A 72,089-nucleotide genomic window follows, 5' to 3' on the forward strand; every position below is an offset into this window, starting at 1 on the left:
TAATATATAATTGTTATTATTATTATTATTATTATTATTATTATTTATTTATTTATTTGTTTATTCCATCCATCCATTTTCTACCGCTTTATTTATTTATTTATTTATTTTTATCTTTTTTTTTTTTTTAAATATATATTTTATTATTATTATTTTTCCGCCCCTCCCTCAGGAGGGAAATTGGTTGTTCCATCTCCATTGTTGGGGTCCCTGCGGGTGGGGTGGGTGGTTCCTATGGCCCCGTACTGGGAGGTCCTGTGCTCTTATATTCCCCTGGCTGTCCCACACCTGTCACTTGATTGGGGACACACCTGAGCACCCTTGTCCAGTCAGTTTCCTATTTACTGTGTCGGGTTCATTGTTCTTTCATATGCTCCGCCTTTCGTATGCCTGATATGAATAAGAAGTCCCAAGTCTTGTGCCAGTTGCACTCGCCTTCTTTTGTTTGCTTTTTGACCCACTCCCTTGTGAGTGTGTTTCTTTTGTTGATTAAAGGATATCATTTGACTCACTTCCTGTCTCCGGTCTGCAGCATCTTGGGGTCACGTCGACTAAAGCTGCACTCTAGAAACCCTGACCCACGTAGGGATGTAACGGCTATGCAGATACCACGGTATTTGCTTTCAAGGTCGTCTGCTGTGACACGTGATGGTATCAAACAAAAACTTGGTGTGTAGTTTTTAGATAGATAGATAGATAGATAGATAGATAGATAGATAGATAGATAGATAGATAGATAGATAGATAGATAGATAGATAGATAGATAGATGGATTGATAGATAGATGGATAGGTCTTTATTGTCATTGCACAAGTACAACGAAACTTTGTTTTCAGCACAAACCCGTTCAAGATTAGACAAAACAAACAGTGTACAGAGTTACAGAACAGGAACGCTGAAGGGTCGCCACAAGGCGCCCCGTAAAAGATGGGAAAAAGGTCAACGGTGGGGAAGGATGAGTAAAAAAATACAATCTAGACTGGGCTCCTAAGGGGGCCTAGTCTGGAGTGGGAAAAAACCTCCATATCAAAGCACATATACATATTACAACGTACATCTCCAGATATCTAGCAACAGAGGGAAGGGAGTGCGAGGTCATGATGGCAGGCCGCAGCTCTCAGGTGCTGACCATCCATTCATCACCCATATGGGATTTGCGTAGAGGGCGTTGGGTTGGGGGGGCTGGGGTGTGTACGTGTGGCGTATATTTTTGTGGTTGCATGTGTGTGTGTAAGCCCGTAGTGTGTCTCTGTTCCGCGGTTTGTGCAGTCGCTAGTCCAAAGTCAACAACAACAACAGGTCTGTGTCCATGAGAGACAAGAAGTTTGTTGTTTGTTGTGTCTTTTTTCTGGCGCTTTAGCATTGGCCGGGTCTGAAAATACGCTAGATCTCCCAGAATCCTCTGCACGGCGCGGTGGTGGGTGTGGAACGCTGTAAGCAGGAAGTGAAGTGAGAGGAATTGTTTTTTTTGTGGACATTTTCAAAATATATCCATAACTGTTTTAGTTATGTTGCCAACAAACAAAAACATAGTCTGCGCTTTGGAAAACAATACTTTGGTCTCAAGCGTTTCCGAGCCAACACAGACCCAGTCGGTCACGTCACATGGCACGCAGGTCTTCACCACACCAAACTGGGAATATGGGTAAACTGAAAAAGTACTTGCTACTTGCTGTGCTGGGGTACATCAGTCATGTTCCTCACACCTGTGCTGGGGTACATCACTCATGTTCGTCAGCACCTGCAGTGCACAACATGGCTGCCAGGTGAGTCACACCTGTCATAACATGCCCCCCCCCCCCATCTGAACAAGTTTGCTGACTAGACACTGGCCTGCTTTCCCATTGGCCCGAGGCTCCTAATAGGATCCCGTCTGGGGGGAGGGGGGTGGGGGATTAGGGTTCCAAACTCTGTACTTTGTCCATCTCTGTGTCCTCCAGCCATGGCCACAGCTCTTTAAGGGCCCGCTCCAAAAAACAACACAAAAAACAGCAAGCTCACACCAAGAGAAGGACATATTTTCTAACAGAGGGGAGGGGTCCACCACAGTCTGACCAAATACTTGGGAGGGGGTCCACCACAGTGGCACCAAATACTTGGAAAAACTAGGCAAGGAACACTTTTTTAAAAAACCCATCTCGGATTATCCTTTGGGGGGCAAATTCAACATCCAAGTGAATTTGTACTTCTGGACTGTGGTTTAAGACTGACCTGTCCTCTGGCATCCAAGGATCTACCTGCTGATCCCCTCCACCTGGGACACTTCAGCCTGCTAAGACCTCAACAAGACCTGCTTGGATTACCACAAGACCTCCGTGTGGTTTCTCTCTTAATGCATTCACCAAACACTGGGGACAAGAGTTTGCACTCTATTTACCTTTAAAGTCCTGCTCCTCTTGTCTCTGGTGTTTGGAGCTGAGCCCAGGAGCCAAGGAGCCAAAGAGCCAAGGAACCCAGGAGCCAAGGAGCCAAGGAGCCCAGGAGCCATGGTCCTGCTGAAGATGAAGTTCACCCAGCAGAGGAGGGTGCGTCTGGCCCAGGGCTTGTGGCTCTTGTCCTGGATGGCCGTGCTGAGTGGCTCCTTCATCTTCTCTCTGGGGGTCTACCTGAAGATAGAGCTGCTACGTAGGGCCGAGGTATGCATTGACTAGTGCAGGGGGTCCAAAGTCTGGCACCAGGGCCGTCTTCCGCCAGCAGCTCGTTTTTATTGGGCCGCGGAAAATTGTAAAAATAAGTAATTACCGGTTTTCTATATTGTTAGTTAAGTAAAATATGGCATTATTCATGTAAATGTAGCTTGAGAATACACCCCAACTGGGCTTTAGATAAAACTGTCACTCAGTTGACAAAATGACAATCTAATAATAAAATAGCATTTTTGTCCAAATATTGGGGTCTCCTTTTAAGGTGGTGGAAATTATGCAAGCCATTAATATTTGTGATTAATCGTGATTAATCCGAATTTAAAAGTGTGGTAAATCTGCGGACTACGCTAATTTGCTTTGTCGCCAATAATGGTGAGCTTTCAGTATCAGGGTTTTATTTTTTTTTAAATACATTTTTTATCTTTATTGAATTTTTAAAAATCCGTTTGATTTATTTCGTATTATTTGTGTTATTCCATAGATGTATATTATTCATTTAATTGTATTTCTTCAATAGCAAAAATAGATAAACACATCTATTTTTTTGCGTTTTTATTAATGCTTGAACAGCACACAAACCTGCAGCTAGGTGGCAGCAGTGCTCAGACAACTCAAAAAGGATGCCTGTTTTTTAAATGTTAAAACTTGTGTGAATAAACTTAGTATGGAAATTGTTACAAGTTGTTACAATCTGATTTGATGAGTTAATAGTAGGAACGTGCAGATTGGCCGGTCGAGTATTGGGTCAAATAAGTACATGATCGCCATTGCCGATCAATACCTTTAACCACAAACACCAACCCCCAATCTATTTATTTTTAGTCCCCAAGCTGACAAGCAGCTAGAAACTAATTATGTGTCTCCATACACAGTGTGGAGCCGCTCCCTAAGTTAATATTACTACCTCCATGATGGCAAATAAACCGCATTTCCTAGTATTCTAAGTAGTATTATCACTGGAGGACAAGGCTAAACATGTTACACAAGCCAGGAGAAATCGTTGGTGTCGATACCAAGCGTAGTATCAGTAAATGACCGATACTTGAGGGATTAGGTCGATTTTCTAAATTATTTCCTTGTGGTTTGTGTTCATTTGTACAAACTCTCGGAAAAATTATGTTTCGCTCAAACAAGTGTATGTAATAAAAGAGAATAAGAAACTGGTTGAACTGTTGTGTTGATATTGGCACTCACTTTGAATAATGACAGTGGATACGTGTGATGGATATCACGGATGAGAAGCTCCCCAGTAATGAGTCAGTCGGGAGGTGAAAGAGAACATTGTGATGACAGACGATAAGTGAAGGTTGTCACCTCTCCGAAGTGATTGACTGCTACAGCAGAGGACATGTTATTGATCAGCATGGCTGTGCAGCAAAGTGTTATTGATTTGCAGCATCGACTGATGCACAACGAAGGCTGCATGCTAACAAGTCTGAAGGCTGGCTTCTGATTGGCGGTCTGGTCCTCTGTAGATCCTGCTCAGAAGCTCTCTTTGTAGTGGAAGGGAATGACACCATTACTTTGGTAAACATTAGTGCTGTCCCGATACCAATATTTTGGTACCGGTACCAAAATATTTTGGTACTTTTCGGTACTTTTCTAAAAAATGTCAGTATTGTCAGGTTCAAACACTGATGACATCTATTAAACAAGACAAGAAGCAAAGAATCAAACAGAGGCAGAATTCAATTTTGCTCAATTGAGGAGAAACGTGTCAACCTGTAACCTCTTACAGTGTGTCACCCACGCTCTGGCGAAAGATTGTACGCCACCTCTTTTTATTTGGACTTCCCCTGTTTCCATAACCACATCTGCTTCCAAAGGAATGGGGAGTATGTAAACAGTCATTGTTGTCGGGCACATTAACACAAAAGAAGAGGATGCCTCTGGCTTCGGATTCGGCTTGAGCAGGTCTTCGATGACATTAGATAACCCCCTCCCGTCTCCTCCCATCGTACACAATGGAATTTTCCAAGCCTTTGCTTGGTGCAAACAAAGACAGCCTCTTGTCTGTTCATTGGGAACTCAGAACGGAAAGTTGTTTGATAATTTACATACAATGTTTCTGACAAGTATTGTCTTTATTTGAACAAAAAATCTTAGTGTACATGAAACATATGTTTATTATTGTAGTTTAGTCCTTAAATAAAATAGTGAACATACTAGACAACTTGTCCTTTAGTAGTAAGTAAACAAACAAAGACTCCTAATTAGTCTGCTGACGTATGCAGTAACATATTGTGTCATTTATACACCTATTATTTTGTCTACATTATGAGGGACAAACTGTAAAAATGGAGTATTAATCCACTTGTTCATTTACTGTTAATAACTGCTTATTTTCTGTTTAATATGTTCTATCTACACTTCTGTAAAATGTAATAATCACTTATTCTTCTTTTCTTTGATACTTTACATTAGTTTTGGATGATACCACACATTTAGGTATCGATCCGATACCAAGTAGTTACAGGATCATACATTGGTCATATTCAAAGCCCTCATGTGTCCAGGGACATATTTCCTGACTTTATAAACATAATATAAATGTTTTAAAAACGAAAGATTTTGGGATGCTAAAAAATATCGATGTAATCATAGTAGTATCAACTAGATACGCTATTGTACTTGGTATCATTACAGTGGATGTTAGGTGCAGATCAACCAATGGCATTTGTTTATACGGTAGCGTCCCAGAAGAGTTGGTGCTGCAGGGAATTCCGGGAAATTGTTCTGTAGTTTTAATGTTATTCTCCCAAAATGCGTTTGTCGTTGTTGTTTTGTGTGGTTTCACTATACGGCACATGTTTATGACAGTGTTGTTTAGTGTGGTTTCACTATACGGCACATGTTTATGACAGTGTTGTTTAGTGTGGTTTCACTATATGGCACATATTTATGGCAGTGTTGTTCAGTGTGGTCTCACTATATGGCACATATTTATGACAGTGTTGTTTAGTGTGGTTTCACTATATGGCACATATTTATGACAGTGTTGTTCAGTGTGGTCTCACTATACGGCACATGTTTATGACAGTGTTGTTTAGTGTGGTTTCACTATATGGCACATATTTATGGCAGTGTTGTTCAGTGTGGTCTCACTATATGGCACATATTTATGACAGTGTTGTTTAGTGTGGTTTCACTACATGGCACATATTCATGACAGTGTTGTTTATTCTGGTTTCACTATATGGCACATATTTATGACAGTGTTGTTTAGTCTGGTTTGACTGTATGGCACATGTTTATGACAGTGTTGTTTAGTGTGGTTTCACTATATGGCACACGTTTATGACAGTGTTGTTTAGTGTGGTTTCACTATACGGCACATGTTTATGACAGTGTTGTTTATTCTGGTTTCACTATATGGCACACGTTTATGACAGTGTTGCTTAGTGTGGTTTCACTACATGGCACATGTTTATGACAGTGTTGTTCAGTGTGGTTTCACTATATGGCACATATTTATGACAGTGCTGTTTAGTGTGGTTTCACTATATGACACATATTAATGACAGTGTTGTTTAGTGTGGTTTCACTATATGGCACATATTTATGCCAGTGTTGTTTATTCTGGTTTCACTATATGTCACATATTTATGACAGTGTTGTTTATTGTGGTTTCACTATATGGCACATGTTTATGACAGTGTTGTTTAGTGTGGTTTCACTATATGGCACACGTTTATGACAGTGTTGTTTAGTGTGGTTTCACTATACGGCACATGTTTATGACAGTGTTGTTTATTCTGGTTTCACTATATGGCACACGTTTATGACAGTGCTGTTTAGTGTGGTTTCACTATATGGCACACGTTTATGACAGTGTTGTTTAGTGTGGTTTCACTATATAGCACATGTTTATGACAGTGTTGTTCAGTGTGGTTTCACTATATGGCACATATTTATGACAGTGCTGTTTAGTGTGGTTTCACTATATGGCACACCTTTATGACAGTGTTGTTTAGTGTGGTTACACTATATGGCACATATTTGTGACAGTGTTGTTCAGTGTGGTCTCACTATATGACACATATTTATGACAGTGTTGTTTAGTGTGGTTTCACTATATGGCACATATTTATGACAGTGTTGTTTAGTGTGGTTTCACTATATGGCACATATTCATGACAGTGTTGTTTATTCTGGTTTCACTATATGGCACATATTTATGACAGTGTTGTTTAGTCTGGTTTGACTGTATGGCACATGTTTATGACAGTGTTGTTCAGTGTGGTTTCACTATATAGCACATGTTTATGACAGTGTTGTTTAGTGTGGTTTCACTATATGGCACACGTTTATGACAGTGTGGTTTAGTGTGGTTTCACTATACGGCACATGTTTATGACAGTGTTGTTTATTCTGGTTTCACTATATGGCACACCTTTATGACAGTGTTGTTTAGTGCGGTTTCACTATATGGCACATGTTTATGACAGTGTTGTTTAGTGTGGTTTCACTATATGGCACATATTTATGGCAGTGTTGTTCAGTGTGGTCTCACTATATGGCACATATTTATGACAGTGTTGTTTAGTGTGGTTTCACTATACGGCACATATTTATGACAGTGTTGTTCAGTGTGGTCTCACTATACGGCACATGTTTATGACAGTGTTGTTTAGTGTGGTTTCACTATATGGCACATATTTATGGCAGTGTTGTTCAGTGTGGTCTCACTATATGGCACATATTTATGACAGTGTTGTTTAGTGTGGTTTCACTACATGGCACATATTCATGACAGTGTTGTTTATTCTGGTTTCACTATATGGCACATATTTATGACAGTGTTGTTTAGTCTGGTTTGACTGTATGGCACATGTTTATGACAGTGTTGTTTAGTGTGGTTTCACTATATGGCACACGTTTATGACAGTGTTGTTTAGTGTGGTTTCACTATACGGCACATGTTTATGACAGTGTTGTTTATTCTGGTTTCACTATATGGCACACGTTTATGACAGTGTTGCTTAGTGTGGTTTCACTACATGGCACATGTTTATGACAGTGTTGTTCAGTGTGGTTTCACTATATGGCACATATTTATGACAGTGCTGTTTAGTGTGGTTTCACTATATGGCACATATTAATGACAGTGTTGTTTAGTGTGGTTTCACTATATGGCACATATTTATGCCAGTGTTGTTTATTCTGGTTTCACTATATGTCACATATTTATGACAGTGTTGTTTATTGTGGTTTCACTATATGGCACATGTTTATGACAGTGTTGTTTAGTGTGGTTTCACTATATGGCACACGTTTATGACAGTGTTGTTTAGTGTGGTTTCACTATACGGCACATGTTTATGACAGTGTTGTTTATTCTGGTTTCACTATATGGCACACGTTTATGACAGTGCTGTTTAGTGTGGTTTCACTATATGGCACACGTTTATGACAGTGTTGTTTAGTGTGGTTTCACTATATAGCACATGTTTATGACAGTGTTGTTCAGTGTGGTTTCACTATATGGCACATATTAATGACAGTGTTGTTTAGTGTGGTTTCACTATATGGCACATATTTATGCCAGTGTTGTTTATTCTGGTTTCACTATATGTCACATATTTATGACAGTGTTGTTTATTGTGGTTTCACTATATGGCACATGTTTATGACAGTGTTGTTTAGTGTGGTTTCACTATATGGCACACGTTTATGACAGTGTTGTTTAGTGTGGTTTCACTATACGGCACATGTTTATGACAGTGTTGTTTATTCTGGTTTCACTATATGGCACACGTTTATGACAGTGCTGTTTAGTGTGGTTTCACTATATGGCACACGTTTATGACAGTGTTGTTTAGTGTGGTTTCACTATATAGCACATGTTTATGACAGTGTTGTTCAGTGTGGTTTCACTATATGGCACATATTTATGACAGTGCTGTTTAGTGTGGTTTCACTATATGGCACACCTTTATGACAGTGTTGTTTAGTGTGGTTACACTATATGGCACATATTTATGACAGTGTTGTTCAGTGTGGTCTCACTATATGACACATATTTATGACAGTGTTGTTTAGTGTGGTTTCACTATATGGCACATATTTATGACAGTGTTGTTTAGTGTGGTTTCACTATATGGCACATATTCATGACAGTGTTGTTTATTCTGGTTTCACTATATGGCACATATTTATGACAGTGTTGTTTAGTCTGGTTTGACTGTATGGCACATGTTTATGACAGTGTTGTTCAGTGTGGTTTCACTATATAGCACATGTTTATGACAGTGTTGTTTAGTGTGGTTTCACTATATGGCACACGTTTATGACAGTGTGGTTTAGTGTGGTTTCACTATACGGCACATGTTTATGACAGTGTTGTTTATTCTGGTTTCACTATATGGCACACCTTTATGACAGTGTTGTTTAGTGCGGTTTCACTATATGGCACATGTTTATGACAGTGTTGTTTAGTGTGGTTTCACTATATAGCACATATTTATGACAGTGTTGTTCAGTGTGGTTTCACTATACGGCACATGTTTATGACAGTGTTGTTTAGTGTGGTTTCACTATACGGCACATGTTTATGACAGTGTTGTTTAGTGTGGTTTCACTATATGGCACATATTTATGGCAGTGTTGTTCAGTGTGGTCTCACTATATGGCACATATTTATGACAGTGTTGTTTAGTGTGGTTTCACTATATGGCACATCTTCATGACAGTGTTGTTTATTCTGGTTTCACTATATGGCACATATTTATGACAGTGTTGTTTAGTCTGGTTTGACTGTATGGCACACGTTTATGACAGTGTTGTTTAGTGTGGTTTCACTATATGGCACACGTTTATGACAGTGTTGTTTAGTGTGGTTTCACTATATGGCACACGTTTATGACAGTGTTGTTTAGTGTGGTTTCACTATACGGCACATGTTTATGACAGTGTTGTTTATTCTGGTTTCACTATATGGCACACGTTTATGACAGTGTTGCTTAGTGTGGTTTCACTATATGGCACATGTTTATGACAGTGTTGTTCAGTGTGGTTTCACTATATGACACATATTTATGACAGTGTTGTTTAGTGTGGTTTCACTATACGGCACATATTTATGGCAGTGTTGTTCAGTGTGGTCTCACTATATGACACATATTTACGACAGTGTTGTTTAGTGTGGTTTCACTATATGGCACATATTTACGACAGTGTTGTTTAGTGTGGTTTCACTATATGGCACATATTCATGACAGTGTTGTTTATTCTGGTTTCACTATATGGCACATATTTATGACAGTGTTGTTTAGTCTGGTTTGACTGTATGGCACATGTTTATGACAGTGTTGTTCAGTGTGGTTTCACTATATAGCACATGTTTATGACAGTGTTGTTTAGTGTGGTTTCACTTTATGGCACACGTTTATGACAGTGTGGTTTAGTGTGGTTTCACTATACGGCACATGTTTATGACAGTGTTGTTTATTCTGGTTTCACTATATGGCACACCTTTATGACAGTGTTGTTTAGTGCGGTTTCACTATATGGCACATGTTTATGACAGTGTTGTTTAGTGTGGTTTCACTATATAGCACATATTTATGACAGTGTTGTTCAGTGTGGTTTCACTATACGGCCCATGTTTATGACAGTGTTGTTTAGTGTGGTTTCACTATACGGCACATGTTTATGACAGTGTTGTTTAGTGTGGTTTCACTATATGGCACATATTTATGGCAGTGTTGTTCAGTGTGGTCTCACTATATGGCACATATTTATGACAGTGTTGTTTAGTGTGGTTTCACTATATGGCACATATTCATGACAGTGTTGTTTATTCTGGTTTCACTATATGGCACATATTTATGACAGTGTTGTTTAGTCTGGGTTGACTGTATGGCACATGTTTATGACAGTGTTGTTTAGTGTGGTTTCACTATATGGCACACGTTTATGACAGTGTTGTTTAGTGTGGTTTCACTATACGGCACATGTTTATGACAGTGTTGTTTATTCTGGTTTCACTATATGGCACACGTTTATGACAGTGTTGTTTAGTGTGGTTTCACTATATGGCACATGTTTATGACAGTGTTGTTTAGTGTGGTTTCACTATATGGCACATGTTTACGACAGTGTTGTTTATTCTTGTTTCACTATACGGCACACGTTTATGATAGTGGTGTTTAGTGTGGTCTCACTATATGGCACATGTTTATGACAGTGTTGGGGCATTCCGCATGACACGACGGGTGGGGGACCGGTACTTTTTAGAGACAGCATAGTACCGAATATGATACATTAGTGTCGCGGTACTCTACTAGTACCGGTATACTGTACAACCCTAGTAAACATGGGAGAAAAGTGAGCAGAATGGACATGATATTTTCAGAATGATGTCTTAGCAGACATCTTCATAAAACCTCCAAGTAAACAAATGTTCATTTCCTGTCACCTTTCACGCTCTCCTTCCTTGCCAAGGTGATGGACAACACCGAGATCCACGTGGTGCCCAACATGCTCCTGCTGGTGGGTCTGGCCGCCATCGGCACCAACTGGGTGGCGGGCCGAGTGTGCCAGGACTCCTTGGACCCGGGTCGCTTCCCCCGCTGGAAGGTGGTCCTGCTGGGCTGGTATGCTGCGGCCGCCCTCCTCTGCTGTCTGCTGCTGGCCGTGGTGGTCCTCAGCTACGCCCTGCAGGGCCGCCTGGAGGACTCCCTCAAGGTGACGCAAAATCTGCTTTTACACAATAAAGTGTGATGTCAATTCATCCAACAGGACAGTCATCCCTTGTTGCTAATTGGTTACGGACGAGGGCATTTCTGAGTTATAAATCAAACGTTTTTATAGCGAGAGCATCAAAAAAGTTCACAACCTTCTAAATACATTTTGCAACATAATGAGAGCTCTTTAGACATTAAAATAACACTTTTACACTCTTCATCCAATATGATTTTTCTGCCTGAAGCTGAGCCAATCAGTGGCTCTCATTGGTGTGGTCTCACCTAGCCAATAACACTACCGTTGATGTTTCTAGTCTACTTAGACGTTTGTAGGCTTGTAAAAGCTTCGTTCAGGGCCCAAAAATGGTGCTGGAAAAAGTCTCCAAAAAATCCACGGTGTGGTGAAGCCGCAATATTTGAAGCGCGCTGTGGCGAGGGACGACTGTATGTGGCATGAAATGTAACGACATATACAGTAGCAGACACATACTATTGGATGAAAAAGTGCATTCAAACTATTGGATCATAAATAATGACATATTGCACACTAGTAATTGTAATAATAATAATATAAAAATACATTAAAAAATACATTTATGTTAAAAAATGTCAATACATTTTTTTTAAATATATATATATATACAAATATTATAAAATAAGTATGATTATAATAGGATTTTTTATTAAAATAATGGAAAAAATGGTTCAAGGAGAACGGTACGTTTTTTTTTAGAATTTTGCCTGTAGTTCACAATCATTATGAGTGACATGACAAAGGATGTTTTTTTTGTTGCATTCTAAATATTAAATAAATGCGATCAAAAGTTCGCTTACAATGGAGCCTATCGGAGTCGCTATATAAAGTGCTTATAAAAACATCTCCATTGAGGTTTTATAAACATGATGTAAGTAATTACATAATGTAGTAACATTTATAATAACATGTAATATATACTGTACATGATGTAAGTATATATGTCATGTAGTAACATTCATAATACCATACATGATGTAAGTATATATGTCATGTAGTAACATTCATAATAACATGTAATATATACATGATGTAAGTATATATGTCATGTAGTAACATTCATAATAACATGTAATATATACATGATGTAGGTATATATGTCATGTAGTAACATTCATAATAACATGTAATATATACATGATGTAAGTATATATGTCATGTAGTAACATTCATAATAACATGTAATATATACATGATGTAGGTATATATGTCATGTAGTAACATTCATAATAACATGTAATATATACATGATGTAAGTATATATGTCATGTAGTAACATTCATAATAACATGTAATATATACATGATGTAAGTATATATGTCATGTAGTAACATTTATAATAACATGTAATATATACATGATGTAAGTATATATGTCATGTAGTAACATTCATAATAACATGTAATATATACATGATGTGAGTATATATGTCATGTAGTAACATTTATAATATGTAATATATACATGATGTAAGTATATATGTGATGTAGTAACATTCATAATAACATGTAATATATACATGATGTAAGTATATATGTGATGTAGTAACATTCATAATAACATGTAATATATACATGATGTAAGTATATATGTCATGTAGTAACATTCATAATAACATGTAATATATACATGATGTAAGTATATATGTCATGTAGTAACATTCATAATAACATTTAATATTTACGTATAATTTCAAATATGCATCACAAGGTTTTTTTTTTTTTCTTCATCACTGAGTATTACTCACTGCAGACTTCATGAGAGCCAACACCCATCATAAACATCACTTACTGTACAATGTCTGCTGTCATTAGGATGCAGACTGCTAAAATGTCCACATATTCCCATTTAGATGAAGAATGTCTCATAATCCTCGCAAAGAAGCGAGGGGTGGAACCAAGCGTCTTTTCGTGTCGTTCTCGCCATGTCCGGGTCCTGAATGGCTGTCAAAGTGTGCCAACTTGTCAGAATACCTACTCAGACTTCTTCTGTCCAGGTGAGAGACGTGATTTAGATAATAAACTTCTAGGGAGCAAGGAAGCAAGGAAACACCTCGCCAGTCGATCTTGTCGAAAATGTACACGGGCTAGTGATCACGGCGCCGCTATAAATAGTTTGTCTGCGTTAGCACTTATAATAACAATATCTCTAATACTTGTTAATATTTATAATAACAATATCTCTAATACTTGTTAATATTCAAGTCACCAGAGTATTGTTGGTGCTTTTTGAATGTTGATTTATTGGATTTTATGGGAGAAATAGAGGACCTCCTTTTGGCTCTGCTGTAAGCACACTTTTATTTACGTTTATTTAGGAGTTAGAATGCATTAAAAAAAATAATCTGTCCGTTGTCATGTCTTTCATAACAGAACGATATAGGCAAGACGGTGGGTTTCACATTTACCCTACCTTGGTACACTATATTGCCAAAAGTACTCACATATGAACTTGAAGTGCCATTCCATTCCTAACCCATAGGGTTCAATATGACCGTTTGCAGCTATTACAGCTTCAACTCTTCTGGGAAGGCTGTCCACAAGGTTGCGGGGTGTGTTTATAGGAATATTCCACCATTCTTTCAAAAGTGCATTGGGTGAGGTCACACCACGAGAAGGCCTGGCTCTCAGTCTCCGTTCTAATTCATCCCAAAGGTGTTCTATCGGGTTCAGGTCAGGACTCTGCGCAGGCCAGTCAAGTTCATCCACACCCGACTCTGTCATCCATGTCTTTATGGACCTTGCTTTGTCCACGGGTGCACAGTCATGTTGGAAGAGGAAGGGGCCCGCTCCAAACTGTTCCCACAAGGTTGGGAAGCATGGAATTGTCCAAAATGTTTTGGTATCCTGGAGCATTCAAACTTCCTTTCACTGGAACTAACTCCTGAAAAACAACCCCACACCATAATTATTCCTCCACCAAATTTCACACTCGTCACACAGCAGTCCGAAATGTAGCGTTCTCCTGGCAACCTCCAAACCCAGACTGGTCCATCAGGTTGCCAGATGGAAAAGCGTGATTCGTCAGTCCAGAGAAGGCGTCTCCACTGCTCTAGAGTCCAGTGGTGATGTCCTTTACACCACTGCATCCCACCCTTTGCATTGGACTTGGTGATGTATGGCTTAGATGCAGCTGCTCGGCCATGGAAAGCCATTCCATGAAGCTCTCTGCGTACTGTACGTGGGCTAATTGGAAGGGTCACATGAAGTTTGGAGCTCTGTAGCAACTGACTGTGCAGAAAGTCTTTGCACTATGCCGGGGGTCGGCAACCTCTTTAGTGCCGCCCTAGTGGCTCTCTGGAGATTTTTCAAAAATGTATGAAGAATGGAAAAAGATGAGGGGAAAAAAATCTATTTTTTTGTTTTAGTATGGTTTCTGTAGGAGGACAAACATGACACAAACCTCCCTAACTGTTATAAATCACACTGTTTATATTAAACATGCTTCACTGATTCGAGTATTTGGCGAGCGCCGTTTGGTCCTACTAATTTTGGCGGTCCTTGAACTCACCGTATAGTTTGTTTGCATGTATAACTTTCTCCGACTTTCTAGGACGTGTTTTATGCCACTTCTTTTTCTGTCTCATTTTGTCCACCACACTTTTAACGTTGTGCATGAGTGCACAAAGGTGAGTTTTGTTGATGTTATTGACTTGTGTGGAGTGCTAATCAGACATATTTGGTCACTGCATGACTGCAAGCTAATCGATGCTAACATGCTATTTAGGCTAGCGATATGTACATATTGCATCATTATGCCTCATTTGTAGCTATATTTGAGGTCATTTAGGTTCCTTTAAGTCCTCTTAATTAAATGTACATCTCATGACACATGTAATATGGCTTTTAATTTTTTGCGGCTCCAGACAGATTTGTTTTTGTATTTTTGGTCCTATGGTTGAGGGCCGACATCCGGGCAACTGAGCTACATACGGGTTCTTCGAGCCATAGCAACCAGACTGGCGTTGAAAACAAACCGTTGCCATTACTCTTTAACCTGTCGACCTACGCTGGTTAAACCCGTCATTCTGTCTCCAAAATGCCGAAAAACTGTGGTGTTTTTGGTTGTGCTAACCACAACAGGAAACAGGGAAAACAAAGGTTGTATTTTGTTCTGCCAAAGCGTGATAAAAGCCCACAGAGACGAGACAAATGGCTCGCAGCTTTACACCGGGAAAACGAGGACGGTTCTCACTGGAGTCCCCCAAAGTCCCGGGTCGTGTGTTCGGATCACTTCGTTTCTGGTAAATATAAGGAACAAAAATCCACCTTCTTAACCACAACTTGGCTATACGTCCGTGCTAATGTTGTACTTGTTGAATTTGTACCTTATAACGTTTGACAGCTGAAGTTGTTGTTGTACAAAAATAACATGCGGTATATACTATATAGTCTATAGCCTAGCTAGCTATTTTCGAAAAGCGGACAACGAGAGGATACCAAAGGCAGCGTTAAGATGGACACCACCGGGAAAACGTAAGCCAGGGCGGCCAAAGAACACCTGGCGAAGAACAGTTGAAGGGGAGCTGAAAGAGATGAAGCGTACATGGGGCGAGGCACAGAGACTAGCACAGCAGCGAGATGAATGGCGTCGAGTCGTCGAAGCCTTATTTCCCATCCGGGAAGAAGAGGATTAAGTTAAGTAAGTAATATACTATATAGTCTATAGCCTAGCTAGCTATTTTCGAAAACCGGTTTCGTTTAAATTTGCACTTAACAGTTGGGTTTTTAAAAACCAATAAACCCTATAATTTTCATGTTGCCATTCAATACATGTAGCCCTCAAATTTCTCAATATTTTATACACTAACACTTGATCTTGTTGTTGATAACTTCCGCGTCTCTTTCTTAGTAGCGCGCAGGCTAAGCTAACTAGCAAGCTAAGCTAAGCCTGAGAAGCATTAAAGTTCACTGAGACGAGTCTGACGCAAATAATACATTTTCGTTTTTTCACACGATACGCGAATAAGTAAAAATGCGTAAATGAAGGATTTAACGCCGACTTCCAAGCCACAACGCTCGTTAAATGCTTTTCCTGTCAATGCTGTGTTCGCTGTGAGCTGGTTTGTTTTCAACGAATTCCCGGTTGCTAGGGGATTGGTAGGCGGAAGTGACGTAGGTCCGCCCTCACCCATATGGCTCTTTCAACATTTTGGGTTGCCGACCCCTGCACTATGCTGACCTCTCTGTCAGTTTACGTGGCCTACCACTTGGTGGCTGAGTTGCTGTTGTTCCCAAACTCTTCACTTTTCTTAGAATAAAGTTGACTTTGGAATATTTAGGAGCGAGGAAAATTTCAGGACTGGATTTGTTGCACAGGTGGCATCCTATGACAGTTACGGAGAGCGGCCCATTCTTTCACAGATGTTTGTAGAATCAGTCTCCATGCCTAAGTGCTTGATTTGATACACCTGTGATTAGGACACCTGGTTCTCATCATTTGGATGGCTGGCCAAATACTTTTGGCAATATAGTGCATGAGGAGTCACATTCATGACTACCAGCAGGTATGACATAGGAAACCTTAGATCAGGGGTCACCAACCTTTTTGAACCAAGAGCTACTTCTTGGGTACTGATTAATGCGAAGGGCTACCAGTTTGATACACACTTAAATAAATTGCCAGAAATAGCCAATTTGCTCAATTTACCTTTAACTCTATGTTATTATTAATAATTAATGATATTTACACTTAATTGAACGGTTTAAAAGAGGAGAAAACACGAAAAAAATGACAATTAAATTTTGAAACATAGTTTATCTTCAATTTCAACTCTTTCAAATTCAAAATTCAACCGAAAAAAAGAAGAGAAAAACTAGCTAATTCAAATTTTTTTGAAAAAATTAAATTTATGGAACATCATTAGTAATTTTTCCTGATTAAGATTAATTTTAGAATTTTGATGACATGTTTTAAATAGGTTAAAATCCAATCTGCACTTTGTTAGAATATATAACAAATTGGACCAAGCTATATTTCTAACAAAGACAAATCATTATTTTTTCTAGATTTTCCAGAACAAAAATTTTAAAAGAAATTCAAAAGACTTTGAAATAAGATTTAAATTTGATTCTACAGATTTTCTAGATTTGCCAGAATAATTTTTTTGAATTTTAATCATAATAAGTTTGAAGAAATATTTCACAAATATTCTTCGTCGAAAAAACAGAAGCTAAAATGAAGAATTAAATTAAAATGTATTTATTATTCTTTACAATAAAAAAAATACATTTACTTGAACATTGATTTAAATTGTCAGGAAAGAAGAGGAAGGAATTTAAAAGGTAAAAAGGTATATGTGTTTAAAAATCCTAATCATTTTTAAGGTTGTATTTTTTTTCTAAAATTGTCTTTCTGAAAGTTATAAGAAGCAAAGTAAAAAAATTAATGAAATTATTTAAACAAGTGAAGACCAAGTTTTTAAAATATTTTCTTGGATTTCCAAATTCTATTTGAGTTTTGTCTCTCTAAGAATTAAAATGTCGGGCAAAGCGAGACCAGCTTGCTAGTAAATAAATACAATTTAAAAAATAGAGGCAGCTCACTGGTAAGTGCTGCTATTTGAGCTATTTTTAGAACAGGCCAGCGGGCTACTCATCTGGTCCTTACGGGCTACCTGGTGCCCGCGGGCACCACGTTGGTGACCCCTGCCTTAGATAGCATCAAAAACATGGAAATTAAAACGCTCACCTTTGCTTCCCCGGTGTCAGGTCGGCTTGAGGAACGGCATCCGCTTCTACAAGGACACCGACGTTCCAGGGCGCTGCTTCCAGAAGGAGACCATCGATCGTCTGCAGATGGAGTTCCGCTGCTGCGGAAACACCAACTTCAGGGATTGGTTCGAGGTGCAGTGGGTCAGCAACAGATACCTGGACTACACCTCCAAGGATATCAAGGAGTGAGTGGCTCCGTCTGACCTGAACTTAGTCAAAGTCTCTCCATTCCAATGCCAAATATTGAGTGATGAAACAACCGCTGCTTCCCCAGTCGCATCCGCAGCAACATAGACGGCCGCTTCCTGCTGGATGGCGTGCCCTTCAGCTGCTGCAACCCGGTGTCCCCTCGGCCCTGCCTGCAGTCCCAGCTGACCGACAACGCCGCCCACTACAACTACGACTTCCAGAGCGAGGAGCTCAACCTTTACGCCCGCGGCTGCAGGGAGGCCCTGATCAACTACTACATGGAGCTGATGAACTCCACTGGCCCCGGGGTGCTGTCTGTCATCTTGATACAGGTGGATCACACACCTGCCACACCCACTACCACCCCTGGTCAAAAGTGTACATACACTTGTAAATAACATCATGTCATGGCTGTCTTGACTTTACAATCATTTCTACTAAAAAACATTCATGAAGTTTGCTTCTTTTATGAATTTATTATGGGTCTACTGAAAAAGTGAGCAAATCTCCGGGGTCAAAAGTATACATACAGCAATGTTAAAGGCCTACTGAAATTATTTTTTTTATTTAAACGGGAATAGCAGATCCATTCTATGTGTCATACTTGATCATTTCGCGATATTGCCATATTTTTGCTGAAAGGATTTAGTAGAGAAAATCGACGATAAAGTTCGCAACTTTTGCTCGCTGATAAAAAAAAAACCTTACCCCTACCGGAAGTAGCGTGACGTCACAAGCGGTAGTGCTGCTCACAATTCCCCGTTGTTTACAATGGAGCGAGAGATATTAGGAGCGAGAAAGTGACGATTACCCCATTAATTTGAGCGAGGATGAAAGATTTGTGGATGAGGGACGTTAGAGTGACAGACTAGAATGCAGTTCAAGAGATATCTTTTTTCGCTCTGACCGTAACTTAGGTACAAGCTGGCTCATTGGATTCCACACTCTCTCCTTTTTCTATTGTGGATCATGGATTTGTATTTTAAACCACCTCGGATACTATATCCTCTTGAAAATGAGAGTCGAGAAGGCGAAATGGACATTCACTGTGACTTTTATCTCCACGACAATACATCGACGAAGCTCTTTAGCATGAGCTAACGTGATAGCATCTGTCTCAAATGCAGATAGAAACAAAATAAATAAATCCCTGACTGGAAGGATAGACAGAAGATCAACAATACTACTATCAGGAGACACCGAACCAAACACTGGACATGTAAATACACGGTTAATGTGTATTCGACGCCTGTCGAAGCCTACCAATGCTGTTGCTAACAACGCTAACTTAACAACGGGACCTCGTCAGAGCTATGATAAAAACATTAGCGCTCCACCTACGCCAGCCAGCCCTCCTCTGCTCATCAACACCCGTGCTCACCTGCGTTCCAGCGATCGACGATGCGTTCGGCGGCCCGGAGACGTAGGAAGTCAAGGTGAGTTCGCCGCTAGCGCGTCTGCTATCCAACAAAGTCCTCCTTGTTGTGTTGCTGCAGCCAGCCACTAATACACCGATCCCACCTACAACGTTCTTCTTTGCAGCCTCCATTGTTCATTAAACAAATTGCAAAAGATTCACCAACACAGATGTCCAGAATACTGTGGAATTTTGTTGAAGAAAACAGAGCTCTGTGTATTGTGTCCAAAAGGGTCCAAACACTTCCGTGGACCTCGCGACGTCACGCGCATACGTCATCCTCCAAAGGCGTTTTGAACCGGAAGTTTAGCGGGAAATTTAAAATTGCCGTATTGGCATGTGTTGCAATGTTAAGATTTCATCATTGATATATAAACTATCAGACTGCGTGGTCGCTAGTAGTGGCTTTCAGTAGGCCTTTAATATTTGGTTACTTGGCAAGTTTACAGCAATAAGGCGCTTTTGGTAGCCATCCACAAGCTTCTGCTTGAATTTTTGACCACTCCTCTTGACAAAATTGGTGCAGTTCAGCTAAATTTGTTGCTTTTCTGACATGGACTTGTTTCTTCAGCATTGTCCACACGTTTAAGTCAGGACTTTGGGAAGGACACTCTAAAACAGTGGTTCTTAACCTGGGTTCGATCGAACCCTAGGGGTTCGGTGAGTCAGCCTCTGGGGTTCGGCGGAGGTCAGGACACACCCGACTCATTTTGTAAATAAAAACTTCTCCCTATCGGAGTATTATGGATAGGGTTGGGTATCGTTTGAATTCGAACGATTCCGATTCCAATTCCGATTCCGATTCTTTGTTTCGATTCCGATTCCTGACAATTCTCGATTCCGATTCTTCTTGTACCATGCCGGGATCAATGTGTTTGACAGGTAGTCCCTGGAAGGTGGTATGTATTTTGGGTTGAGAGTTTTCACCATATCCCTGCAAACATAAACAAACATGTAATGTTGCTGTTACTGTTTAGCCCAGTATCAATTAGCTTAGCTCTAACGTTATTGCTTAACTAACCTAAATGTTGGAGATTCCACCTCTGAAAAGGGATGCAGTCTTTTGACTATGTGTGCAGTGACCTTTCTGTGGCACTCTTCCGTCTGCGGCACCGACATCTTCCCCATTGCCGCTACGGTGAACGGAGTACGCTGAGCACATCGCGGAGCCTGGCTAGCAGGTTGTAAATTGTCTATGAAAAAATACGCGTGCTAATTTGTTAGCTGCCTCGACGTTGGCGCAAAACACATTATTTATTGCATATATATTGTTTTACTTACCGGATTCGGACTGCAATGCAGTCACCGAGGTGCCAGGCTGGGCGTCGAAGCCAGAGGAAGAGGCACAGGAGGACGGTCGGCGCAGCGCGTCGAAGACGGGACACACATTTATTTGTACTCTGAGGTGCTTCATCATGTTCGACGTGCACCCTCCTAAGCACGAAACAGTCCTGTCGCACGTGTTACATTTCGCCGATATTTCATTTTTTTTTAGTAAAATAAAGCCACACTTCGACCGCCGACGCCCGCTATCCATGCTTGACTGACTCGCTCGGCTACATATGCTCGGCTATGCTAACACTTCCGGCGGTGGGCGCTTCTTCGTTGGTGTTTAGAGGCTTCTTCTTCCGGTCGGCGGACTTATTCTTTTTTTCCGGTCGGCGGACTGGGTATCGAAACTAGGAATTGAAATTTAAACTTTTGAACGATTCCGGGAGAATCGGAAAGTTAGTCCCGGTTCCAATCGATACTCGATACCCAACCCTAATTATGGATACCCCCAAACAATGTTCCTTCTCATTTTCCATATGCAAGGACCTACTCAGTGGCCTAGTGGTTAGAGTGTCCGCCTTGAGATGGGTAGGTTGTGAGTTCAAACCCCGGCCGAGTCATACCAAAGACTATAAAAATGGGACCCATTACCTCCCTGCTTGGCACTCAGCATCAAGGGTTCGAATTGGGGGTTAAATCACCAAAAATTATTCCCGGGCGCGGCACCGCTGCTGCCTACTGCTCCCCTCATTTCCCAGGGGGTGAACAAGGGGATGGGTCAAATGCAGAGGACAAATTTCACCACACCTGGTGTGTGACACTCATTGGTACTTTAACTTAGATGTGCACATTGTGGCCACACCAGCAGCACACCTGTTCCAAACCTGACTAAATACCAAGTTAATGACCCCCAAAAAACACTTATTTTTGACCCCAAAAATAAGTGTTTTGGCCCACTTACAATGACAATAACAAAACATATAGTTTTTCATGAGCTGGGTACTAGTATTGTATGTCTGGGTGGGGGGTCCTATTTTGGAAGTAATTTGTACCCCTTTCCGATATCGCATTTAGTTCCCACTAAAACATTCACATGTTGCACAATGAGATGTAAACATGGGATCATGTGTACATTCCTGTAACGTTCTGTTTGTAACATATATTTATTAGTATTTCTTTAATATAATAACATAATTTCATGATTAATATTCATAAATTAAGATTTTTTTAATTCTTATTTTTCACTAAAGAAGGGTTCGGTGAATGCGCATATGAAACTGGCGGGGTTCAGTACCTCCAACAAGGTTAAGAACCACTGTTCTAAAACCTTCATTCTAGCCTGATTTAGCCATTCCTTTACCACGTTTGAGGTGTGTTTGGGGTCATTGTCCTGTTGGAACACCCAACTGTGCCCAAGACCCAACCTACGGGCTGATGATTTTAGCTTGTCCTGAAGAATTTGGAGGTAATTTTCCTTCTTAATTGTCCCATTTACTCTCTGTAAAGCACCAATTACACATAATCCCATGGACAAAGATAAGACCTTCCGGAGGAAAGTTCTGTGGTCAGATGAAACAAAAATGGAGCTGTTTGGCCACAATGCCCAGCATTGTCCACACCTTTAAGTCAGGACTTTGGGAAGGCCATTCCAAAACTTTCATTCTAGCCTGATTTAGCCATTCCTTTACCACTTTGGAGGTGTGTTTGGGGTCATTGTCCTGTTGGAACCCCCAACTGTGCCCAAGACCCAACCTCCGGGCCGATGATTTTAGCTTTGGAGCTAATCCTCCTTTTTCATTGTCCCATTTACTCTCTGTAAAGCACCAATTACACATAATCCCATGGACAAAGAGAAGACCTTCCGGAGGAAAGTTCTGTGGTCAGATGAAACAAAAATGGATCTGTTTGGCCACAATACCCAGCATTGTCCACACCTTTAATCCACACCTTTAAGTCAGGACTTTGGGAAGGCCATTCTAAAACCTTCGTTCTAGCCTGATTTAGCCATTCCTTTACCACTTTTGAGGTGTGTTTGGGGTCATTGTCCTGTTGGAACACCCAACTGCGTCCAAGACCCAACCTCCGGGCTGATGATTTTAGCTTGTCCTGAAGAATTTGGAGCTAATCCTCCTTTTTCATTGTCCCATTTAAAGCAGCAGTTCCATTGGCAGCAAAACAGGCCCAGAGCATAATACTACCACCACCATGCTTGACGGTAGGCTGGTGTTCCTGGGATTAAAGGCCTCACCTTGTTCTATTTAATAACAAAAAAATTACTGGAGAAAATAAGTCAATAGTAACAAAAGATCAGCTCCAGGAAAACCGGGTCAAAAGTCTGTCCTCCACCTGGGGAATTACAAAAAACAGGATTACAAAAGGTTCAGGGCAAAAGACAGAGTAAGTGAGCTCAGACTAGATTCTACTGCTGGCAACGGACGAACTGGCACCGGCTGAGTGGAGATCCAGGGTTTAAGTCTGGTGGTTGATTCGCAACAGGTGGGCTCGGACGACTGGCAGCACACCTGGAACTAATGACAGGGTAGGAGACTTACAGACCCAAGAGGGGAGGGGAGTAGGAAAACAAGAGGAAAAAAAGCAGGAGAACTGCCCTCATGACACACCTTTTCTCCTCCAAACATATTGCTGGGTATTGTGGCCAAACAGCTCCATTGTTGTTTCTTCTGACCACAGAACTTTCCTCCAGAAGGTCTTATCTTTGTCCATGTGATGTCAGATGAAACAAAAATGAATGTTGTTTGTGACCAACAAGTATGTGCTCCAATCACTCTATCACAAAAAAATAAGAGTTGTAGAAATGATTGGAAACTCAAGACAGCCATGACATGATGTTCTTTACAAGTGTACGTACACTTTGGACCAGGACTGAAGGTCATCATTATCTGAAGTCAACAAACCACAGCAACAATTTACTTAAATAAATCACATTACTAAAAAAAAAACATTTTGACTTCCAAAAAAGGAGAGGACTCAATGGGGTGCCTTGAATGTGCTAAAATGTCAATGCAAGGATCTGTTTACAGTTTGTCCAAGTTAACTCTCTAGTTTTGAACTGAACCCGGGGGCCGGTATAGTGTCATGATTTGGCCCCAGTTGAAGAGCCCTGGTATGGTGCCTCCATGTTGGACTCCATGCTGACTGATTGTCCTCATTTTTGGCAGCTGTCCATCCTGTTCAGCCTGCGCTACCTGCAGACCTCGGTGGAAGGCGCCATGGCTCAGGACGATCCGGAGGGTGACAGCCAGGGTTTCCTTCTGGAGAAGGGAGTGAAGGAGACCTTGGAGGAGGCCCAAGTCAAACTCCTGCTCTTGATGAAGTTTGGGCAGGTGGACCCCGGTGCAGCCGAGGGTTCCGCTGACACCGCAGACAAGGACGCCGCCCCGCCTTCTTCCAGCTAGGTGACTGTGGAATGTGAGAAGGATGCTGAAAGTTGGTTTTGACACCACACAGGGTGATTCAAAAAGAGTAAGCCAAAATCCTCAGACACTTATTCATTTTTAAAGCATTGTAACAGAATCAATGGCCTTTAGATACAGGAGTTATCCAACTTTCATTGTGGTACAATTTCACAGTTGCGGTCATGTCATCCTTCCGGCGGCGTTCAGTTGTAGGAAGACCACATGAAGCTCTTTTGCGTGCTTAAGTGTGCGAACACAAATGCCGTTGTCACGGTGCAGCGTGCTTTTAGAACAGAATTTGGTGGCGGCAGTGGCGGCCCGAGCGTTTCCCACCTAGGCCTTCAGTGGTGACTTCAATGATGACCTCTCAAAATGGCATCATTGATGTCACCACATGACCGTTGCTGGAGAAATACTAAACAGGAACACATTTACGCACTACAACAGTGTACAAAACGGGTTATTTTCTGGCGCATTTAAAATTCAATTCAACCATATCAGCAATTAAAACATATTTCCATATAGGACCCATTCGACGCCGTATAAGCCAGTGGTACCGCTCGCTGTCGGCTTATTCGAGTGGAAATGGCGAGAGTTTCCCCATTTCATCGCCAGAACAGCTGTGATAGCTTCCGGGGTTGGCTGACATGGTCTCACAAGATCTATCCATCCATCCATTTTCTACCGCTTGTCCCGTTCGGGGTCGCGGGGGGTGCCAATCTCAGCTGCTTCAGGCGGAAGGCGGGGTACACCCTGGACAAGTCGCCACCTCATCGCAGGGCCAACACAGATCTAGTTTCTCTTTAAATATCCTTCTTGAAAATGGCCTTGCAAATATATATCTGCCACCTCATCAACGTTTGGTTCTCCTTCTCTGCTAGCCCGGTATGGCTACGGCGCAACACTTCCTGCTTCCTGCTAAGTTGCAACTTGTGATTGGATACTCACTTTGGAGTGACAAGTGAGTAAACCACACTGTTCCTCCTGAATCCGAGGTTCGACTGTACTCACTTTGGAGTGACAATTGAGTATCCAATCACAGTCTGGTTAACATCGGGCTACCTAGATAGGCTACTGTCAACAACTTGTGATCTGATTGGCTATCGCAACTATCGTCCGCTAACGGTCCCAGTGAGTATCCAATCACAGTCTGGTTAACATCGGGCTACCTAGATAGGCTACTGTCAACAATTTGTGATCTGAGTGGCTGTCGCAACTGTCATCCGCTAACGGTCCCAGTGAGTATCCTATCACAGTCTTGTTAAAATCAGGCTACCTAGATAGGCTACTGTCAACAACTTGTGATCTGAGTGGCTATCGCAACTGTCATCCACTAACGGTCCAAGTGAGTATTCAATCACAGTCTTGTTAAAATCAGGCTACCTAGATAGGCTACTGTCAACAACTTGTGATCTGATTGGCTATTGCAACTGTCATCCGCTAACGGTCCCAGTGAGTATCCAATCACAGTCTTGTTAAAATCAGGCTACCTAGATAGGCTACTGTCAACAACTTGTGATCTGATATGCTATCGCAACTGTCATCCGATAACGGTCCCAGTGAGTATCCAATCACATTCTTGGTAAAATCAGGCTACCTAGATAGGCTACTGTCAACAACTTGTGATCTGAGTGGCTATTGCAACTGTCATCCGCTAACGGTCCCAGTGAGTATCCAATCACAGTCTTGTTAAAATCAGGCTACCTAGATAGGCTACTGTCAACAACTTGTGATCTGATTGGCTATCGCAACTGTCATCCGCTAACGGTCCCAGTGAGTATCCAATCACAGTCTTGTTAAAATCAGACTACCTAGATAGGCTACTGTCAACAACTTGTGATCTGATTGGCTATCGCAACTGTCGTAATGGTCCCAGTGAGTATCCAATCACAGTCTTGTTAAAATCAGGCTACCTAGACAGGCTACTGTCAACAACTTGTGATCTGATTGGCTATCGCAACTGTCGTCCGCTAACGGTCCCAGTGAGTATCCAATCACAGTCTTGTTAAAATCAGGCTACCTAGATAGGCTACTGTCAACAACTTGTGATCTGAGTGGCTATCGCAACTGTCGTCCGCTAACGGTCCCAGTGAGTATCCAATCACAGTCTTGTTAAATTCAGGCTACCTAGATAGGCTACTGTCAACAACTTGTGATCTGAATGGCTATCGCAACTGTCGTCCGCTAACGGTCCCAGTGAGTATCCAATCACAGTCTTGTTAAAATCAGGCTACCTAGATAGGCTACTGTCAACAACTTGTGCTCTGATTGGCTATCGCAACTGTCATCCGCTAACGGTCCCAGTGAGTATCCAATCACAGTCTTGTTAAAATCAGACTACCTAGATAGGCTACTGTCAACAACTTGTGATCTGATTGGCTATCGCAACTGTCGTCCCCTAATGGTCCCAGTGAGTATCCAATCACAGTCTTGTTAAAATCAGGCTACCTAGATAGGCTACTGTCAACAACTTGTGATCTGATTGGCTATCGCAACTGTCGTCCGCTAACGGTCCCAGTGAGTATCCAATCACAGTCTTGTTAAAATCAGGCTACCTAGATAGGCTACTGTCAACAACTTGTGATCTGATTGGCTATCGCAACTGTCGTCCGCTAACGGTCCCAGTGAGTATCCAATCACAGTCTTGTTAAAATCAGGCTACCTAGATAGGCTACTGTCAACAACTTGTGATCTGAGTGGCTATCGCAACTGTCGTCCGCTAACGGTCCCAGTGAGTATCCAATCACAGTCTTGTTAAAATCAGGCTACCTAGATAGGCTACTGTCAACAACTTGTGATCTGAATGGCTATCGCAACTGTCGTCCGCTAACGGTCCCAGTGAGTATCCAATCACAATCTTGTTAAAATCAGGCTACCTAGATAGGCTACTGTCAACAACTTGTGATCTGAGTGGCTATCGCAACTGTCATCTGCTAACGGTCCCAGTGAGTATCCAATCACAGTCTTGTTAAAATCAGGCTACCTAGATAGGCTACTGTCAACAACTTGTGATCTGAGTGGCTATCGCAACTGTCATCCGCTAACGGTCCCAGTGAGTATCCAATCACAGTCTTGTTAAAATCAGGCTACCTAGATAGGCTACTGTCAACAACTTGTGATCTCAGTGGCTATCGCAACTGTCATCCGCTAACAGTCCCAGTGAGTATCCAATCACAGTCTTGTTAAAATCAGGCTACCTAGATAGGCTACTGTCAACAACTTGTGATCTGAGTGGCTATCGCAACTGTCATCCACTAACGGTCCCAGTGAGTATCCAATCACAGTCTTGTTAAAAGCAGGCTACCTAGATAGGCTACTGTCAACAACTTGTGATCTGAGTGGCTATCGCAACTGTCATCCGCTAACGGTCCCAGTGAGTATCCAATCACAGTCTTGTTAAAAGCAGGCTACCTAGATAGGCTACTGTCAACAACTTGTGATCTGAGTGGCTATCGCAACTGTCATCCACTAACGGTCCCAGTGAGTATCCAATCACAGTCTTGTTAAAAGCAGGCTACCTAGATAGGCTACTGTCAACAACTTGTGATCTGAGTGGCTATCGCAACTGTCGTCCGCTAACGGTCCCAGTGAGTATCCAATCACAGGACGCGTAAATGTCACGTTCAAGGTGAGGCCAGCTAGAAGGTCTTACTGACAACAACTCGTGATCTGATTGGCTATGGCAATTATCTATCAACTGTATGTGGCCGTTCACTTACAGTGCACACACATTGTTGATTCTGAAGGCAGATTTGGTACAGCATGGCAACATAAGCTAGCTGAATTCTGATTGGATACAAACTGTAAGGAGCATAATATGACATGAAGACAATATGAATACTTTTACATATTCAGGGAAAGTCAATAATTTTATCTTTAATTATGATGATGACTTCTGGTTATGTTAAACCTTGCTGGTCCTGACAACACACCACTTGGGTGTGGCCATATTGATCACTTGTAAAGCATGAAATAAACACTCCAAGTTACGTGCAACACATGTTCAAGCTAGATTTTTCTATTGTTTTTCATTTTTTAAATATCCAGTGATCATTTTGGCGTATTCTTTTTGAACCACCCTGCGTATAGCAGGGTTCTCCAACACATTGATTTTCAGCAGATCAAAGAATATTTGCTTTACCTTTTTAGTATTTTGAGTGCTGTCATATGATTCACTCTTTGAATCAGATTAATCATGATTAATCACAGGTTGTTACGAGCTTGCAGAATTGAAATTAACTTTTAAAAAAAAGACCCAAACATTTGGACACAAATGTCATGAAGGAACATTTTTTAAATGTTTTACTTGAACACACATCATCTAGATGCTCAAAACTTAGTAACAATATGAGCGAAAGATTTATTTTGGGTCGCCGTGGTTCGGTTGTTAGGGCGGACGTGCCAGCAACTTGAAGGTTTCCAGGTTTGATTCCCGCGTCTGCCATCCTAGTCGAGACACTCAATCCAACACTATTTATAAAGTGCTTTTCATACATAAAATAAACGCAACGCAAAGTGGGGGGGGGGGGGGGGGGATGCGGGCGTGCTGGCGTTCGGGTGTTTCCATGGCAGGATTGCCCAGGAATATCTGAGGCAAGCGCCAAACGTTGGGGAAACCCTCCACACAAACATGAGACACCACCAACGGGGGCCTGCGACGCGTGGCCTCAAAGATAGTAGTGTTCACTGCTAAGCTCGTTATTAAGGGGGTCCCCATCTCAAATGATCAAATATAAGCACCATATTTTTGACCAGAGGGGGAGCACTTTTAAAAGCGACACAGAGTCAATTTGAAAAATCCCTCCTTTTTGGGACCACCCTCATTTTGATATATGTCACCAGCAGGGGTGCAAATGAGACATTCTCTATTAGATGCAATGTTATTGGGACCATGATTATACAGTACATATATAACAAATAAATAGAACTAAATACAATCTTGCATAACTAATAAGATAAAAAGTGAATGACTTCAATAAAACAATTAATATTAAGTAAAAGCCAAATCAAAAAGGTGGATCTTAAAAAATATGAACATTCTCCACAGCCCTTAGGTCTTCTGACAAGATGTTCCATAGACCAGTCTACCACCTGACAAGATGTTCCATAGACCAGTCTACCACCTGTCAAGATGTTCCATAGACCAGTCTACCACCTGACAAGATGTTCCATAGACCAGTCTACCACCTGACAAGATGTTCCATAGACCACTCTACCACCTGACAAGATGTTCCATAGACCAGTCTACCACCTGACAAGATGTTCCATAGACCAGTCTACCACCTGACAAGATGTTCCATAGACCACTCTACCACTTGACAAGATGTTCCATAGACCAGTCTACCACCTGACAAGATGTTCCATAGACCAGTCTACCAGCTGACAAGATGTTCCATAGACCACTCCACCACCTGACAAGATGTTCCATAGACCAGTCTACCACCTGACAAGATGTTCCATAGACCAGTCTACCACCTGAAAAGATGTTCCATAGACCAGTCCACCACCTGACAAGATGTTCAATAGACTAGTCCACCACCTGACAATATGTTCCATAGACCACTCCACCACCTGACAAGATGTTCCATAGACCACTCCACCACCTGACAAGATGTTCCATAGACCAGTCCACCACCTGACAAGATGTTCCATAGACCACTCCACCACCTGACAAGATGTTCCATAGACCACTCTACCGCTTGACAAGATGTTCCATAGACCAGTCTACCACCTGACAAGATGTTCCATAGACCAGTCTACCAGCTGACAAGATGTTCCATAGACCACTCCACCACCTGACAAGATGTTCCATAGACCAGTCTACCACCTGAAAAGATGTTCCATAGACCAGTCCACCACCTGACACGATGTTCAATAGACCAGTCCACCACCTGACAAGATGTTCCATAGACCACTCCACCACCTGACAAGATGTTCCATAGACCAGTCCACCACCTGACAAGATGTTCCATAGACCAGTCCACCACCTGACAAGATGTTCCATAGACCAGTCCACCACCTGACAAGATGTTCCATAGACCAGTCCACCACCTGACAAGATGTTCCATAGACCAGTCCACCACCTGACAAGATGTTCCATAGACCAGTCCACCACCTGACAAGATGTTCCATAGACCAGTCCACCACCTGACAAGATGTTCCATAGACCACTCCACCACCTGACAAGATGTTCAATAGACCAGTCCACCACCTGACAAGATGTTCCATAGACCAGTCCACCACCTGACAAGATGTTCCATAGACCACTCCACCACCTGACAAGATGTTCCATAGACCAGTCCACCACCTGAAAAGATGTTCCATAGACCAGTCCACCACCTGACAAGATGTTCCATAGACCAGTCCACCAGCTGACAAGATGTTCCATAGACCACTCCACCACCTGACAAGATGTTCCATAGACCAGTCTACCACCTGACAAGATGTTCCATAGACCACTCCACCACCTGACAAGATGTTCCATAGACCAGTCTACCACCTGCTCCCAGTTCCACCCACACTGGTGTGAATGTAGCTTCCACATGTAGATAATAGGTTCCACTATGAAAGTGCTTTGAGTCACTAGAGAAAAAGCGCTATATAAATACAAATCACTCCACTGTTCCTGATCTTTGATTCCTGATCTTAGAGCGTTCATCAACCTTCCAGGTAACTATTAGGATAAAGAAGCATGTGCAGTACAAACTAATTCATCATGATTAATGCACTAATCTTGATGATTAATCGCCAGTTAACTCGTTATTTTTGACAGCCCTAGAAATGTATAAGTGTTGAATTCTGTTTGATGACAAATAGCATAAATAATTAATTAATCGCCAGTTAACTCGTTATTTTTGACAGCCCTAGCAATGTATAAGTGTTGAATTCTATTTGATGACCAATAGCATAAATAAATAATTAATCGCCAGTCAACTCGTTATTTTTGACAGCCCTAGAAATGTATGAGTGTCCAAACGTTTGACCTGTACTGTAAATAAAACACATTATATCAAAATACGTCTGATAGTGATGCAAGTTGGAGCATTACAGGCAAGTTGAACGCTCTAACCAACGCAAGACAAATCATATTTGACACCAACATGTCCTCTGTGGAGGACCTCAGCATCATGTGACCATCACAGTTTGTTCACTAGAGTCTAGTTTCTGGTTCTTTCAGCCAAGTAGAGTTGAGACAAATACAAGACACATTTGAGCTGATGCAAGCAGAGTATTGATCGTACATTGAAATGCTGACTAGAGTGTTGTTAAAGTGACAATATTAAAGAACTATTTTAACCGCCTTGTCGTGTCTGCTTCCGTTTGTACCACAGAAAGAAAATGTGTTTCCCATAAACTGCCAAGATACCTGTGGCGGTGGGGGCGTGGCTATGGGCGTGGTCACCATGACATCAACGAGTAATTTGCATAATTTACTACAATGATAGGATTTTCTCTAAAAAGGCTAAAAAAATGTACTCTTACTAATTAATAATAACAGTTTTGTTTTAAACGTCCATCCATCCATCCATTTTACAATATAATTACAACACTTTATGTACATATTTATATACAGATTTGAACAATAAGTTATTCACTGAAATATATTTATTAATTGTGGTTCTTACAAAAAATATATCTTATAAAATATAAAAGCTAAAATTTCTCTTAAAGCTCTGCCCCTTTAATTAGTGCATACTAAATAATTTAACTTTAGCCTACTAATACAACCATATTATTTACCAGCAACATAAAGTGAAACAGAGGCAGAGGTGTCCTGCCACAATCAGTAACAAATAAACAGAAAACAGTAGTGGTCAAATACAAATAAGGCAACAAGAGAAGTGTCCTACACTTCTCTTTTGTAAAGTAAATCTGAACAGCCTAAATGGGCATCTACATCAACTATATGATTTGCCTGAGAAGCTGGACAGGAAAAAAAAAAAAAATAAAATAAAAAAATAATTTTTATTTATTTTTTATTTTATTTGTGGCGGACGTAATTCTTTCGTGGCGGGCCGCCACAAATAAATGAATGTGTGGGAAACACTGTATACTTCTGGTACTTGAGTACAGGGGTGTCCAAACTTTTTCCACCAAGGGTCGCATACTGAAAAGTCAAAGTGGCCATGTTCATATGTTTTCATTTTAAAAAATGCTACAAAACAGATATAGTATTTAGCTTTGTGTTATTGGTGACTAAATTTATTATTATTCATTATTAGAACATTTCAGATTTTTCTTACTAGCTACCATTTTTTTATCTTTTTTTTCCTTAAATGTTTACTGTTGTTTTTCCCCATATAAGAATAGAATACCATTATTAATAATACAACTGCATAACATAGTGAGTCAAATATGATGCCTGTGAGGAATTATTAATGTTCTTTAGAGTTGTTTTGGTGTTATGTCATTTTTTCTAATTAATTCACAAGTTAGTATTATTTTATTCTTTAATGAACTAGCTGAACTTTGTTTATATTTTAAGTCTATATTACTTTTATTTTGAGAGTGTCTAATATTTTAGACCCGGGGTGTCTAAACATAGACTTAGACTTAGACAAACTTGAATGATCCACAAAGGGAAATTGTTCCACACAGTAGCTCAGTTGCAAAGGATGGAAAGTGTAAGGATGGAAAGGACAATGCAGGTATAAAATAGACTAAACATAGTGACAAGTCAGATATGGGGAGGCCATTTGGATATTTTCTAGAACATGCTCAAAACATATATTATATAAATATATAAACCCTTCTTTTTAAAAAAAAGCCTTTAAAAATTTTTTTTTTTTAGATATATGCGTGCTAGTTCTAGCTATTAGGCTGTTTTAGTTTTTATTTTTTTAAATTGTTATTATCTTTTTATTTTATTAAATTTTTTAAATTCAATTTATTTATTTTAATACACTGTAGCACTTTGAGGTTGTTTGCTCAATATAAAGTGCTTTTACAAATAAAATCCATTATTATTATTATTATTGTATAGACAAAATGTGTTATATGTGAGATTATTATTATTATTAGTTTAAAAAAATATTTTTTTAAACTAATAATAATAATATACTCACCTATATGACTTGCCTGAGAAGCTGGACAGGACAAAAAATAAATAAATAAATAAAATAAAAAAATAAATTAAAAAAAATCTTTTTTTTTTCTCATTACATTCCAATTGTTTTCTCTTTTTTCGTAATTTTTTTTTTTTTTTTTTTTTTTTTAGATAGATTTGTTATTATTTGTAAATACACAACTTTTTTAAATTTTTGCAGGCACCTTTGGTTTATTTGCTCAAAGTATCGGATCGGTATCGCCGATACCAGCCTGAATTTTACTTGGTATCGGCTGAGAGAGAAAATCGGTGGTATGACACATGGCTAGCAGTGAGTTATCTGGCTGGATTAAGTGTGTAAGTGTGTAAGTGTGTAAGTGTGTGCCCTACATGAAGCTGTCATCTTGTCTGTGATGGCATCTCAGAGACTATGGGATAATCCCGGGTGTACTTTATCCCAGAAGTGCTGACCAGGCAGAACCATACATATGCATACACACACACACACACACACACAGGTGGAGCATGCGTACAAAAGTGCTGCATGTTTCTGAAGCAAAAAGTTAATAAAATATGATTGTGGTCTGCTTTATGATGCCAGATATGTGCTCTTTTCTTCTTAAATAACTCTTACACTGAAGGGTTTTACTAATGCAGACAAAGGGTCAGGATTAGGGATGATGTTTGATAAGAAATTATCGAGTTTGAGCCCATTATCGAATCCTGTTATCGAACCGATTCCTTATCGATTCTCTTATCGAATCCAGATAGGTTGTTGTATATGGAAAAAAACACAATATTTGGTTTAACAAAAGCTCACTTTTATTTTATAAGAATTTTTTTTAATAATAAATAAATATTGACTCTTGGTACTCCCCTAAAAAAATAAAATAAAATAAATAAATATTAACTGTTGTTACCCATGGTATGGTTTTTTTTTTTTTGGTTATAAAAAAATACAATCATGTGTGCTTACGGACTGTATTCCTGAAGACTGTATTGATCTATATTGATATATAATGTAGGAACCATAAATATTAATAACAGAAAGAAACAACCCTTTTGTGTGAATGAGTGTAAATGGGGGAGGGAGTTTTTTTGGGTTGGTGCACTAATTGTAAGTGTATCTTGTGTTTTTTATGCTGATTTAATAAAAAAATAAATAACATTTAAAAAATAAATAAATTACCAATCGATCCACAGACCGGTACCGGGTTGCGGCCCGGTGGTTGGGGACCACTGGTGTAGGCTACAAGATAACGTTAACGTTATCAGACACATACAAAAAGGCTAACGTTAACGTTACCCACTGACTATGCTTAAGTAACGTTAGTCTAGCTAACATTACTGCAATCCTGGATTGACATACAAGGTAACGTTATTTTAGCCTAAAGGCTACGAGTGAGCAGATATGGAAATTAACCGGCAACAGTTAACGTTAGTTACTCACCAGCACTATCACTGGAATTGGCGCTGCAGGTTGAAGAGGGGCGTGCTTCGTCGCTGCTTCTCCACGACACCTTTCTCTAACCTTCAGGTTACGTGCAGCCTGAACATGTTTCAACATGCTTGTTGTACTTCCCCCCTTACATGAGAGCGAAGCTTGGCAATAATAGCAGATAGCCGTTTCCTCGTCATATTTTTTTGGAAAAATTAAGCCTTGCCTTGAGACGTTTTTTCGGGTCCATTGTTGTTGCTGCTTTCTAATGACTAAGCTACGTCATTTCCTGGGACGTGCCACAGGGCATTTCCTGTGGGACGGGATTCGTTCCAAGGGATTCGAATAAAGAACCAACTCTTTTTCTTTACTATATTGGCCTCGATAACGGGAACCTGTTCTCAAAAAGGGATTTGAGTCCATGTAATCGGTTCTTTTCTTATCGAACAAACGGGAGAAGCGGTTTCGAACATCATCCTTAGTCAGGATTAATACCTTCAGTGCTTGTACGGATGGCAGAGAATTATTAAAAAAAAAAAAAAAAGGTGTATTTTAAGGACAGACCAAGGCCTAAATATCACAGTCTTGTCCACATCCAGTTATTAATGTTAATATTTGCCTGAGTTCTGCTCAAGGTTTCTTCTCTGGAGGGAGTTTTTTTCTCCTTGACTACGTCACAAGTGTTTGTTCATGTGTTGGTTTTTTTATCGTATCGGGAGGATTTATTTGACTTGATCAGTGAAAGTGTAATAAAAGCGGAACTTGCTGTAAAAGGTTCGACACGACTGCTGCAAGTAGTAGGAATCATAATCAAACATTTCAAAAGCGAGCATAAAAAACTATTACGACCTTCTAAATAACTTTTTTTTAACATAATGAGAGCCCTCTAGACATGAAATAACACATTTTAGTCACTTTTTAATCCAGTATAGTAAAGCTTCCTGAGGCTGGGCCAATCAGAGGCCATGATACTAAACAGCCGTGCTTTGATTGCTTTGGTCTTCTCTCTACTGTTGTATTGATGTTTTTTTTACTTTCTTTTGACATTTTTATGCTTCATTTAGGACCCAAAAATCGTGTGATTTGCTTAAAAAAAACAAAAATCTGCGACGTGGAGAAGTCGCAATATTTAAAGGCGAGTGACGATGTTTACTGTACATTTCTTTTCTACATTCATAACAAGAGACCTTTTGTATTTTAGGCCTGTCTTGTCATGAAACCCCTGAGAAAAACACAAAATATGCAATAGTTCCCCAAAAACTGACATGCACATAAAAGCTGTAACGCCTTATTTTGATGTGGAGAGGCTTAGATGTCTTATGAAAAAACGATATAAAATGGATAAAATGGAGAAGATAACTGCCTTTATTAATTATAAATTGGAGAAATTTTCTTCATACTGGGAAAATTGGGTCAACTATGCCATAAACCTGACTTTAATTTTTCGAATTAGTGATTGTACTGCAAAAAAAAAAAAAAAAAAAAAAAAAAAAAAGGATTACTCCCTATATGTGCATATATATATATATATATATATATATATATATATATATATATATATATATATATATATATATATATATATATATATATATATATATATATATATATACTACCGTTCAAAAGTTTGGGGTCACGTTGAAATGTCCTTATTTTTGAAGGAAAAGCACTGTACTTTTCAATGAAGATAACTTTAAACTAGTCTTAACTTTAAAGAAATACACTCTATACATTGCTAATGTGGTAAATGACTATTCTAGCTGCAAATGTCTGGTTTTTGGTGCAATATCTACATAGGTGTACAGAGGCCCATTTCCAGCAACTATCACTCCAGTGTTCTAATGGTACAATGTGTTTGCTCATTGGCTCAGAAGGCTAATTGATGATTAGAAAACCCTTGTGCAATCATGTTCACACATCTGAAAACACTTTAGCTCGTTACAGAAGCTACAAAACTGACCTTCCTTTGAGCAGATTGAGTTTCTGGAGCATCACATTTGTGGGGTCAATTAAACGCTCAAAATGGCCAGAAAAAGACAACTTTCATCCGAAACTCGACAGACTATTCTTGTTCTTAGAAATGAAGGCTATTCCACAAAATTGTTTGGGTGACCCCAAACTTTTGAACGGTAGTGTATATATATATATATATATATATATATATATATATATATATATATATATATATATATATATATATATATATATATATATATATATATATATATATATATATATATATATATATATATATATATATAATATATGTGTGTGTATGTTACTCATCAGTTAGTACTTGAGTAGTTTTTTCACAACATACTTTTTACTTTTACTCAAGTAAATATTTGGGTGACTACTCCTTACTTTTACTTGAGTAATACATCTCTAAAGTAACAGTACTCTTACTTGAGTACAATTCCTGGCTACTCTACCCACCTCTGGTGGTTACAGGTGGCCCTCTGAGAGCAGTGTGGCCCTCAGTGACGTCCCTGGTCTGCAGTGTATGAAACATATGTGGTTAAAATTGGTATGGTTTGCAGTGTCTCCCATAAACTGCCAAGATACCTGTGGCAGTGGGGGCGTGGCCATGGGCGTGGTCACCATGACATCGAGTAATTTGTATAATTTACTACAATGATATGATTTTCTCTAAAAAGGCTCAAAAAATGTATACTTACTAATTAATAACAACAGTTTTCTTTTAAAGGTCCATCCATCCATCCATTTTACAATTTAATTACAACACTTAATGTACATATTTATATACAGATTTGAACAATAAGTTATTCACTGAAATATATTTTATTAATTGTGGTTCTTACAAAAAATATATCTTATAAAATATAAAAGCTAAAATGTCTCTTAAAGCTCTACCCCTTTAATTAGTGCATACTAAATAATTTAACTTTAGCCTACTACTACAACCATATTATTTACCAGCAACATAAAGTGAAACAGAGGCAGAGGTGTCCTGCCACAGTCAGTAACAAATAAACAGAAAACAGCAGTGGTCAAATACAAATAAGGCAACAAGAGAAGTATCCTACACTTCTCTTTTGTAAAGTAAATCTGAACAGCCTATATGGGCATCTACATCAACTATATGATTTGCCTGAGAAGCTGGACAGGACAAAAAAAAAAAAAAAAAAAAAAAATTATTTTTATTTTTATTTTTAATTTTTTTTTGTGGCGGACGTAATTCTTTCGTGGCGGGCCGCCACAAATAAATGAATGTGTGGGAAACACTGGTTTGGGGTGTATACAAATCCCATAATCTAGCTAATTAAAAAACAAAAACAAAACCTAGTGTCAGGTTTCTCACTGACAGTTTGGTTATGTTTTGGTTTTCCCTCTGCGTTTGTGTTTTATTTCCTGTCAGCGCTCTTATTTTGGTTCCTTTTCCTGCTTGTCTCCCTGAGCGCTTGTTTCCCTCACCGGTCCCTGATTGGCAGTCGGGCACACCTGGTGGCAATTGCCAATCAGGCCACTATTTACACCTGCCTCGCCCTGCAGTCCGTGCTGGAGTATTGTAGCTCTAAGCTGTATGCTGTGGACTGTTCGCAGTATCCTGTTTGCAGCTTGCTGTCTTCTTGTTCCTCCTTTCCTGTTCGCTGGTTCCTGTTTCCAGTTTGCCTGTTCCTGGTTCCTGGTTTGGGTTTTTCCCTGCATTTTTTTGGACATTAAATCATGTTTTCCTGCACCAAGCCGGCCATCTCTGCATCTCGGGGTTCGTCACCACCTTTACTTGACACCTAGTTTCATAAGAAATATGCTTAAAAACTTTTTTGAAGCAAAATCAGAGAATCTGTCCGTAGAAATGAATGTATTGTTTTAAAATGTGATAATGTCAGGTTCAAACACTGATGACATCTGTTAATCAGACAAGAAGCAAGGAATCATGCAGAGACAGAGTTCAATTTAGCTCATGAGGAGAAAGCATGGAGCTGAACACTTAGTCACAGTCTCGCCCTACGTTCTAAGGTTCAGCTCTTGCGTCCCTCTATTTATCCAGGAGTTCCACAGTCAACAACACTAAGGCCGCCTCTAAAAGGAGTGGTCACATATATTATACAAAGCAGGTCCAGGACGCACAATACGTGACGGAATGTGCTGGGGGTCTTGTGATTTCGCCTTGTCCCCGCTTCGTCTGCGTGTTGGCATCTTATCTTCGTTGAGGTCGTTGAAGTTCTTGGCTGTTAGCGGGCTAAAACAAAGATAACATCTACGGCAGAGGCCACCCCTCAGACAAGAAGTCTTTGTCCTTGCACACATTAGAAAAGTCCAACTTGAGCACAATAGCTAAATAACTAAAGCAACGGACTTTAAGCATACTAAAGTTAGTGTGATAATATATAGATAATTATTCTAACATTTAACATGATGAGCAGGGGCGTATCACCAAATTTTGGGTCCACATCCCACCCGAAACCCAACATCGCCGCACCACATGCACACACTTAAAACTACCTTTTTAAAACACACTTTTCAAGACAGGATTATTTTATCTAGATAACCCCCCCCCATGATAATTTGGCTGTTTAAAAAAAAACAAACTTTTTTTTGTCTTGTGCCAACAAATTGAATACAAATGCACCAGAATATGGATTTAAATAATTATATAACCTGTCAATATTTGCTTAAATATGATTAAAAATACATCAAGTTTTCCTTGACTTTAGCATGTAAAGTAGAGATGAGCTGATCCACACAGAATTACCATCTCTAGATCATCATGTTAGTACATTTCCTGTCTTTAAAGCCTCTGTTTCCAGCTTTCACGGAGGGTCCTTGAACGCAACACAGTTATTAAGACGAACAAGTGAAATGTGTCGACAAGGCAGATAAGTAAAGATATTTCTTTTATCACCTCAGCCTTGTTCCAAAATGTTGGTGTTGTGTGTTTAATGCTACTGGGTGAACTTTGATGACGTTAGGTCTAGCTTGTGTTCCAGGTACCGGAAATTAATCACAATTAAATGATGGTTTGATGTTGATAGATGGTCCTTGAATACAGCTAGAACTACATTCCTGATTTTTTTGTAGTAGTAGGAAAAGTGTGGATGGCTAATTTTATACGTGGAAGGAGGTGAGATTCAAAGAACAAAGGAAAAGGAGATCAATTTTTGGGGGTTAGGATAAAAGAAAATGTGTCATGGAAATCACATTTAAATGCTGCAAAGGTTAAAATGTCTAAAACTATTTTATTCAAAGTAGAGGAATAGCTAAATAAAAAAAAAGCATTGTATATTTTTGTATAATTCACTGACAGAACAGGATCAAACATTACAGGCAGACAGAACAGGATCAAACATTACAGGCAGACAGAACAGGATCAAACATTACAGGCAGACAGAACAGGATCAAACATTACAGGGAGACAGAACAGGATCAAACATTACAGGGAGACAGAACAGGATCAAACATTACAGGCAGACAGAACATGATCAATCATTACAGGCAGATAGAACAGGATCAAACATTACAGGGAGATATAACAGGACCAAACATAACAGGGAGGCAGAACAGGATCAAACATTACAGGGAGACAGAATAGGATCCAACATTACAGGGAGACAGAACAGGATAAAACATTACAGGCAGACAGAACAGGATCAAACATTACAGGCAGAGAGAACAGGACCAAACATTACAGGCAGACAGAAAAGGATCAAACATTACAGGCAGGCAGAACAGGATCAAACATTACAGGGAGACAGAACAGGACCAAACATTACAGGCAGACAGAACAGGATCAAACATTACAGGCAGACAGAACAGGATCAAACATTACAGGGAGACAGAACAGGATCAAACATTACAGGGAGACAGAACCGAATCAAACATTACATGCAGACAGAACAGGATCAAACATTACAGGCAGACAGAACAGGATCAAGCATTACAGGGAGACAGAACAGGACCAAACATTACAGGCAGACAGAACAGGATCAAACATTACAGGCAGACAGAACAGGATCAAACATTACAGGGAGACAGAACAGGATCGAACATTACAGGGAGACATAACAGGACCAAACATAACAGGGAGGCAGAACAGGATCAAACATTACAGGGAGACAGAATAGGATCCAACATTACAGGCAGACAGAACAGGATCAAACATTACACGGAGACAGAATAGGATCAAACATTACAGGGAGACAGAACCGGATCAAACATTACAGGCAGACAGAAAAGGATCAAACATTACAGGGAGACAGAACAGGATCAAACAGTACAGGGAGACAGAACAGGATCAAACATTACAGGGAGACAGAACAGGATCAAACATTACAGGGAGACAGAATAGGATCAAACAAGGCAGACAGAACAGGATCAAACAAGGCAGACAGAACAGGACCAAACATTACAAGGAGACAGAACAGGATCAAACATTACAGGCAGACAGAACAGGATCAAACATTATAGGCAAACAGAACAGGTTTAAACATTACAGGCAGACAGAACAGGACCAAACATTACAGGGAGACAGAACAGGATCAAACATTACTGAGAGACAGAACCGAATCAAACATTACAGGCAGACAGAACAGGATCAAACATTACAGGCAGACAGAACAGGATCAAACAGTACAGGGAGACAGAACATGATCAAACAGTACAGGGAGACAGAACAGGATCAAACAGTACAGGGAGGCAGAACAGGATCAAACATTACAGGGAGACAGAACAGGATCAAACATTACAGGGAGACAGAACCGAATCAAACATTACAGGGAGACAGAACAGGATCGCTGACGGGTCAAAGGTGGAACAAAACTAAGCAAATCTATTTCTGTATTTAGAAAAAAGAAAAACATGATGATGACTAAAATATTGGATTTAGAGTAAATTATTGTTTATTTTTGTTAATATAAAATAGAACTATTGCCATAATAACTTTTCTGAGCTGCACAACAAATGTGAATGTGTGAATAGGGGGCAGATAATATAGGTTTATACTTCTTTCTGTTCCTTTTTAGTCACTATTTTTTTTAACTTATCATTTTGACCTTCAATGAATTAAATAAAAACAAAAATGAAAATTAACAAACTAGTTTTGTAGTTTTGATAGAGTTGGTCGACAATATTTGACTCTCATAATTGGATTTGAGTAACCTATTATTGAACTCTATATGTATATTATGTTAACATTAAAATCTTTTTTTTTTATAATTTAAAAAATATATCTATCCAAACTGTACAAACGTTTAGGGGCCACCTTTCGCTATGGGCCCCGGTACAGCATCCCCACAATATAAATGCAGCTACACCATCTAACACAGGGATATCCAAAGTGCGGCCATTTGTGGCCCGCAGCTAATTGTATACCGGCCCGCCACACATTCTGGAAATACTATTGCAAAAATAAAAACATTAAAAAAAGTGGAATGAGGTGAAATCTAACTAGAAAAAGTTACAATGTTGACACAAAAGCTGCCATGCAGGCTGTTTTTTTTCTTTAGTCTATCTTTATTTTAATTTTTTTGCCACTGCTCAAAAAATAAAAAAAAAATAAAAATCTATTTAACAATAATAGTGAATTATTGACCTATTCACGGCTCCAATTATTTCAAACATTTCACTTTAAAATGTTTAATGTGGAAAATATTGCATATATTGTGCGGCTGCCATACAAAAACATCAACGTTTTCTTTGACAAAAGAGCATAAAAACAAACAAAATAATAGTTCAAACGTAAAATCGACAGATATATCTGAAGTTTATCTCGTAACTTAAGTGTTGGAAGTTAAAAAATAAATAAATAAATGTATTACTTTATGAGTGGGGCACCTTTTGGATCCCAAATATATTGAATGGGATTTTATTTATCTTTTCACTGTGATTACTCAAAAATAATAATGAATTAAAATCAATGGTGTCCTGCATTATTGATCTGTCATTACTTCACATCAAACATTGCTTTCTGAATGTTTTGGGCAGTGGGGGAAATACTGCATGTTTCAGTTTTATTATAAAAAACAAAGTTGTCTTTGACAAAAAGGGCATAAAACCTTTTTTTATTTTTAAACTTTATATCAACCTGAGGTTGATATACTGTAGAGATTTACTGTAAGCATTAAATAAAAAAATAAAAAAGTAATTTGACTTGTTTTTAACATTTTATGACTTAGATCCTTTATGGTTCCCGGGAGCCCTAAAGGTAAAAAAATAATAAAAAATCCATATATTTTGTTATGGTTTTGAAAATGAAAAATATTAAAATGGCCCCCGCATGCATTAATTTTTCCGTTTCGGCCCTCAGTGCAAAAAGTTTGGACACCCTTGATCTAACAAGATCCAATACAACACACGTATCAATATTTATTTATTTACGTTTTGTTTGGCAGCGTCAGACTTGGGCAACAATCATCTATTTCTCAATTATCAAACATTATTTACAATATTGTCAAGGAACCCTCATAAGCAGGGGTCCCCAAACTACGGCCCACCAGCGTCCAAAATCCGGCCTGCGAGTAGTACCAAGTAAAAAAAAAAAAAAAAAAATTTTTTAAATTTTTTTAAAAATTATTATTTTTTTAATCTGTTCTTTTTCACCCATCCATCAATCCATTTTCCACCGCTTGTTACTGAGTCTCCTAGGCAGATACGGCCCGCCAGCGTCCAAAATCCGGCCCGCGGGTAGTACCAAGTAAAAAAAAAAATAAATAATTTTTTAAATTTTTTTTTAAAATTATTATTTTTTTAATCTGTTCTTTTTCACCCATCCATCAATCCATTTTCCACCGCTTGTTAATGAGTCTCCTAGGCAGATACGGCACGCCAGCGTCCAAAATCCGGCCCGCGAGTAGTCCTGGCTAAAAAGTAAATAAAAATTGTATTTATTTATTTTTGGATTATAATTTTTTTTTAATCTGTCCTTTTTCCCCCATCCTACAATCCATTCTCTACCGCTTGTTACTGGGTCTCCTGGGCAGATAAGGCGCGCCAGCATCCAAAATCCGGCCCGCGGGTAATATCAAGTAAAAAAAATAAAAAAAAAATAAAAATATATTTTTAAAATTATTATTAGTTTTAATCTGTCCCTTTTCGCCCATCCACCAATCCATTTTCTACCGCTTGTTACTGGGTCTCCTAGGCAGATACGGCACGCCAGCGTCCAAAATCCGGCCCGCGGGTAGTCCCGACTAAAAAAAAAAAATGGTATGCATACATTTTTTTTAATCTGTCCTTTTTCGCCCATCCATCAATGCATTTTCTACCGCTTGTTATTGGGTCTCCTAGCCGCTCAAGCAAATCATATTGTCTAAAAATGCATTTTCTCAGCGGTAACGGGACGTCATCACGCTTGCGCCACAAAGGCGGCAAGTGCGCGATCTTTCAGTCAATTAGTGTACGAGGGGAAAAAATGGCGAAATCGTTGGGGAAACCTAAATTAGACTCAGAGTTTAGAGTTTTTAAACATCAGTGCACATATGACTTTTGTTCAGTTTAAGGAAAAGACAGTTTAGATTGTATTTCTATATATATATATATATATATATATATATATATATATATATATATATATATATATATATATATATATATATATATATATATATAGAGCGTGGCCCCTGGTCAAATTTTTTTAACCCAATACGGCCCCAGTGTCAAAAAGTTTGGGGACCCCTGCTCATAAGGCTCTCATTAGTTTGTGCAGGTGCAATTGCATGTTGTTTGCACTTTCACCAGCAGAGGGCGCCATCATACAGTGTGTGGACGCAGCTTTCACCAGCAGAGGGCGCCATCACACAGTGTGTGGACGCAGCTTTCACCAGCAGAGAGCGCCATCACACAGTGTGTGGACGCAGCTTTCACCAGCAGAGGGCGCCATCACACAGTGTGTGGACGCAGCTTCAGGCCATGAAGCAACAACGTAGAAACATTCTTCATGGTTTCTAATGTCTGACTGGAGCCGACAGAAAGTGAGCATAATGTACTTCTGGGAGATCAGTATGAAAACATGAGTAAATGAAACATAAAAATGGTTTGTGTTTTACCAAGCATGAATGAGGAAATGAGGCCCTGTCACGAGGTGTCATGATTCACCCAACAGAAGTGGCACACCACATGTGTTATGACCGTTAATAGCAGCAACAATATGTAGGTGGTGTGGAAAGAAGGCAAGCACAATAAAGCTGGTGACACAATTCCGGTGTGGTTTTGCAACGAAACTACGAGTCACAGTCAGACAGGAAGAGGAGGTGTCAGAAAGGGGAGGAGCTACAAGGCCCACCAAGTGTCAAAGTAGTTGAGGTGACAGAAGATGGACTCTGTGTGAAATATTGCTGTTCCACACCTGAAATATTGTTGTTCCACACCTGAAATATTGTTGTTCCACACCTGCACCTGCACTACGATGGACTCCAGTGTGATGGCGATGATGGAAGACTTCATGGAGAGCGCGGTGGTGCAGTGGGTAAGTCACCTCTGGTTCATCACTCGCCTGTAGAGAAGGTCATCATTGTCCCTCTGACCAGGAAGTCTATGATAGTTTGCTATTAACTTGGAAAATAGGAATGTTCTTTGTGTGCGGCAAAATAAACGGCCTACTTCTCCTTTTTTTTTTTTTTTTTTTTTTAAAGCTTCCTTTGTCGCTTCATAACCGCTTTTTTGTTGTTGTTTGTGTAACATGTTGAGTTGTCACACTTCCGTGTCCTGGGACGCACTTTGTAAAAGTACTTTTCCACATGAGGGCCAATCAGCCTGCAGGATCCTGCTGCTGGATGAAGACTATTTAGCATGCAAACACAACCTTGCTGGGTGACTTAAAGAGTCAGAGTTGGGGTAGTAGCTCTATAAGTCTGCAGGGTGACTTAAAGAGTCAGAGTTTGGGTGTGCAAGTAGCTCTATAAGTCTGCAGGGTGACTTAAAGAGTCAGAGTTTGGGTGTGCAAGTAGCTCTATAAGTCTGCAGGGTGACTTAAAGAGTCAGAGTTGGGGTAGTAGCTTTACAAGTCTGAAGGGTGACTTAAAGAGTCAGAGTTGGGGTAGTAGCTCTACAGGTCTGCAGGGTGACTAAAGAGTCAGAGTTGGGGTGTGCAAGTAGCTCTACAAGTCTGCAGGGTGACTAAAGAGTCAGAGTTGGGGTAGTAGCTCTACAAGTCTGCAGGGTGACTTAAACAGTCAGAGTTGGGGTGTGCAAGTAGCTCCACAAGTCTGCAGGGTGACTAAAGAGTCAGAGTTGGGGTGTGCAAGTAGCTCTACGAGTCTGCAGGGTGACTAAAGAGTCAGAGTTGGGGTAGTAGCTCTACAAGTCTGCAGGGTGACTTAAACAGTCAGAGTTGGGGTGTGCAAGTAGCTCCACAAGTCTGCAGGGTGACTTAAAGAGTCAGAGTTGGGGTGTGCAAGTAGCTCTACAAGTCTGCAGGGTGACTTAAAGAGTCAGAGTTGAGGTAGTAGCTCTACAAGTCTGCAGGGTGACTTAAACAGTCAGAGTTGGGGTAGTAACTCTACAAGTCTGCAGGGTGACTTAAAGAGTCAGAGTTGGGGTAGTAGCTTTACAAGTCTGAAGGGTGACTTAAAGAGTCAGAGTTGGGGTAGTAGCTTTACAAGTCTGAAGGGTGACTTAAAGAGTCAGAGTTGGGGTAGTAGCTTTACAAGTCTGAAGGGTGACTTAAAGAGTCAGAGTTGGGGTAGTAGCTTTACAAGTCTGAAGGGTGACTTAAAGAGTCAGAGTTGGGGTAGTAGCTTTACAAGTCTGCAGGGTGACTTAAAGAGTCAGAGTTGGGGTGTACAAGTAGCTCTACAAGTCTGCAGGGTGACTTAAAGAGTCAGAGTTGGGGTGTACAAGTAGCTCTACAAGTCTGCAGGGTGACTTAAAGAGTCAGAGTTGGGGTGTGCAAGTAGCTCTACAAGTCTGCAGGGTGACTTAAAGAGTCAAAGTTGGGGTGTGCAAGTAGCTCTACAAGTCTGCAGGGTGACTTAAAGAGTCAGAGTTGGGGTGTGCAAGTAGCTCTACAAGTCTGCAGGATGACTAAAGAGTCAGATTTGGGGTAGTAGCTCTACAAGTCTGCAGGGTGACTTCAAGAGTCAGAGTTGGGGTGTGCAAGTAGCTCTACAAGTCTGCAGGGTGACTTAAAGAGTCAGAGTTGGGGTAGTAGCTTTACAAGTCTGAAGGGTGACTTAAAGAGTCAGAGTTGGGGTAGTAGCTTTACAAGTCTGCAGGGTGACTTAAAGAGTCAGAGTTGGGGTGTACAAGTAGCTCTACAAGTCTGCAGGGTGACTTAGAGTCAGAGTTGGGGTGTGCAAGTAGCTCTACAAGTCTGCAGGATGACTAAAGAGTCAGAGTTGGGGTAGTAGCAGGCCGATATAATCGGACATCTCTATTTAACACTAACAAATGTTCTGACTCCTGCACATGTCAATGACCTCATAGTATCCTGGTCTTTGGTCTACAGCAGGGGTGTCAAACTCAAATACAGAGTGGGCCAAAATTTAAAACTGAACAAAGCCGCGGGCCAAGGTTGAACAAATTAACCTTTTAATAGGTACCCAAACAAGTTTTGCATTGAATATTGACCAAGCAAGGCTTATATAACTTTATAGTGACATGCAAAATCGAGTTTCAAATAATAATAATAATAATAATAATAATAATTAAAAAATATCAATGGCATATCAAATACAATTTAAATAAAAATTGAATGCCTCTTTTCTATTTGCAGCCTTCTGAGGTAAATATCGACATTAACTTTTTCCACAGGTTAATACATTTGAAAATAAAATAATTAATAAACCAACCATTCAGGACTTTAAACTGCTCAGTTTGCAACACACTGATCTAATCTGATATCCCCAAGCCAGATACCTGGCATCTCTTCTTGGATGCTAGTTCATTAATGTCGGGGCTCAGGCTTTGAGCTGAGGCAACCTTCATTATCCAACGAAGGTGTTCATCAGTCATTATATCTCGTATTCCACAGTCCTGAGGGCGTGCCTTACAGGCACTGCTTTTAACGTCCTCTACGAGCTGTCGTCACATCCGCTTTTCATCCCTTCTAAGAACGTGCCCGCCCAGTCACAAGATATGAGCGGCTCCTGTACGCACACACACGTAAATGCAACGCATACTTCATCAACAGCGATACAGTTTACACTGAGAGTGGCCGTATAAGCAACTTTAACATTGTTAGAAATATACGCCACACTGTGAATACACACCAAACAAGAATGACAAACACATTTTGGGAGAACATCCGCACCGTAACACAACATAAACACAACAGAACAAATACCCAGAACCCTTTGCAGCACTAACTCTTCAGGTGTTGTGCCGGATAATGCACCCCCGGCGTAAAATGCACCCCCTGACGGGAGTGTTATATCAACTAAAGCCCACACTTAAAGTTTCCACGTGCAAGATTGAATCTATTTAAAAAAAGTTATTTAATAAGAAGCCAAAAGTGCAAAAACAATAATGTTCGTGTTGGGGGAGTTGTGAATGAATGAAATATGAAATACGTGCTGCAGTCGCTGCTGGGCCACAACATTAGGTACACCTGCAGACTGCAGCACGGATTTCATATTTCATTGCCAAAGCCGCACATATTATGTAACTGGGCCAGCACTTGTTGGACTGGACGAAAAGGGGACGTTACAATTCTCGGGAGGGGCATTGAAATTTGGGAGTCTCCCGGGAGGTTTGGCAAGTATGAGAATTAGCGGTGTACCGCGGCACCGCCGCTGTATATAATCGCCGGGCCAGCTCTAGTGTTAATTTGATAATCCCTCACGGGCCAAGTGAAATTACACGGCGGGCCAAATTTGGCCCGTGAGCCAGAGTTTGACACCCATGGTCTAGAGTATCAGTCTACTGCAGGCATAGTTACTACATTGTTTTGGGGCCACGTTTTCCCAAAGCTGAGGAACGGGGGGCCCGGACTTCTACCTTTACAATTAGTCTTATTTCATGTCCTCTACAGTAAACATTTGATTTTGGTCCATCAATGTTTGTCATAGTTGCAGGACCTTTAAGGACCTTCTGCAAAAAAAAGTGAGTCAAAGATCATCTCTAAGACAGCAGTCTAGAGTTTTTAGGAATCTGCAAAAAGCCTCTCACACGTTTTTCAAACTGAACTGGCGGGCCACAGTTGAATAGTCCAAATGATGAAAAAGAGAGTACTTAAAACGGAACCCTGAGGAACACCACTAGTAAAGAAGTTGAACAAATGACTGCATCTGAAGTCAGGGCCGGCCCGTGGCATAGGCCGTATAGGCAAATGCTAAGGGCGCCGTCCATCAAGCCTATTTAATAGAAATATTATTTGTTACAACAGTACGCCCCCCCCCCCCCCATCCTCTCGCACGGTGCGCCCCTCCCTTCCCGTATCATGACTCTTACCACATCAAAAAATCAACACAAGATGTCAAAACGGCCAAAACTGTCAGGTGCCCAGGGAAGAAAAAAGAGAAAAGAAGAGGAGGAGAAACGAGAAAAAGACAGAGGTAGCAGGTAGGTAACGTTAGCCGACATGAAATTATTTGTCTGTTACAGAATGTGATAGTAACCTGGCTTTTTAGCATTAAGCTAATGTTACATGATTCGGCAATTGCTAATCAATAAATAGCTAGTTCTGTTTTAACGTCGGGTTAATATTGTGGAGGGGGCTAAATTGTTATGGAAAATAATAATGTAACGTTGGGTAATTACAGTACTCCCACCTTACATTCCTCAGGGACATTTGTATTAGATCTTTTAAACAGGTGTTTTTTGTTTACATTGTTATTGCCTTCTGGTTAGCTAATGTTTGCCCTGCAGGTAATAGTCACTTTTCCACCCCTTTATATATTAGGTATAGTTGTAAGCCTAGTTGTTAAAGTGCACATCATTAATGTTAATTAAGCAATATCACATGAGAGGGAATGCTGTTTTTTAATTTGAGCACTGCTGTGATTCGGTTAAAAATAATCATAACATAACATTCTCACATAATATGTTAATTTGCTTTCTTTAATCAAAAAAAAGGTCAAAGACAAAGCTATTCGGTTTCTTGTGAGTATATACACTTCACTGCCGATTTGGAGGGGGCGCCACCTAAAATCTTGCCTAGGGCGCCAGATTGGTTAGGGCCAGGCCTGTCTGAAGTAAACAAACTACAGCAACACTTTACTTCCATAAATTGACTGAGTTGAGTTGATTTAGAACATGAAGACACTTAGAGTATTGAGCAGACCTGGGCAATATAAGACCCGGGGGCCTTTAAGCTTTTTAATCTGGCCCGCCGGACATTCCCAAATCATTTTTTTAGATGTTTAAGATGTAAAGTGTAGCTGCCAGTATGATGTGCACTCATGTTTTCTAATGACCGTAAGTCTTCAACTATACTAAGTCTTTCAATGGTTGAAATCTGCACTTTTGAATGATATACTAGTTACTATGGTCATCTAATTAGTTACTGTGGTAATCTAATTAGTTACTTTGGTTATCTAAGTCTCAGCAGCTCAGACGAGGCACCAAGCAGTGTGGGTGGGGAGTGTTTCCACAGAGTGTTTCCAGAGCCTGAAATGTGGGTGTCAGGTACAGACGTGGAAGGAGATTTTTACAACAAAGTTCTAAACTTAGTGATGTATCACATATATCCGATTGTAGGTGGTTTTTTTTTTACCCTTCGCGTTCATATTTCGCTGTTTGTTGCATTTTTGTTGTGTTTTGCTTCATTGTAAAATATGTGGATGGAGAGGGGGTGTGACGTTCATATGTTGTCAATATTCAGTGTTTTATCCTTCATAGTTAATATTGTAAATCCCAAATTTTTTTATTTTCATGTACACTACCGTTCAAAAGTTTGGGTTCACATTGAAATGTCCTTATTTTTGAAGGAAAAGCACTGTACTTTTCAATGAAGATAACTTTAAACTAGTCTTAACTCTAAAGAAATACACTCTATACATTGCTAATGTGGTAAATGACTATTCTAGCTGCAAATGTCTGGTTTTTGGTGCAATATCTACATAGGTGTATAGAGGCCCATTTCCAGCAACTATCACTCCAGTGTTCTAATGGTACAATGTGTTTGCTCATTGGCTCAGAAGGCTAATTGATGATTAGAAAACCCTTGTGCAATCATGTTCACACATCTGAAAACAGTTTAGCTCGTTACAGAAGCTACAAAACTGACCTTCCTTTGAGCAGATTGAGTTTCTGGAGCATCACATTTGTGGGGTCAATTAAACGCTCAAAATGGCCAGAAAAAGAGAACTTTCATCTGAAACTCGACAGTCTATTCTTGTTCTTAGAAATGAAGGCTATTCCACAAAATAGTTTGGGTGACCCCAAACTTTTGAACGGTCGTGTACATTCTGGGTGTCTCATTCAGTATAAAAATGTAAAATTGCATTCCGTTTTTTAAGGCGCTCTGTCATAACGTTTTTAGCATTCAGACATTGTTGTGAGGTTTTGTATTAGTGTTCCTAAAAATACATATACCGGCACCCAGGCACATTTTTTTTCTCTAAATTTGGCCCCCGAGTCAAAATAATTGCCCAGGGCCTGGTATAGAGTGTTTACAAATACATAAGTTCCCTTACTGTCTTCTCTTTGTAGCACAATGACATTGTTGAATGATTCAAACAGAAGTTCTTGTAATAGATACTGAAGTCAGTCATGATGAACATACTGAGATGAAGATGAAGGCTGAAGGTATTTCTCATAATTATTCTTCTTTGTACTTTGTAAACACTTGTAGTTTCAACAGTTTCTTAAACTGGATCATGTTAGTACCGTATTTTTCGGACTATAAGTCGCAGTTTTTTTTCATAGTTTGGTCGGGGGTGCGACTTATACTCAGGAGCGACTTATGTGTGAAATTATTAACACATTACCGTAAAATATCAAATAATATTATTTAGCTCATTCACGTAAGGGACTAGACGTATAAGATTTCATGGGATTTAGCGATCAGGAGTGACAGATTGTTTGGTAAACGTATAGCATGTTCTATATGTTATAGTTATTTGAATGACTCTTACCATAATATGTTACGTTAACATACCAGGCTTGGTCTCAGTTGGTTATTTATGCCTCATATAACGTACACTTATTCAACCTGTTGTTCACTATTCTTTATTTATTTTAAATTGCCTTTCAAATGTCTATTCTTGGTGTTGGCTTTTATCAAATAAATCTCCCCAAAAAATGCGACTTATACTCCAGTGCGACTTATATATATTTTTCCTTCTTTATTATGCATTTTCGGCCGGTGCGACTTATACTCCGGAGCGACTTATACTCCGGAAAATACGGTACATTGTTTGGTTGATCCATTCCATCATTTAATTCCACATACTGATATGCTAAACTTTCTAAATGTTGATCGTGCATACACATGATTTTCCTCTAAGGCAGGGGTCACCAACGCGGTGCCCGCGGGCACCAGGTAGCCCGTAAGGACCAGATGAGTGGCCCGCTGGCCTGTTCTAAAAATAGCTCAAATAGCAGCACTTACCAGTGAGCTGCCTCTATTTTTTAAATTGTATTTATTTACTAGCAAGCTGGTCTCGCTTTGCCCGACATTTTTAATTCTAAGAGAGACAAAACTCAAATAGAATTTGAAAATCCAAGAAAATCTTTTAAAGACTTAGTCTTCAGTTGTTTAAATAAATTCATTAATTTTTTTACTTTGCTTCTTATAACTTTCAGAAAGACAATTTTAGAGAAAAAATACAACCTTAAAAATGATTTTAGGATTTTAAACACATATACCTTTTTACCTTTTAAATTCCTTCCTCTTCTTTCCTGACAATTTAAATCAATGTTCAAGTATTTTTATATTTTTATTGTAAAGAATAATAAATAAATTTCTATTTAATTCTTCATTTTAGCTTCTGTTTTTTTGACGAAGAATATTTGTGAAATATTTCTTCAAACCTATTATAATTAAAATTCAAAAAAATTATTCTGGCAAATCTAGAAAATCTGTAGAATCAAATTTAAATCTTATTTCAAAGTCTTTTGAATTTCTTTTAAAATTTTTGTTCTGGAAAATCTAGAAGAAATAATGATTTGTCTTTGTTAGAAATATAGCTTGGTCCAATTTGTTATATATTCTAACAAAGTGTAGATTGGATTTTAACCTATTTAAAACATGTCATCAAAATTTTAAAATTAATCTTGATCAGGGAAAATTACTAATGATGTTCCATAAATTCTTTTTTTAAGTTTTTCTCTTCTTTTTTTTCGGTTGAATTTTGAATTTTAAAGAGTCAAAATTGAAGATAAACTATGTTTCAAAATTTAATTGTCATTTTTTCCGTGTTTTCTCCTCTTTTAAACCGTTCAATTAAGTGTAAATATCATTAATTATTAATAATAACATAGAGTTAAAGGTAAATTGAGCAAATTGGCTATTTCTGGCAATTTATATAAGTGTGTATCAAACTGGTAGCCCTTCGCATTAATCAGTACCCAAGAAGTAGCTCTTGGTTTCAAAAAGCTTGGTGACCCCTGCTCTAAGGTTATATTTCTCTTTTTTAGTTGAGAAGAATTGTTGTACATTATTGGCTAGCAGGTTGTAGTTCGCTTTGTACATCATTTTAGATGTTTGCAATTTTACCAAATCTTTAAATTTCAATATTTGTGATTGAATAAATAACGTTTGTTTAATTATTTTTTATTTAATTTGTAAAAAAGCACTTTACATTGAGTAAACAACCTCAAAGTGCTACAGTGCATTAAAAAAATAAAAAAAATAAAATAAAAAGATAATAAAAAATAAATAAGAATAAAAACTAGAACAGCCAAATAGCTAGAACTAGTATGCATGTATCTAAAACAAAGGCTTTTTTAAAAAGAAGGTTTTTTTCATCCTTTTTTAAAAGCATACACAGTCTGTGGTGCCCTCAGGTGGTCAGGGAGAGCGTTCCACAGACTGGGAGCGGCGGAGCAGAAAGCCCATTGTTCGTAGTTTTGTCCTCAGAGGTTGGAGGAGGTTAGCCTGTCCGGAGCAGAGGTGTCGAGTGGAGGATTTGGGGGTGAGTAGTTCTTTGAGGTAGAGGGGGGCATTTCCATGGAGTGGAAGGTTTGTATGTTCTCTATATCCAACATTATGTATTATTATAACTCATCTTTTTTGTAACACAGTTAGTGAATGAAGTGTACTTTTGTAGTTATTTCCCATATTTCTACACAATAGTATGAATTACATTTATATAGCGCTTTTCTCTAGTGACTCAAAGCGCTTTTACATAGTTAAACCCAATATCTAAGTTCCATTTAAACCAGTGTGGGTGGCACTGGGAGCAGGTGGGTAAAGTGTCTTGCCCAAAGATACAACGGCACTGACTAGGATGGCGGAAGCGGGGATCGAACCTGGAACCCTCAAGTTGCTGGCATCGGCCACTCTACCAACCGAGCTATACCGTCCCAATACCTCAGATATGTAACACTAGTGAGCAGTAGAGAATATGAAGTGATTTTTGGTCTAGAACATGTTTTGTTTCATTTCTTATTGACTTGTTTCTTGCCACTTTATATTTTTTACATGAGATTTCCAGTTCATTTTATCATCTATTATTGCACCCAAAATGTGTTTTCTTTTACCCTTTCAATGTCTACTCCGTCTATTTGTATTTGTGTTTGACGTTCTCTTCTACTGTTACCAAATAGCATTATTTTACTTTTACTGAGATTGAAAGGTCTGTTTCCCACATTACTAAACAAATGTAAGGGCCAAAAAGGAGAGTTTTGATTGATTGATTGAAACTTTTATTAGTATATTGCACAGTACAGTACATATTCCATACAAATGACCATTAGATGGTAACACCCGAATTCGTTTTCCAACTTGTTTAAGTCGGGGTCCACGTTAATCAATTCATGGTAAGAACATAAAGGGGTGCCTTTAAGACAAACTGAGTGATGTAATATCAGGTTCAAACACTGACGACATCTATTAAACAGACAAGAAGCAAGGAATCATGCGGAGACAGAGTTCAATTTGGCTCAATGAGGAGAGACGGTTGGGGCTGCACACTCAGTTACAATCTTCCAGTCCCATGTGCTCCTCTATTTATTTGGGAGGTCCCTGGTTACATCACTGAGGCTGCTTCTGAAGGAAGGCGGGTAATTCCAGCAGCCCCAGTTGGACACAATATACGATTATTCAGAAATGGAAATGTGCTGACACTCGTGATATCGCCCTGTCTCTGCTTTGTCTGCGTCACGGTACTCGATGTTCTGGACGCAAACACTGATACGAGACGACTCGCAATCTTGGATTGCATGTTGTCCTTTTGCACAGATAGAAAAGTACAACTTCAGCACAATTGATAATAACTATAGCAACGGCTTTTAAGCATAAGATTTAGATTTAGATTTATTGGTCCCCGTTGGGGAAATTAATTTTCACTGCCGTACATTTAAACAATAGACATTACACATCACCAAACAAAAATAACAAAAAGACATCATACATGACTAACACATTTACAGGCTTGCCAGACAGGTTAAGGGCGGTTATAGCTGCAGGGATAAGGCTTTTCCTGAGGCGGGCCCTCCTGGACTATCGTGTTTGCCAGTCGAATGATGGACCTGTGGTTTGAATCTGAAATGTTGGGTGTGGGTAGGCCGATGATTTTAGCGGCTATGTTTGTAATGCGTGTGAGTTTGGTCCGTTTGGTTACAGAAAGCATGGTGAAAAAAGATGTGGAACAGTACATAAGGATGGGGATGAACAATGCTTTGGTAAAGTAATAACAAACTTTTATGGACAGAATTTCTAGGCGCAGTCAGGGCGTTGAGGGGATCTGGTTTGGTGGTTGCAGGATTAGGTCTCTGCTTTTTGCAGATGATGTGGTCCTGATGGCTTCATCTGGCCAGGATCTGCAGCTCTCACTGGATCGGTTCGCAGCTGAGTGTGAAGCGACTGGGATGAGAATCAGCACCTCCAAGTCCGAATCCATGGTTCTCGCCCGGAAAAGGGTGGAGTGCCATCTCCGGGTTGCGGAGGAGACCCTGCCCCAAGTGGAGGAGTTCAAATACCTCGGAGTCTTGTTCACGAGTGAGGGAAGAGTGGATCGTGAGATCGACAGGCGGATCGGTGCGGCGTCTTCAGTAATGCGGACGCTGTACCGATCCGTTGTGGTGAAGAAGGAGCTGAGCCGGAAGGCAAAGCTCTCAATTTACCGGTCGATCTGTGTTCCCATCCTCACCTATGGTCATGAGCTTTGTGTTATGACTGAAAGGACAAGATCACGGGTACAAGCGGCCGAAATGAGTTTCCTCCGGCGGGTGGCGGGGCTCTCCCTTAGAGATAGGGTGACAAGCTCTGCCATCCGGGGGGAGCTCAAAGTAAAGCCGCTGCTCCTCCACATCGAGAGGAGCCAGATGAGGTGGTTCGGGCATCTGGTCAGGATGCCACCCGAATGCCTCCCTAGGGAGGTGTTTAGGGCACGTCCGACGGGGAAGACCCAGGACACGTTGGGAAGACTATGTCTCCCGGCTGGCCTGGGAACGCCTCGGGATCCCCCGGGAGGAGCTGGACGAAGTGGCTGGGGAGAGGGAAGTCTGGGCTTCCCTGCTTAGGCTGCTGCCCCTGCGACCCGACCTCGGATAAGCGGAAGAAGATGGATGGGTGGAATAACAGGAGATGAGGTGCAACGTATAGTCCTTTAAGTTTACGGATGGCTGACAGTCTTTGTTGACTTCTTTTTTGAATGTCCGTGGTGTGCTGATCAAAGGTGAGTTTATTGTCCAAGGTTACGCCCAGGTATTTGAAAGTGTCAGCTGTTTAAGAGTTGTGTGATAACTTACACATAGGTATTCTAACATGTAAAGCACAAGTTTAGACCCTAGTCTTTGCCAGCGAGGTTTAAATGTCAACACAAGGACCTGCCAATGTGTTCAAGGTGGTCCAAGTTCCTCCAAACAACAGGAGCACTCGGCTAATTTTAGGAATTTGCTGCAAAATGTTTGTCTCCAAAGTTTTAAACTGAACCTGGTATGAGGTCATTTCCAGGCAGGATTTGGCCCCTGGGCCGCTAGTTGAATTGCCCTGACTTATCTCCAGCAAGTGACATTAGTGGTTTGTGTTGGCTTGACGGTGGTTCTCTCCTCCAGGTGCAGCTCTTTGAGAAGATGGTGGCAGCAGAGAAAGGTGTTCCAGTCTACATGGAAGGTTCCCACGAGGCCAAGAACTGCTACCTCAGGCTGACCAATGGCATTTTCCTCAACGAGGTCATGAGGATCATGTAAGACTGATTGTTATGTATTTACGCGCACACCAAATGTTTGGTTAATACATCACCTTAACAATCAAGTATTGAAATGAACAAGACATTTTCTTATTGCCTTGCATGAACTTGAGACAGCATTTATCACGTTTACGTTCTTAAAGGCCTACTGAAAGCCACTACTACCGACCACGCAGTCTGATAGTTCATATATCAATGATGAAATCTTAACATTGCAACACATGCCAATACGGCCGGGTTAACTTATAAAGTGCAATTTTAAATTTCCCGCTAAACTTCCGGTTGAAAACGTTTATTTATGATGACGTACGCGCGTGACGTCAATCATTGAAACGGAAGTATTCGGCCCCATTGAATCCAATACAAAAAGCTCTGTTTTCATCTCAAAATTCCACAGTATTCTGGACATCTGTGTTGGTGAATATTTTGCAATTTGTTTAATGAACAATGAAGACTGCAAAGAAGAAAGTTGTAGGTGGGATCGGTGTATTAGCGGCTGGCTGCAGCAACACAACCAGGAGGACTTTGAGATGGATAGCAGACGCGCTAGCCGGCGACCTCACCTTGACTACCTCCGTCTCTGGGGCGCCGACCGCATCTATGATCGGGTGAAGTCTTTCGTCGCTCCGTCGATCGCTGGAACGCAGGTGAGCACGGGTGTTGATGAGCAGTTGAGGGCTGGCTGGCGTAGGTGGAGCGCTAATGTTTTTAGCATAGCTCTGTGAGGTCCCGTTGCTAAGTTAGCTTCAATGGCGTCGTTAGCAACAGCATTGTTAAGCTTCGCCAGCCTGGAAAGCATTAACCGTGTATTTACATGTTCACGGTTTAATAGTATTGTTGATCTTCTGTCTATCCTTCCAGTCAGGGGTTTATTTATTTTGTTTCTATCTGCATTTAAGCACGATGCTATCACGTTAGCTCCGTAGCTAAAGAGCTTCACCAATGTATTGTCGTGGAGATAAAAGTCACTGTGAATGTCCATTTCGCGTTCTCGACTCTCATTTTCAAGAGGATATAGTATCCGAGGTGGTTTGAAATACAAATCCGTGATCCACAATAGAAAAAGGAGAGAGTGTGGAATCCAATGAGCCAGCTTTTACCTAAGTTACGGTCAGAGCGAAAAAAGATACGTCCTGCGCTGCACGTTAGTCCTTCACTTTCACGTTCCTCATCCACGAATCTTTCATCCTGGCTCAAATTAATGGGGTAATCGTCGCTTTCTCGGTCCGAATCTCTCTCGCTGCATTGTAAACAATAGGAAAATGTGAGCAGCCCTTCCTCCTGTGACGTCACGCTACTTCCGGTCGGGGCAAGGCTTTTTTCTTTATCAGAGACCAAAAGTTGCGAACTTTATCGTCGTTGTTCTCTACTAAATCCTTTCAGCAAAAATATGGCAATATCGCGAAATGATCAAGTATGACACATAGAATGGATCTGCTATCCCCGTTTAAATAAAACAAATTCATTTCAGTAGGCCTTTAATGCTTGCATTGTTCCACCGTCAAGTTGATGGGTGGCATGAACTTGGGGTTAGGGTTAGAGTTGTCACAAGTATCCAGCCAATCATGAAATGGTTCTGCTGACACCCGTCTGCGTTGTCGTCCTTATCAGGACGTTCCCATGTGGGCACATTAGAGCAATTTCTCTTGCATTTGACAAGACAAGATCTTCTGTCAGTATTTGGCTGATTTATCTGGCTGAACTGAACCTCTGTTATTTCATTAAAATGTCATTGACTTTTGGGTTCAGATGCAACACTGCATGCAGATGTTTCCATCAGGGGCGGGAGATGTTTGACCAAGCTGCATGCAGATGTTTCCTTCAGGGGCGGGAGATGTTTGACCAAGCTGCATGCAGATGTTTCCTTCAGGGGCGGGAGATGTTTGACCAAGCTGCATGCAGATGTTTCCATCAGGGGCGGGAGATGTTTGACCAAGCTGCATGCAGATGTTTCCATCAGGGGCGGTAGATGTTTGACCAAGCTGCATGCAGATGTTTCCATCAGGGGCGGGAGATGTTTGACCAAGCTGCATGCAGATGTTTCCTTCAGGGGCGGGAGATGTTTGACCAAGCTGCATGCAGATGTTTCCCTCAGGGGCGGGAGATGTTTGACCAAGCTGCATGCAGATGTTTCCATCAGGGGCGGGAGATGTTTGACCAAGCTGCATGCAGATGTTTCCTTCAGGGGCGGGATATGTTTGACCAAGCTGCATGCAGATGTTTCCTTCAGGGGCGGGAGATGTTTGACCAAGCTGCATGCAGATGTTTCCTTCAGGGGCGGGAGATGTTTGACCAAGCTGCATGCAGATGTTTCCATCAGGGGCGGGAGATGTTTGACCAAGCTGCATGCAGATGTTTCCATCAGGGGCGGTAGATGTTTGACCAAGCTGCATGCAGATGTTTCCATCAGGGGCGGGAGATGTTTGACCAAGCTGCATGCAGATGTTTCCTTCAGGGGCGGGAGATGTTTGACCAAGCTGCATGCAGATGTTTCCTTCAGGGGGTGGGAGATGTTTGACCAAGCTGCATGCAGATGTTTCCATCAGGGGCGGGAGATGTTTGACCAAGCTGCATGCAGATGTTTCCTTCAGGGGCGGGATATGTTTGACCAAGCTGCATGCAGATGTTTCCTTCAGGGGCGGGAGATGTTTGACCAAGCTGCATGCAGATGTTTCCTTCAGGGGCGGGAGATGTTTGACCAAGCTGCATGCAGATGTTTCCATCAGGGGCGGGAGATGTTTGACCAAGCTGCATGCAGATGTTTCCATCAGGGGCGGGAGATGTTTGACCAAGCTGCATGCAGATGTTTCCATCAGGGGCGGGAGATGTTTGACCAAGCTGCATGCAGATGTTTCCTTCAGGGGCGGGAGATGTTTGACCAAGCTGTGTTTGTGTGTCCCAGAGACCCCAACCCCAGGGTGGAGAGGCTGCATGACAGCCAGACAGACGACTGCATGCAGCGCATCCAGAACTTCTCCATTTTGAATCGACACCTCAGAGCCTTCTACCAGGTAGAGAAGGGGCGGGGCCACGGGGGAGATGACATCATCTGGAGGGAAAGCAACAGATTTAATAGAACTTTTCTCTGCAGGCATGTTGCTTGTTTAGACTCTTGGCAATGGTTTTTAGTACAGTCCTGGGCTGGACTAGAGCCTGGCTTTTGGAGTTTGTGGACATTGAAATGTAGTGCAAGAGTTGCAGAAGGTCATTGGTTTCAACAACAGCAAAATGTCAACAATTCCCACTCGGGCTATCGTGCATTTTAGTATTCATTCTACAAAAACTATTCATTTATTTTACTGAAAGATCTCCTCGAAGCGTGGAGGATGCCCTCAAACCTGCAGCCTTGCTCAGGTCTTCAGTCTTTGTGGTTTTCGAGGTGACCGTGTTGATGCTGATGATTTATATTTACTTTCAGTTGCAACATGATACATCACATATTTCATGTCCAAGAAGAGTAGGAAGAAGCAGATCTTTTTATTTAATCCCATACTCCTTTTTGTTTGTTCACTCCCTTTTCTCAACTTGTAAGTTAAATACATATATCATTATTACAGTTCTCATGTATAAATAGTTGTTTATAAGTTGTAATTCACATAATCAGATCTCATTTTTCAATAATGTACAAGATGCTTATCAAAATTATTCTTCCTTGTACTTTGTAAACACTTGAACAGTTTCTTAAACTGGATCATATTAGTACATTGTTTGCTTAATCCATTCCATAATTTAATTGCACATACTGATATGCTAAAGGTTTTCAGTGTTGTACGTGCATACAAAGGTTTTACGTGAGATTTTTCTGCAAGGTTATATTTCTCCTCTTTAGTTGAGAAGAATTGTTGTACATTTTTGGCTAGCAGGTTATAGTTTGCTTTGTGCATCATGTTTGTAATTTTACCAAATCATTGAATTTCGATATGTTTGATAAAATGTTTGAATGTTCTCTATAACCAACATTATGTATTATTCTAACTGACCTAGTCTAAATGACTAGTTATTTCCCATATTTCTACACAATAAGTCAGATATTTAACACTAGTGAGCAGTAGAGCAGTGTTTTTCACTAGTGTGCCGTGAGACACAAAAACCCCTAATTGGGTTAAAAATATTTTTTTTGCAAACCAGTAATTATAGTCTGCAAACGATGTGTTGTTGTTGAATGTCGGTGCTGTCTAGAGCTCGGCAGAGTAACCGTGTAACACTCTTCCATATCAGTAGGTGGCAGCTGGTAGCTAATTGCTTTGTAGATGTTAGAAACAGCGGGAGGCAGGGTGCAGGTAAAAAGGTGTCTAATACTTAAACCAAAAATACACAAAAGGTTAGTGCCCCTAAGAAAAGGCATTGAAGCTCAGGGAAGGCTATGCAGAACAAAACTAAAACTGACAAAACGGACTAAACAAAAACAGAATGCTGGACGACAGCAAAGACTTACTGTGGAGCAAAGACGGCGTGCACAATGTACATCCGAACATGACATGACAATCAACAATGTCCCCACAAAGAAGGATTAAAATAGGTGAAATATTCTTGATTGCTAAAACAAAGTAGATGCGGGAAATATCGCTCAAAGGAAGACATGAACCTGATTGATTGAAACTTTTATTAGTAGATTGCACAGTACAGTACATATTCTGTACAATTGACCACCAAATGGTAACACCCGAATAAGTTTTTCAACTTGTTTAAGTCGGGGACCACGTCCACGGGGTCCTGCTGCAGGAAAATACCAAAACAAGAGAAAAAGCCACCAAAATAGGAGCGCAAGACAAGAAGTAAAACACTACGCACGGGAAAACAGCAAAAAAGTCCAAATAAGTCAGGGCGTGATGTGACAGGTGGTGACAGTACACCTAGTTTGAGACAAGAGCTATAGTGATGCATGCATGGTTATGCTTTAAAGTCATATCCAACAACTGCGACGACGACTTATTACTGTCAACTGAGTTTCGTTTTTGAATGATTTCTGCTGGTGGTGTGCCTCCGCATTTTTTCAATGCAAAAAATGTGCCTTGGCTCTAAAAAGGTTGAAAAACACTGCAGTAGAGAATATTAAGTGACTTCTGGTCCAGAACATTCATTATTGACGTGTTTCATTCCACTTTATGCTATATATTTTATATGAGCTCTCCAGTTAATTTCATCATCTATTATTACACCTACAAATTTGATTTATTTGACCCTTTCAGTGTCTAGTCCGTCTATTTGTATTTGTGTTTGACTTTCTCTTCTACTGTTACCAAATAGCATTATTTTATTTTATACTGAGATTCCAAGACTGTTTTTGTCAAACCATCTTTTTAAGTAGTTCATTTCTTCTGTTATTTGTCTTGGCTTCTATGTGTTCCCTCCCAAACCAAATGCAGTCGTGCCGTCAAATACTAACTTTAAAGGCCTACTGAAATGAATTTTTTTTATTTAAACGGGGATAGCAGATCTATTCTATGTGTCATACTTGATCATTTCGCGATATTGCCATATTTTTGCTGAAAGGATTTAGTATAGAACAACGACGATAAAGATTGCTACTTTTGGTATCTGATAAAAAAAAGGCTTGCACCTACCGGAAGTAGCGTGACGTAGTCAGTTGAACATATACGCAAAGTTCCCTATTGTTTACAATGATGGCTGCATGAAGTGAGAGAGATTCGGACTGAGAAAGCGACAATTTCCCCATTAATTTGAGCGAGGATGAAAGATTTGTGGATGAGGAAAGTGCAAGTGAAGGACTAGTGGGGAGTTGAAGCTATTCAGATAGGGAAGATGCTGTGAGAGCCGGGGGTGACCTGATATTCAGCTGGGAATGACTACAACAGTAAATAAACACAAGACATATATATACTCTATTAGCCACAACACAACCAGGCTTATATTGAATATGCCACAAATTAATCCTGCATAAAAACACCTGCGTGTTTGTTATGCTAGCTCCTAGCTCCTCTGCTAGCTCCTAGCTCCATAGAACACGCCAATACAATTCAAACACCTGATCAACACACACAATCACTCAGCCCAAAAGACCGTTTACCTAACCCAAGGTTCATAAAGCTTATATATTTTTAAAAAGTTACGTACGTGACGCGCACATACGGTCAAGTTATCGAATGTTTAGCAGCCAAGGCTGCATACTCACGGTACCTGATATTCAGCTGGGAATGACTACAACAGTAAATAAACACAAGACATATATATACTCTTATTAGCCACAACACAACCAGGCTTATATTTAATATGCCACAAATTAATCCTGCATAATAACACCTGCGTGTTTGTTATGCTAGCTCCTAGCTCCTCTGCTAGCTCCTAGCTCCATAGAACACGCCAATACAATTCAAACACCTGATCAACACACACAATCACTCAGCCCAAAAGACCGTTCACCTAACCCAAGGTTCATAAAGCTTATATATTTTTAAAAAGTTACGTACGTGACGCGCACGTACGGTACGGTACGTGTTATGCTAGCTCCTAGCTCCTCTGCTAGCTCCTAGCTCCATAGAACACGCCAATACAATTCAAACACCTGATCAACACACACAATCACTCAGCCCAAAAGACCGTTCACCTAACCCAAGGTTCATAAAGCTTATATATTTAAAAAAAGTTACGTACATACGCAAAAAAAAGCCAAAGCTGCATACTCACAGTAGCACGTCTGCGTCTTTGTCATCCAAATCAAAGTAATCCTGGTAAGAGTCTGTGTTGTCCCAGTTCTCTACAGGCGTCTGTGTATCCAAGTCAAAAGTCCTCCTGGTTAGAGTCTCTGTTATCCGAGTTCTTCCATCTTGACTGCATCTTTCGGGAATGTAAACAAAGAAGCGCCGGCTGTGTACTGTTGTGGCTGACTACGTTCGAAAAATACGTCCATTTCGCACCGACAACTTTCTTCTTTGCTTGCTCGGCTTCCTTCTCCATAATGCAATGAACATGATTGCAACAGATTCACGAACACAGATGTCCAGAATACTGTGGAATTATGAAATGAAAACAGAGCTTTTTCGTATTGGCTTCAATGTGGAAGGCATACCCGTGTTCGCCGGTCTACGTCACGCGCATACGTCATCCTCAGAGGCGTTTCGAACCGGAAGTTTAGCGGCAAATTTAAAATGTCACTTTATAAGTTAACCCGGCCGTATTGGCATGTGTTATAATGTTAAGATTTCATCATTGATATATAAACTATCAGACTGCGTGGTCGGTAGTAGTGGCTTTCAGTAGGCCTTTAAATTCTTTGTAACTTTACAGATGTCCTTTATATGCAGGTAGAAGTTGAAGAATTTTGGCCTCGGTCTTGATCCCGTATTAAGTATTGCTGTGTTTGTAATAGGGTTGTCCTGATAACCACAAACATTTCATTATTGTCTTTATTGTAACAACAAATCTTAGGGTGCATGAAACATATGTTTATTATTGTAATTTAGTCCTTAAATAAAATAGTGAACGTACTAGACAACTTGTCTTTTAGTAGTAAGTAAACAAACAAAGGCTCCTAATTAGTCTGCTGACGTATGCAGTAACATATTGTGTCATTTATACACCTATTATTTTGTACACATTATGAGGGACAAACTGTAAACATTGATTATTAATCTACTTGTTCATTTACTGTTAATATCTGCTTATTTTCTCTTTTAACATGTTCTATCTACACTTCTGTTAAAATGTAATAATCACTTATTCTTCTCTTCTTTGATACTTTACATTAGTTTTGGATGATACCGCACATTTAGGTATCAATCCGATACCAAGTATAGTTATAGGTTTGTACAATAAAATATAATACCTCTTAAACCAATAATAATATGGTTAAGAAATACTGATGTAAAGGGTAGGTGTCGAACTGTTTTTTTGTTTTAACATGTTCTCTCTACACTTCTGTTAAAATGTAATAATCACTTATTTTTCTCTTCTTTGATACTTGACATTAGCTTTGGATGATACCACACATTTAGGTATCAATTCGATACCAAGTAGTTATAGGTTTGTACAATAAAATATAATACCTAATAAACCAATAATAATATGGTTAAGAAATACTGATGTAAAGGGTAGGTGTCGGGCTGTTTTCTGTTTTAACATGTTCTATTTACACTTCTGTTAAAATGTAATAATCACTTATTCTTCTCTTCTTTGATACTTTACATTAGTTTTGGATGATACCACACATTTAGGTATGGATCCGATACCAAGTAGTTACAGGATCATACATTGGTCATATTCGAAGTCCTCATGTGTCCAGGGACGTATTTACTGACTTTATAAACCTAACGCTCTTGTACTTGGTATCATTACAGTGGACGTCTGGTGTAGATCCACCCATGGCATTTGTTTACATTATGACGCCAGTGAGCTATTGTATCCTCCTACGGTGTGCAGTGAAACATGTTTAGCTATTCTTTGTCCTCTACTTGTAAGGAACTTACTTTATTTCTCGCCATGGAGACAAGGATTAGTGATTTAGAAGTAGCTAAAACACTGTGGATGGATGCTAGCCGCTAGCTAGCTAGCCATGTCTTAAAGCAGCTCTTCCTGAGGGTGCTTCAGTGTTATAACTTCACCTTTATCTTTACTTTTTACGGCAAAATGCGTTCATTCTCCCTTTTCTGTCTGCACTAGGGGTCTGCTTGTAAGTACTCTGTGTGTGCGCGCTGCCGAACATGCTCCTCTGCTCGTAAAACCAGCAATGTCATGATATGATGACACCGTGCCGACATGCGCGTAAAAAAAAAAAAGGGAACTAGTATTTTTCAGAAGAGGTATAGAACCATTTTTATATTAGTACGGCGGTACTTTATTAGTATGGGTATAATGTACAACCCGATTATTGTAACTTTGGCCTACGAGCTCTACAGTACTAGATTTGCCTTAACAAAAATGCAGAAAAAACATCTACAAGATGAAAAAGTGGTGCACTGGCTTTGTGGCGTAAGTACTAAAACAACTTCTAGCTCATTCTCAATAGAAAGGCTCTTAAAAGGCTGAAAGATAACATAAGTGAGGGCTTGAAGGGAGCAGCTTGTTTGTTGCTGTAAGCCAGCAAGAACAAACCACAAGATGGAAAAGTGAAGGCAGTATTAGTCAAGAGCATCCCTGCTAGGGATGTTGTAAATAAAGTCAAGTATTAGTCTCCACACAAGAACATCCCTGCTAGGGATGTTGTAAAAAGTGCACTCAGGGGGATGCACCAACAAGAAGATGAAACAGAACATTTCCTTCCTGTGCGTCCTCGCCTGTTAGGAAGCAAATTGGATGATTTTATTGAGGCCGGCCTGGTGGTGGAGGAGTGGAGTGGAGGAAGCAATCGAGCATAAAGGTAGCATGCATGTTTTTTGGTGTCATTTGAGGTAATGACACACTCCTAAATCTCCCTGGTCAGATACTAGCAAAAAAGCAACATAGTAGTTGGTGTCATTTGAGGTAAAGACACACTGGACTCCCTCCAGGAGGACTTCAGCCTCCCTGGTCAGATGGTAGCAACATAGTAGTTGGTGTCATTTGAGGTAAAGACACACTGGACTCCCTCCAGGAGGACTTCAGCCTCCCTGGTCAGATGGTAGCAACATAGTAGTTGGTGTCATTTGAGGTAATGACACACTGGACTCCCTCCAGGAGGACTTCAGCCTCCCTAGGTCAGATGGTAGCAACATAGTAGTTGGTGTCATTTGAGGTAATGACACACTGGACTCCCTCCAGGAGGACTTCAGCCTCCCTGGTCAGATGGTAACAACATAGTAGTTGGTGTTATTTGAGGTAATGACATACTGGACTCCCTCAAGGAGGACTTCAGCCTCCCTGGTCAGATGGTAGCAACATAGTAGTTGGTGTCATTTGAGGTAATGACACACTGGACTCCCTCCAGGAGGACTTCAGCCTCCCTGGTCAGATGGTAACAACATAGTAGTTGGTGTTATTTGAGGTAATGACATACTGGACTCCCTCAAGGAGGACTTCAGCCTCCCTGGTCAGATGGTAGCAACATAGTAGTTGGTGTCATTTGAGGTAATGACACACTGGACTCCCTCCAGGAGGACTTCAGCCTCCCTGGTCAGATGGTAGCAACATAGTAGTTGGTGTCATTTGAGGTAATGACACACTGGACTCCCTCCAGGAGGACTTCAGCCTCCCTGGTCAGATGGTAGCAACATAGTAGTTGGTGTCATTTGAGGTAAAGACACACTGGACTCCCTCCAGGAGGACTTCAGCCTCCCTGGTCAGATGGTAGCAACATAGTAGTTGGTGTCATTTGAGGTAAAGACACACTGGACTCCCTCCAGGAGGACTTCAGCCTCCCTAGGTCAGATGGTAGCAACATAGTAGTTGGTGTCATTTGAGGTAATGACACACTGGACTCCCTCCAGGAGGACTTCAGCCTCCCTGGTCAGATGGTAGCAACATAGTAGTTGGTGTCATTTGAGGTAAAGACACACTGGACTCCCTCCAGGAGGACTTCAGCCTCCCTAGGTCAGATGGTAGCAACATAGTAGTTGGTGTCATTTGAGGTAATGACACACTGGACTCCCTCCAGGAGGACTTCAGCCTCCCTGGTCAGATGGTAGCAACATAGTAGTTGGTGTCATTTGAGGTAAAGACACACTGGACTCCCTCCAGGAGGACTTCAGCCTCCCTGGTCAGATACTAGCAACAAAGCAACATAGTAGTTGGTGTCATTTGAGGTAAAGACACACTGGACTCCCTCCAGGAGGACTTCAGCCTCCCTGGTCAGATGGTAGCAACATAGTAGTTGGTGTCATTTGAGGTAAAGACACACAGGACTCCCTCCAGGAGGACTTCAGCCTCCCTGGTCAGATGGTAGCAACATAGTAGTTGGTGTCATTTGAGGTAAAGACACACTGGACTCCCTCCAGGAGGACTTCAGCCTCCCTAGGTCAGATGGTAGCAACATAGTAGTTGGTGTCATTTAAGGTAATGACACACTGGACTCCCTCCAGGAGGACTTCAGCCTCCCTGGTCAGATGGTAGCAACATAGTAGTTGGTGTCATTTGAGGTAAAGACACACTGGACTCCCTCAAGGAGGACTTCAGCCTCCCTGGTCAGATGGTAGCAACATAGTAGTTGGTGTCATTTGAGGTAAAGACACATTGGACTCCCTCCAGGAGGACTTCAGCCTCCCTGGTCAGATGGTAGCAACATAGTAGTTGGTGTCATTTGAGGTAAAGACACACTGGACTCCCTCAAGGAGGACTTCAGCCTCCCTGGTCAGATGGTAGCAACAGAGCAACATAGCAACAGAGCAACATAGCAACATAGCCACTTTTCAAGGTTTCACTTCCCACTTTTGGAGTGAATCACTGAAAGCTTGGAGCAACTTGGTGATAATGCTCTCAAAACTAGTCAGGGATGCCCACACTTCCCTCCCTCGTCTCTAAGGGCCAAAGTGAAAATGTGCCAATGGGCCAAAGAACTGTGATTTGAATCAAGCCGAGGCTCATACTGCCAAATGTAATGTTTAATAGAAGGTGACTAGTTAGCCTAGCGGACATGTTTGTGAGCATGAAGGAGGTCAGTATGAATATGGATGACTTTCTGGAAGGCCAGCCTTTGGCGGCCAAACGGAACGACTCAGTGGGCCAAATTTGGGGCCCCTGGCGTAGGACAATGTTTGCTTCCCTTTCCAGAGAAGAGGTGCTCAAGCAGTAGGGCTGGGTCATACAGCAACATTCTTTGATTAGTTGTATACATCAGTGCTTCTCACCAGTTTTTATTTATGTATTATTATTTGTATTCTTTAATGACTTGTATACATCAGTGCTTCTCACCAGTTTGTATTTATTTATTATTATTATTTATTATTTTTATTCTTTAATGACTTGTATACATCAGTGCTTCTCACCAGTTTGTATTTATTTATTATTATTTGTATTCTTTAATGACTTGTATACATCAGTGCTTCTCACCAGTTTGTATTTATATATTATTATTTGTATTCTTTAATGACTTGTATACATCAGTGCTTCTCACCAGTTTTTATTTATTTATTATTATTATGTATTATTTGTATTCTTTAATGACTTGTATACATCAGTGCTTCTCAACAGTTTTTATTTATTTATTATTATTATTAATATTTATTATTTGTATTCTTTAATGACTTGTATACATCAGTGCTTCTCACCAGTTTTTATTTATTTATTATTATTTATTATTTGTATTCTTTAAAAACTTGTATACATCAGTGCTTCTCACCAGTTTTGATTAATTTATTTATTGTTATTTATCATTTGTATTCTTTAATGACTTGTATACATCAGTGCTTCTCACCAGTTTTTATTTATTATTATTTATTATTATTTATTATTATTTGTATTATTTAATGACTTGTATACATCAGTGCTTCTCACCAGTTTTTATTTATTTATTATTTGTATTCTTTAATGACTTTTATACATCAGTGCTTCTCACCAGTTTGTATTTATTTATTATTATTTGTATTCTTTAATGACTTGTATACATTAGTGCTTCTCACCAGTTTTTATTAATTTATTATTATTTATTATTATTTGTATTCTTTAATGACCTGTATATATCAGTGCTTCTCACAATTGATTGATTGATTTATTATTATTATTTATTATTTGTATTATTTAATGACATGTATACATCAGTGCTTCTCACCAGTTTTTATTTATTTATTTTTATTATTATTATTTATTATTTGTATTCTTTAATGACTTGTATACATCAGTGCTTCTCACCAGTTTGTATTTATTTATTATTATTTGTATTATTTAATGACTTGTATACATTAGTGCTTCTCACCAGTTTTTATTAATTTATTATTATTTATTATTATTTGTATTCTTTAATGACTTGTATACATCCGTGCTTCTCACCAGTGATTTATTTGTTTATTATTATTATTTATTATTTGTATTCTTTAATGACTTGTATATATCAGTGCTTCTCACCAGTTTTTTATTTATTTATTATTATTATTTATTATTTATATTCTTTAATGACGTGTATACATCAGTTCTTCTCACAAGTTTTTATTTCTTTATTATTAATTAATTATTTGTATTCTTTAATGACTTGTATAAATCAGTGCTTCTCACCAGTTTTATTTTGTATTTATTATTATTATTTATTATTTGTATTCTTTAATGACTTGTATACATCAGAGCTTCTCATCAGTGATTTATTTATTATTATTTATTATTTGTATTCTTTAATGACTTACAGGTGATATGTCATGTTGCACACTTACAGTGGATATGTCATGTTGCACACTTACAGTGGATATTTCATGTTGCACACTTACAGTGGATATGTCATGCTGCACACTTACAGTGGATATATCATGTTGCACACTTACAGTGGATATGTCATGTTGCACTCTTACAGTGGATATGTCATGTTGCACACTTACAGTGGGTATGTCATGTTGCACACTTACAGTGGATATGTCATGTTGCACACTTACAGTGGATATGTCATGCTGCACACTTACAGTTGATATGTCTTGTTGCACACTTACAGTTGATATGTCTTGTTGCACACTTACAGTTGGTATGTCATGTTGCACACTTACAGTGGATATGTCATGTTGCATACTTACAGTGGATATGTCATGTTGCACACTTACAGTGGATATGTCATGTTGCATACTTACAGTGGATATGTCATGTTGCACACTTACAGTGGATATGTCATGCTGCACACTTACAGTGGATATATCATGTTGCACACTTACAGTGGATATGTCATGTTGCACACTTACAGTGGATATGTCATGTTGCACACTTACAGTGGATACGTCATGTTGCACACTTACAGTGGATATGTCATGTTGCACACTTACAGTGGATATGTCATGTTGCACAGTTACAGTGGATATGTCATGTTGCACACTTACAGTGGATATTTCATGTTGCACACTTACAGTGGGTATGTCATGTTGCACACTTACAGTGGATATGTCATGTTGCACACTTACAGTGAATATGTCATGTTGCACTCTTACAGTGGATATGTCATGTTGCACACTTACAGTGGATATGTCATGTTGCACACTTACAGTGGGAATGTCATGTTGCACACTTACAGTGGATATATCATGTTGCACCCTTACAGTGGATATGTCATGTTGCACACTTACAGTGGGTATGTCATGTTGCACACTTACAGTGAATATGTCATGTTGCACACTTACAGTGGATATGTCATGTTGCACACTTACAGTGGGTATGTCATGTTGCACACTTACAGTGGATATGTCATGTTGCACACTTACAGTGGATATGTCATGTTGCACACTTACAGTGGATATGTCATGTTGCACACTTACAGTGGATATGTCATGTTGCACACTTACAGTGGATACGTCATGTTGCACACTTACAGTGGATATGTCATGTTGCACACTTACAGTGGATACGTCATGTTGCACACTTACAGTGGATACGTCATGTTGCACACTTACAGTGGATATGTCATGTTGCACACTTACAGTGAATATGTCATGTTGCACTCTTACAGTGGATATGTCATGTTGCACACTTACAGTTGATATGTCTTGTTGCACAATTACAGTGGGTATGTCATGTTGCACACTTAGTGGGTATGTCATGTTGCACACTTACAATGAATATGTCATGTAGCACTCTTACAGTGCACTTCTAAATCACTATGGCGACAAATAAAGTGAGTTTCTTACAAGTAATATTATCACTGGAGGACGAGGAATAGCTAAACATGCTTCACTACACACCGTAGGAGGATACAATAGCTCACCGCCGTCACAATGTAAACAAACGCCACGGGTGGATCTACACCTGACATCCACTGTAATGATACCAAGCACAGGAGCGTATCTAGTCGATACTACTATGATTACGTCGATATTTTTTATCGTCACGAAATCCTTTTTCTTTTAAATTCATATTATGTTTATAAAGTCAGTAAATATGTCCCTGGACACATGAGGACTTTGAATATGACCAATGTATGATCCTGTAACTACTTGGTATCGGATCGGTACCTAAATGTGTGGTATCATCCAAAACTAATGTAAAGTATCA

General features: G+C 40.0%; 2 protein-coding genes across 5 annotated transcripts in view; both read left to right on the forward strand.

Annotated features, from left to right (window-relative positions):
• Positions 1–2,447: 2,447 nt before the first annotated feature.
• rom1b (retinal outer segment membrane protein 1b) lies at positions 2,448–29,658 on the forward strand. Of its 2 annotated transcripts, none has more exons than XR_009825835.1 (6): positions 2,448–2,636; positions 11,091–11,333; positions 18,077–18,264; positions 18,354–18,600; positions 24,137–24,440; positions 29,421–29,658. XR_009825835.1 is itself a non-coding variant. In XM_062044212.1 (6 exons), exons 1-5 carry the CDS (start codon positions 2,487–2,489, stop codon positions 24,371–24,373), a joined length of 1,065 nt encoding a protein of 354 aa, XP_061900196.1. In that variant the 5' UTR covers positions 2,448–2,486; the 3' UTR covers positions 29,421–29,655. The 2 variants fall into 2 exon arrangements, 1 of the variants encoding a protein (XP_061900196.1); XM_062044212.1 differs by having other exon boundaries at positions 24,137–24,373; positions 29,421–29,655.
• Positions 29,659–44,865: 15,207 nt separating this feature from the next.
• ccdc88b (coiled-coil domain containing 88B) overlaps positions 44,866–72,089 on the forward strand; it is a 174,192-nt gene continuing 146,968 nt past the window's right edge. The window contains exons 1-5 of one of the 3 annotated variants that reach the window (XM_062043422.1): positions 44,866–44,896; positions 44,969–45,117; positions 45,232–45,280; positions 56,917–57,047; positions 59,953–60,061. In XM_062043422.1, coding sequence (XP_061899406.1) covers positions 45,236–45,280; positions 56,917–57,047; positions 59,953–60,061 — 285 coding nt within the window. In that variant the 5' untranslated portion in view covers positions 44,866–44,896; positions 44,969–45,117; positions 45,232–45,235. Of the gene's footprint in view, positions 44,897–44,968; positions 45,281–53,700; positions 53,832–56,916; positions 57,048–59,952; positions 60,062–72,089 lie in introns of those variants that run through there. The other 2 variants (XM_062043421.1, XM_062043423.1) reach the window with 2 other exon arrangements.

This window comes from Entelurus aequoreus, linkage group LG04 (assembly GCF_033978785.1).
Source record: "Entelurus aequoreus isolate RoL-2023_Sb linkage group LG04, RoL_Eaeq_v1.1, whole genome shotgun sequence".
In the NCBI taxonomy this organism is placed as follows: Eukaryota; Metazoa; Chordata; class Actinopteri; order Syngnathiformes; family Syngnathidae; genus Entelurus; species Entelurus aequoreus.

Coding starts and splice junctions, on each gene's coding strand:
- rom1b (XM_062044212.1), top strand. CDS start 2,487: ATGGTCCTGCTGAAGATGAAGTTCACCCAGCAGAGGAGGGTGCGTCTG. Junction 18,265..18,353: donor ACCTCCAAGGATATCAAGGA/GTGAGTGGCTCC, acceptor CTGCTTCCCCAG/TCGCATCCGCAGCAACATAG. Junction 18,601..24,136: donor TGTCTGTCATCTTGATACAG/GTGGATCACACA, acceptor CATTTTTGGCAG/CTGTCCATCCTGTTCAGCCT.